At 42.4% G+C, this 57,416-nt stretch overlaps 1 protein-coding gene across 4 annotated transcripts; it reads left to right on the plus strand.

Annotated features, from left to right (window-relative positions):
• The first annotated feature begins 1,823 nt into the window (after positions 1-1,823).
• LOC125407881 (glutathione S-transferase alpha-3-like) lies at positions 1,824-35,227 on the plus strand. Of its 4 annotated transcripts, XM_048445726.3 has the most exons (8): positions 13,078-13,161; positions 14,085-14,203; positions 21,419-21,531; positions 25,481-25,532; positions 27,020-27,152; positions 29,291-29,432; positions 33,025-33,156; positions 34,414-35,227. In XM_048445726.3, exons 3-8 carry the CDS (start codon positions 21,445-21,447, stop codon positions 34,531-34,533), a joined length of 666 nt encoding a protein of 221 aa, XP_048301683.2. In that variant the 5' UTR covers positions 13,078-13,161; positions 14,085-14,203; positions 21,419-21,444; the 3' UTR covers positions 34,534-35,227. The 4 variants fall into 4 exon arrangements, with proteins under 4 accessions (XP_087754141.1, XP_087754142.1, XP_048301692.2 ...); XM_087898015.1 differs by lacking the exons at positions 13,078-13,161; positions 14,085-14,203 and adding an exon at positions 1,824-1,869; XM_087898016.1 differs by lacking the exons at positions 13,078-13,161; positions 14,085-14,203 and adding an exon at positions 12,415-12,807.
• Positions 35,228-57,416: the final 22,189 nt, after the last annotated feature.

The raw sequence follows: 57,416 nt of genomic DNA on the forward strand, positions 1-57,416 counted from the left end.
CCGTCTCCTCCCAGAACCACTCTCACTTTTCTATCCCTCCCAACTTAAAAAAGTAATCAATTGGCTCCGATTTGTGCTGTGCATATACTGACAGGTGTGCAGCCATCCCTTGGAGTGATGTTAACCTACCAGGGGCAACACCCTTAAAGAAAACGGGCTATCCCTCCTAGGAAGCTATAGCCTCCCAGGAGCTCTCAGCTTGTCCACTAGGGGTGGAGACTCCCGAGTGCCTGCCTCACCACCATGTTGGAATGTTGACTAGATTGATCATGTATAGTCAACCACATCTAGTGTGTGTTCGTGAGTTCATGCGTTCATGTGTTCAGGTCATGGCCGTGTCATGCCCAGAAAACACTGTTTCAGTCTAGTCTTTCCCTATCTCTGACTCTCACAGTCTTTCCGCATCCTTGTCTCCTTGTCTGTGATGGTCCCACAGCCTTTCCTCACGAATTTGGCAGCTATGTTTTCTAGTTCTGTGAAGAAAGTCATTGGGATTGTGTTGACTCCGTGGGTGACTCTCCTTAACATAGCTATTTTGCAGCATTAGTTAAGCTAATCCGTGAGCATGCCTGGTCTTTTCATCTTCTTGTGTACTCTTTATTTTCTTTCTTCGTTGTCTTAAAATTTCCACTGCAGAGGTCTTTCACTAGGTTGGTTTATTTCTTGGTATTTATTTTTAGATAGCATTTTGAATAGAATTTTCCCCCAATTTCTTTTTCATCCGGTTCATTATTGGCAGAGGAAAAGCTATGGGTTTTTGTAGGTTGATTTTGTTGCAAAAGTGTGTGTTTGATATAGATATGAATAATTTGCTTTGTTATGGATTTTAAGGTCAATTTTGTTATATGTATATATGTTTCTGATCTTGATTGATGTATTGTGATTGTGTAGTTTATTTAAAATGCAATGTATAATTAAAAATATAGGTTGTTAATGGATAATACTAGCTTGTAGTAATGTTAGTCTGATTTTCTAGAAGTGCATAGATATATTTCAGATAGACATTCATATCTTTCAAAGACTACAGAACATGGCATTTAATGTTTTAATAACTTAGGACTTTTCATGACAATGAGACACGTCTGCTCCTGGCAGCACCAATCTACTTCAAGAGGAAGATGGGCATCGAAGAGGCTCCTTATGGAGTTGGTTAGCCATTTGGGCAAGAAACTGCTCTTGCCTGGACTGTTGTATAAACTGGACACAGAGAACCCGCAGAGAGAGGACTGCTGAACTTGCCTAAAGGTGAGATGATCTTTCGGGGTTCCTGATTCATGAAAGAGTCTGCGAGACATTCTGCAGGACACAGCAGATAGTGACTGAATTGCCTTTGAAATTTCCTGCTTCATGGAAATGTCTCTGGATATTATGGGCCTGAAGGCTGAAGATGGGTGCCCCAACGATACAGAGGAACTTTGGGTGACTGTCCAGGCAGCGAGATGTCTCTGTCATTTCTAGAGTTTTGGAAGTTGCTTACTTCTTGTTTACTTAGGTAATATATCCTTCTGGAGTCTTTGATGGAGTTAAAGAATGGATAGTCGTAGTTATAGTTTTCCATTATTATGATAAAGATATAGTTATAAATATTGTGACTGTAATTCTTGCTTGATAACTGTTTTGTTATATGTAATTTTACTATGTTAAAATGAAAGCCTTTCTTTTTTGTTTAAACAGAAAAAAGGGGAAATGATGGAGGAGGGTTATCTGTCTATTGTGTTATTTTCATTGGTCAATAAAGAGACTGCCTTGGCCCCTTGATAAGACAGAAAATTAGGTAGGCGGAGTAAACAGAACAAAATGCTGGGAAGAGGGCTATGAGCCAGATGCCATGGAGCCAGCCACCAGGTCAGACATGCTCAATCTTTTCCGGTAAGCCACTACCTCGTGGTGCTACCACGAGATTATTAGAAATGGGTTAATATCAAGATATGAGAGTTAGTCAGTAACTAACTCTCTAGAGATAATGGGCCAGGCAGTGTTTAAATGAATATAACTTGTGTGTTATTATTTCTGGGGTTAAGCTAGCTGTGCGGGAGCCGGGCAGGATGAAAAGCAGGCCTGCCCGCAGCGCTTCACTACATGTGTTATATCTAAGGGTTTTTTGGTCCATTCCCCCAGTCTGATTCCTATATAATTCAGCCATTTTGGCAGCACTGGCCTCTTGATCTCTTGGCTTGGGCCTCCTCTCTTTCTCAGTGGCTCCTCTCTTGCTCTACCTCCCTGTCTTTCCTCTCATGGTTCAGTTTAGTCTGCCAGCCCTGTTCAGCTGGACTCCTCCCTCTGCCTGTTCTCTCCCTTACATTTACAGTGAAAGTCTTCACACTTTAGGAATACTCTGTCCCCCTCCTTTTATTTCATTTTTCATTCAGTGTGAGCCTCCTGACATTGGTGCTGGGAACCGAACTCAGGTCCTCTGGTAGAACAGGATGTGCTCTTAACCATGGCATCGTCTCTCCAGCCCCTCCAACTCTCTAAGACTAGCCTGAACTGACCCAGTTTCTATGAGATAAGCCAGAGCCCGCTCAAGGTATCACAACTGTGTTAATTCCACAACACACCTGGGCAGCGTTTCCAATACCTTTAACATTCTCTTCCCTTCTTTCCAAGATTCTTCTTAGAGATTCCACTTCAACCTGTTATGACATCACACCATGAAAATCAAGGAGTGGGAACAGGATGGCATCTTTCCTCTCGTTAAACTTGTACCAGACTGGACCTCAGTAGTAACTCCTGTTGCAGCAGATGGATGCTTCTAGACATTGTTTCTTTCATTTTTATTTTCCCTAAACTTTCTCTTGGGACTCCCCGCTTTAGATTAAAACCATTCTTCAATGCATCAGTGGAATACTATAGGGAGGAGAAGCTTTATCAGAAGCAATGATATGCTTTTTCTTAAGGACGCCAATCTTATTACATTAGGATTACTTTGCTCAAAAAGACTTGAGGGAGAAATCTAAATTAATCGTATACATCAGGTTTTCTTTCCCAGCATCCATTTTTCTGTGTGATGCTTATATTCTGAGAGTCACAACAACAACCGCAGCTCGGTGGAGACAGCAGACCAGGACGTTTGAGTTGTCTTTAGTGTTTATCTTTTGTTTTCATTTTTTATTTGTTTTGGATTTTCAATTTTATTTTATTCATTTTAATTTTCCTTGATTTTGGATAAGATGAAGCTATGCTGCCCTTGCGTGCTAGTGAATGCATGTAGTCCATTGGCCATGATTCTTTTACATTTTACAGCTAGCTTTATTTATTTATATACTTACTATGACTACGTGTGATGATGCATGTGTGTGGGAATACTCATGCCATGGTGTACATGTGGAGGTCAGAGGGCCCTTTTGTGGAGTCCAGTCTCCATTTTCATTCTTATGTGGAGTCCATTCTCCATTTTCACCCTTCTGTGGGTTCTGGGACAGAACTCGGGTTATTACATTGTGGAGAAACATCTATACCCACTGAGCATCTTTCCAGCCCCTCCTTTTACTGCTAAACAAAAGTGCGGGACCTTTTAAGAGCAATGCTCCTCTGGGCTTGTATGTGCACAGACACTTGGATAACTGAGCTCAGTGAATGACAACCAATAAAAAGCAAGCTGCACACCAAGATCACCTTTCACCCTATGATGCAATGTTTCCACTCAGCAACATCTGGAGACGGCAAAGTCCGGATGACTTAGGTAGATGACTCAGGAGCAGGAAACCCTGCTCAGCCAAGATCCTTTATGAATACAGCTTGTTATTGAATCCGTTCACTCGGCTTCTAATCCACAGTTCTGCAGCCCCAGGAACTCTTAGTTTCTTTCCACCAGTTACAGAGCCCTGTCACCACCAGCACTTTGGTTCAACCCATCCCAGGGATCCAGTGTGAGGTTCCAATATGTGGCCCACCTGGCTCATTGCCTGGTGGCTCCCTCTCAGACTTCAAGTTTCAATTAACATGGTGTTTCTGCCCATGTTCCTTATTCCACAGCCTGTAAATTGACATCCTGTTCAGGCCTGAATCCTCTTCCAGAGTGAATAGAAAGATATCTGTGAAATTAATAATGGACCCTCAAAATCAACAGCTAGGTGCTTTCTTTGGCCAAATACCGTGCTTATTGCTCTAGAGAATGAGGAAGATGATTTTAGTCAAACCCCATAAGCATATGATGATCAAATGTGGCAATGCACCGTGCTGAAAGGACCCCACAGTTGAAGTTAACAGTGCACTGGTAGGTCACTCATGACTGCCACCCTGCTGTGCACTTGGTCTGCGTGTTTAACCGGGGTTAAGAGAATCAACCTTACTTGCCTTGGATTTGCAGTATGATCACCTTTTCTACCTAAGCTAGTACACAGCTGTAATCTATATTTATGTACCATTCCATTCCCGACCTAGAACCAGGCATGCGTGCTCTGACGATCATTTGCTGAAAGCAGCGAGAATAGAGGTTGAGAGCAATCTTGTAAAATGAAAACCCACCATAAATACTGAATGCTACATACAGATATAGCTTAATAAACAATGATGTTTGTTATCTGTGTCAGCTGGAATCAGTCGAAGCCAGTGACAAAATCCCTGGAAAAATTCTGCTCAAGATTTCTGGGAAATGTCCCTCGTTCCTTCCCCAGGCGGTGTTTTTCAGTGTTGTTCAATTAATACGGAGTGAAACACTTTGTTAGGATTGTCACTCAGACAGACACATAGCCCCACGTTCCGCAGACAGGCACAGGGTCACATGACAGCCTTCTGGCAGGCACAGATTCATCTGACCTACACAACAGACAGAGAAGAAGGTGGGAGACACGAGGATTCCGGGGCACAGATATAAAATCTGGGCTTGTGCTTGGTTAAATGATGAACGGGACGTGCTTTGACTTCGTTACTTAATGTCACCACACCAACACATTATTGGTAACTTGGAGTTTATTATTACAATGCATTCAAACTGACTGAATTTTGGTACCTCATGTGAGGATTTTTTAAAATGTGTTTAATCCATGTAATCAAACATTCAGAGTGTAATTATATCAGCCACATAGAATTGGAAGCTTCTATTTGTGGTGTGGGGGCTTCTCATGTAAAATTGTAAACAAACAGGGCACTGAGCCAGCTACCACCCAGGCCCGACAGTCGCTCTGTCCATCCTCCCCTTTGGACTGCTGACATGCCTCTATTATGAGTCGGTTTGATTGACCAACAGATTAATTCATTCATTTGGTACCTCTCATACATTAATCGTCCCAAACTCCTTAACTAGATATTAAGCTCCCAGAGAACACGTATCACTCACTGTGATAATAACAATGGCAAATATTGATGCGTATTTCCTTCTGTGTATTCCAAACGGTGGGGCAGTGCTTTCCTTTCTAGGAACTTGTGAGAGACACACGGCGGCAAACTATCTGCCCGTGCTCTTCCTAAACCTGGATCTGATGCTTCTTTGCGGGGTCTAAGGCGGGCTGCTTGTTCCTTCCTCTGTAAGATGAGATGACAGTGACACCTGCCTCAGAGGGCTGTGAAGGTAACAGTTGCTACCTGTAAAATATTTAAGGTGACTGGAACGCCAACGATGTTCAGCAGCAGCTGCGGTTCGAATACCATGAGTGCTTAACGGAACTTTTGTTCTTCGTCCCAAGAAAACCTTGACCAGGAAACGACCCACAGCCTTAAGTTCCGTGTTAGTCAAGATGGCTGGCTGAGGATAGAGGGTCATGCCTGTTCCGTTCATTCCCCACTGCTCTGTTTAAAAGATGCTCTCCATCTTTAAAAAGATTCTTGAGGGAGGTTGACTCCCAGTTTCCTGAGAAACCGCCACACTGATTTCCACAGTGGCTGCACGAGTTTGCATTCCCACCAACAATGGATGAGTGTTCCCCTCACCCCACATCCTCTCCAGCATAGGATATCATTGGTGTTTTTGACTTTAGCTATTCTGACAGGTGTAAGATGGTATCTCAAAGTGGTTTTGATTTGCATTTCCCTGATCGCTAAGGAGGTTGAGCATGACCTTAAGTGTCTTCTGGCCATTCGAAGTTCATCTGTTGTGAATTCTCTGTTAAGTTCAGTACCCCATTTTTTAATTGGGTTAATTAGAGTTTTAGTGCCTAGTTTCTTGAGTTCTTTGTATATTTTGGAGATCAGACCTTTGTCTGATGAGGGGTTGGTGAAGATGAACTAACAAGATTGTACATATATATATGCACAATATATATGTAATATATATAATATATATGTATAATATATGTATATATATGTGTATATATGTGTGTATATATATGTATGTATATTTGTCTGGAAGATTTTTTAAGAATTTTACATTATTTCAAAAGTATACAAACTGGGGGAAGAAATGAAATTGGCTGACATGGGGATTTAAAGAAAAGAATGCTAATAAAGAAAGAGGAAGAAAAGAAAGCATGGACGACAGGTAATGAGGGAGAAAACACTGTCAGTGTAAAGCTTAAAAATTCTACTGAACCTGGAATACCACAAGACAAGGGTGAAATTTGAAAAAATAAATATATTTTTCTACTCCCAGAAAAAAAAAAAAAGATTCTTGTAATTTTTTCTTTCTTTTTTCACTGTACTTCAGAAATTTGTATTCTTTAAATAGGATGCAATGAAGAAATCTCTCACTCCCTCTGCTTTTATTTTTTTGCATAGTCTCCCCTCCCACGACCTGCCATATTTTTGTTTTGTTTATTTATTTACTTATCTTGTTTCTGCATAGTCTTCCACGCAGACCATTACCATTCTATCTCAGAACTGCTAAGGCGGCGCCTTGCTCAATGAAGCACCGGCCTCTGGCGCCCCCTGTTGCCTTGCCGAGGGAAATGCAACTGAATGAGAAAAGTTCATTATTTGTTGGATCCACGAGGTCCTAATATAAATTCCATGCAAATGTACTATACCTGAAATTAGATTTATATTAACCATTCCGTGGTCTCTCCAACTTAACTTTTGCCTCTTTGTTTTTCTTTTGTAAGGTTTGTTTTTTTCTTAATCGGGCCTTTTTTGTGTGTGTACTTTTTTTTCTCTTGAGTTTTGGCTGTTTTGCTCTGATTATTTAAAATGTTGTCTTACCTTGGCTCTTCTTCAGTTTGGCAAAGCCCAATAAGGTGTATGACGCAGCAAAGACTGCATCCAGGGCATCTCCAACGAGAGTGGGGTCAAGTGGCACTCGTGGATGTCTCACAGGACAGTGAATTCAGACAGGCTAAGGAAGACCCAACTGGATTTAAAGCAGGTGCTTGCGGCAGATGGGTACTGCAATGCATCTTGGGCAGACTGAATTGACCAGAGACCTTTGAACTGCCAGGATTAGCCTCCTCTTGGGACTAATAAACTCAGCACAATCCCCTTGGAATGCTGAGAAGGGTGGACGAGAGGCCCTAGGGCAGCAGGACTGTGGTGGGAGAAGCATCTGCGTTAGCTCTGTCAGGAGCAGGTGACAACGATCAGCCCACAATACTGACTCACCAAGAATCCGCAAGAAGTGGCAGCAGTAGGTCACCTGCCCATCAGGACTAATGACACAGCACCCGAGACCAGACAGCGACGGCCCAACAGGCGATCAGCTGCAGGGTCTGAGAGGAGCGGAGGCATCCTGGAGCTGCAGTTTTGGGGAATGGAATTTGGCATGATTCTGGAGCCTCCTGACGGAAAGGGCTAGTGGACTCACCTAGAGGGAGCCCAGGCAGGTGGGATCTGGGTCCCCAAGGCTTTCTACAGCCCTCAGTCCTCCGGCCATTTGCTTCTCTGAGCTCCAGAAGACGGTTCTCTGGGGGCTACTTCTGGGATTCCCAGGAAACAAAGGAACCAGAGGAAGCCTAATTTTGTAAGAGGGGTTTCAGATTAATCTCCAGTGTGCCCAGGGCCAGCACTGTGGACAGACTCTTTCCTTGCCCTCTGGTAACAAGGTAGTTGCTAAGGTCTTTTTCAGGAAAAGCTATGAAGATTTGTGAGTATCTTTCATGGGTCAATTCTTTATCAACATGCTAGCTAGTTTTATGTCAACTCAACAGAAGCTGGAGTCACTTGAGAAAAAGGACTCTCAATCAAGAAAATGTTCCCGTAGGATTGGTCTGCAGGCAACTCTGTAGGGTGTTTTCTTTCTTCTTCTTTTTTTTAAAATTTTTTTTATTGGTTTCATTGAGCTTTCCATTTTCCTCTGCTTCCCCCTTTCTCTCTCCTCCCATTCTACCCTCCCTCATTGTCCCCATGCTCCCAATTTACTCAGGAGATCTTGTCTTTTTTTACTTCCCATGTAGATTAGATCCATGTATATCTCTCTTAGGGTCCTCATTGTTGTCTAGGTTCTCTGGGATTATGAATTATAGGCTGGCTTTCTTTGCTTTATGTCTCAAAGCCACTTATGAGTGAGTACATATATTATTTGTCTTTCTGAATCTGAGTTACCTCACTCAATATGTTTTCTAGATCCATTCATTTGCCTCCAAATCTCAAGATGTTATTTTTTTTTTTATGCTGTGTAGTACTCCGTTGTGTAAAGGTACCACATTTTCCTTATCCATTCTTCAGTTGAGGGGCATTTAGGTTGTTTCTAGGTTCTGGCTATGACAAACAATCCTGCTATGAACCATAGTTGAGCACATGTCCTTGTGGTATGATTTAGCATTCTTTGGGTATCATACCCAAAAGTGGTATTTCTGAGTTCTGAGGAAGGTTGTTTCCTAATTTTCTGAGAAATCACCATACTGATATCCAAAGGGGCTGTACCAGCTTGCACTCCTACCAGCAATGCAGGAGTGTTCCCTTTACCCCACACCCTCTCCAGCATAGGTTGTCATCAGTGTTTTTGACCTTGGTCATTCTTACAGGTATGAGATGGAATCTCAGAGTTGTTTTGATTTGCATTTCTCTGATGGATAAAGATGTTGAGCATTTCCTTAAGTGTCTTTCAGCCATTTTACATTCCTCTGTTCACAGTTCTCTGTTTAGGTCTATACCCCCCTCCCCCCCTTTTTTACTGGATTATTTGTTCTTTTGATAACCAATTTCTTGAGTTCTTTGTATATTTTGGAGATCAGATCTCTGTCTGATGTGGGGTTGGTGAAGATCTTTTCCCATTCTGTAGGATGCTGTTTTGTCTTGTTGATTATATCCTTTGCTTTACAGAGGCTTTTCAGTTTCAGGAGGTCCCATTTATTAATTGTTTATCACAGTGTCTGTGCTACTGGGGTTCTATTTAGGAAGTGGTCTCCTGTGACAATGTGTTCAAGTGTACTTTCAATTTTCTTGTCTATAAGATTTAGCATGACTGGCTTTATGTTGAGGCCTTTGATCTATTTGGACTTGAGTTTTGGACCTATTTTGATTCTTCTACATGTTGATATCCAGTTATGTCAGCACCACTTGTTAAATATGCTTTCTTTTTTCCATTGATATTTTTTGTTTCTTTATCAAAAATCAGGTGTTCGAAAGTATGTGGATTAATATCCAGGCCTTTGATTCAGTTCCATCGGTCCTCCTATCTGTTTTTATGCCAATACCAGACTGTTTTCAGTACTGTAGCACTGTAGTAGAGTTTGAAGTCAGAAATTGTGATGCCTCCAGAAATTCTTTTATTGTACAGGATCATTTTGGCTATCTTGGAATTTTTGCTTTTCCATATGTAGTTGAGTACCATTCTTTTGAGGTCTGTGAAGAATTTTGCTGGGCATTTCATTGAATCCGTAGATTTTTTGGGGGGTAAGATTGCTATTTTTGCTATGTTAATTCTACCAGTAGGGCATTTTCTTAACTAGTGATTGATGTGGGATGGTCCAGCTAGTTGTGGATGCCATCCCAGGGCTTGTGGTCTTGGGCGCTATAAGAAAGCGGGCTGAGGGGTAAGCCAGGAAGTAGCACTCCTCCATGAATCTGCATCAGCTCCTTCATCCAGGATCCTGTACTGACTTCTCCAGTGATAGTCTGAGCTGGAATACTAGCTAAAGGGACTCAATAGATCATTCAATCAAATTTGGAGTTATCACTGGCTAGGCTGTCAAAAGTGGTCCAAACACTGGAAGATCAAGGGGACTGAGTGGTATATTCTAGAAAGAGAAAGGCAGTTGGAGAAAGACCAAGACTGACTTGTCTGAGCTACATATGTAGCCTGGAGAACTCTTACACTGGAGTAAGAGTTCTGGGACTTGTTTCTGCAGGGTATGTTGGCTTCATGTCCAGGAAGAGGAGGCTTGGCACATAGGACCTGCATGTATGACTGCTTGAACACTTATACTGACTGCTTCAGTGTGATTCTTATAAAGGCATTAAAATGGTATGAGCGCTATTTACAGGGAAAGAAACTGGTGTGTGCATTTCATATCACCCTAGATAGGGCACCGATTACAGGACCAAAGAATGGATTCTACTAATGTTTAACTTGGGGTGCCAGTGAATTTATTGGGGTCATCTTCAGGAGTAGGAATGATTTAGAATCAGCTGCATTATTTAGAGTGACCCGCAAGTCACTACTTGTGAAATGTGTTTTTGGAGCTCTTTGTACGACTTGAAAGCAGCTCAACATGCTTGAGACTCCCCTCTTTGCAGCAATCCTTATTGTCTATATAACCTTGGGGAGGGGGTAAATTTTTGTGAATCTGTTAAGTTTCAGGGATTTCCTAAAACTTGTGAGTTGCTTACTGAGTAGTCTTGAGGATTCTTTTAGAATGTCCTGAGTCTTAAAGGAGCCTCCCTCCAGGATGGAATGTTTCAACTCAGAGGATATTGCTACACATCACTGAATATTAGTTAAAAATGAGGGTAGGCCTGGGCAGTGGTGGTGCATGCCTTTAATTCCAGCACCTGGGAGACAGAGGCAGGAGGATCTCTGTGAGTTCGAGGCCAGCTTAGTCTACTAGCACAGGCTCCAAAGCTGCAGAGAAAGCCTGTCTTGAAAAAAGTAACAAAACAAAACAAAACGAAAAAAACAACAAAAAAATGAGGATAGGGTATTGAAGTTACCTACTATTACTGTGTTAGCGCATGTCTGACTTTTTTTTTTGTCCTTTATTGTTTCTTTATGAAATTAGGGCTCCACTGTGTGGTGAATATATATTTATAATTGTTATATCTTCTTGACAAATTTGTTTCCTTTATTAATAATGTAGTATCTACTTTATCTTTTCTAATTTTGACTTGAAGTATGCTTATCAGACATCAAACTAGTCATGCCAACTTGTTTTTTACTTCCATTCTCTGACTTTCCACCCATAGGTGTTTTTACCCATGAGGTGTGTTTCTTGGAGACTATATATATTTGATTTTTTTCAAGATGGGGGTTTCTCTGTGTAGCTTTGGCTGTCCTGGAGCTCATTCTGCAAACCAGGCTGGTCTTGAACTCAGAGATCTGCCTGCCTCTTCTTCCCGAGTGCTGGGATTAAAGGAATCTACCACCAGACGAATCCAGTTTTTTATGTCCAGCCAACCAGTCTGTGTGTCTTTATTGGTAAGCCAAAGTTATTTACATTTAAGGTTATTATTAAGAGGTGGAATTTTATTGGATGGATTATTTTTTCTCCTTTGCCTCCCCTATTGGTGTGATGGCTTTGCTGTTTTACTGTGTGGGGCACACATGATTGCACACTGGTTCCCCTTGCCCACTCACTTTCTCATTCAATTCATCCTCTCCTGTGCTCTTGTGATCGAAGCTTCCTTCCTCTTATGTGTGCAGCATCCCGGAGACTATTTTCTGCAGTGTCAGCTTGGTGGACAGGAAATGGTTTAGTTTGCACCTGTTTTATCAGTTTATAAAATACATTTGCTGGCTACGGCAGTTGGAAGTTCAGCCTGAGAAAGTTCCTCTTCCCCATATGTTCGCAAGTGTGCGATTCCCATAGCGTACAGAGAGTTAAAAAAAAAAAATGACTTCAATAATGTGTGTTCAAGAGAAACAGCATGCGCCTAAAAACAGCTTCTAGTTTTTAGCAGTGAGGTAAAAAATATCTTGGAGCAGCTAGTCTTTTAAAGTCTTTAAAAAAGAAAATCGCTTTCCCAGAGGGGAAGGTATTTATATATTCAGATCAGATTGTTGAAACAATGAGGAACTCTATGAAGCTTTTCATTTTATTTTTGAGTGGGGAAAGTGTTCTGTGATTCTGAGGGCTGGGGGAGGAGGGTGGGAGAAGACTGGGGTGAGGGTGGACATAGCAGGGTGGGAAGAAGTTCCCGGAGAACTCAGAGGCAAACAGCAGGAGGCTACTGCCTCCACATCCCTGTGCCTCCCAGGGCTTGGTTAATCCCCTAGCACCAGTTTAGACTTCCCAGTTGTAAAAACACAGACATATTATTTCCCCTAAATACTTTCACTTTGGAAGGAATAGGTTCAGCAAAGGAATTCACAAGATGTAATGTATGTGTTAGGCTTGATTGTGGCTGAAACCCCCCCAGAAGCCTGGAGTCTCCCTCAGTACCTGGACTGCTATTGTGTAATGGGGCGCAGAGGGTTTGTCCTGCTTACTATTTTCAGCCTAGAAGGCAAAACGGGGTGGCGTGAGAATTTACCAAGAGGGACGAGTTCCTGTCAATATAAATTTCTTTTCTGGGAACTGATTCACCCGGACTTTCAAGATTCAAGATGTTTTCCATCGCTGGCGTTCTTTACCATTCATCCTGGACGTTCAAGGCTGGCAGCTCTGGTCTCATATCAAAAAAGCAGGATCTTGATGTCACGCTCACATCTATCAGATCCTAGAGACGGCAATCTGTAAGGGGATCGGGCTTTAAACCACATCAAATTGGACTCTGACTTGGACATCGTACTTCATCTTTTGGAACGTCGGTCCCTCCACTGAAAACAGAAACAATTTATAGACAGCGAGTACGGTGCTTGGCTTTGGTAGAGGTTCCGCCAGGGTGGGTCCTCCCAAGCCAAAACTTCTTTCCTGCTAAAAATCTTTCTTCCTTCTGGGATCTAGTTGATGATGCACTAGATAATGCACCCGCTGCAGATGTCAGCCAGCCCGGCAGGAGGCAGCAGGATCCAGTCTGAATCTAGGAGAGAGTTGCCTGCACGGACTCTCTAGGTTGCTTGGTGGCACTCACGTTTCTGGACAGGGCTGAATTTAGTGAACCGGACATGCGTGCTGCTGGGCGCCGGCCACCAGGATGCGGGGGGGGGGGGGGGGCGCCACCAGAGTGCGCCTGCGCTGAAATTGCTTCCGGAATGAGGTAATGAGCTTGCGTGTAGTTCTTTTCCCGTCCGCGGTTTCTTTTCTCTCTTTAGCCTCAGTTCAGGCCCAGGAGAACCGATGATGTATGTGCATCGCACAGGGCAGACTTCCCTACCCTGTATTTCCTTGCTACGGTGCAGAAATAAAGAGGCCTTCGCTGTCTCTCCCCGATTGTAAACTATGGTCCCAAGACAGTTCCCCCACCCCCATGCCACCTGCAGACGTTCTGAATTTCTAACTTCTTACAGACCTAAATCTCTCAGCCACGTAACTGAAGCTGGAGTTCTGTGAAGGATGTAGGTTGAGCTCATGAATTCTAATCTTTTCAGAATCATACAACCGTCGCTGGAAAATGACATGTCCAGGGACCTCAAGGGAACATAATGGTTAAAGCCTTAGTATGTAAAAAACGCACATAGAAAGTTAGAGCGATTACAGAATGTGCCTGGTTTTCTCAGCCCGTGAGTAGTTGTATCCGTTTGAAGCCAGATGCAGTCAGTTCTCCCTGGCTTGTCTTAGATCTGGACACAGCGGTCAGGGGTGGCTTTTACTGTCCCCAGATGATAGAATAAAACAAGGAAGTAGTCTTACAGATTACTATAAGCAAGTAAATCTTACAGATTACTGTAGAGCAAGAGATTAGCACGAATCTCTTGCTCTAGTTTCTTCTCCATTTTCAACAGAATAGTTTTTCAAAATCAATCTGAAGACTTCCTTTCTTTAAACCCCTTAAGTCCCTGTTGCCTTTGGGACGCTTCCTTGTAACCCTCCCCATTCCGTCGCCCTCCATCACAGTCTGTCTCTTGAGTGTCCTGAGGCCATTTGGACCCTGCTTGGAAAATCTTTCTCCCCTGGCCCTGTTTAACTTCCCCACCTTTCCACTTCTCGGACAGTGTTGGTCTGCCCTCTGCTTCTCCACAGAGCCCTAGGAAACGTGAAGTACCCGAAGACCACTGTGTTGTGCCCACACTCCCGGGAGTCCAGTTATGTCTCACAGCCAGCTGTGGTCAGCACAGGAAGATAACGCACCGTGAGCAAAGGCATGCAGACACCGAGACCCTAGGGGATGGTCTGGGCTCTGGGGATTTCTCACGCGTTTCCAAAGCCTGTCCCCGACTTTGTCTCCATTCATCCTTTGCTATAAGATACATTTCTTCATATCGCTCCAGTGCTGTATGAGGACCTTGCTCGACTTCAAATACTAAAGTAAACTAGGAAGGAACCTTTATGGTTTAACTGGAGAAACTGGAGAGTTGAGTTGGAGGCAGAATAATGGAAGTTTACATTTTAAGAGAGTTTTATAATTATATCCGGAAATAATATCCTCAATTTGTAGACTAATTGTGATACCGTGACCAACGTGCTCTGGTCTCTGACACTGGTCTCAGGAGTCCTAGGGGTGTACAGGAACATATCTGAGTTTGTTTGTTCCTTTTGTACGCTATAGACATATGGTGTCTTCAGGGAAATATAACCTCTTCTATCTGTGAAGGTCGGAAGTCAGAAGTGAAGGTGGCCCGGGTCCTCAGTTCTCTGGAAGCTCTAGGAGAAAATCCTTCCGAAGTCATCCCCCAAGTCCGTCCTCATCCACGCTGCTGGAAGCCACCCCACACATGTCTTCCCCACGCTTGTCTACTTTGCTCCCCATGGGTGGTGCTCTGGAAAAACCACTCAACTCATGGGATGTGGCCACATCCTTCCGATCTCAGTTCTGCCACTTTACCTTGTTGGTGGCTGTCCTTTCTCTCATCCAGACACCGGTCATCAGATTTAAAGCTTGTCTGGGTAATTCACAATCTTCTTATTGGAATACCCTTGCATGCATTTTTTTTTTTTTTTTCCAGAACCTTTCCCCAGGTAGAGTCACATTCCCAGGACTCAGGGATTTCAACGTAGGCTTGCTTTGGGGGGACTAATTTAACTCCATGTGTGGAAGAAGGAAGTTGTTGACTGAGTGATGAGTATCTGGGGGTTTATCATTTTTGGTTGTTTGTTAGAAATTTGCTATAGACTTTTACAATTGACTTTAAAAATGGATTTACTCCTTTTCATTTTCTCCATATGGATGTTTACCACATGTATTACCTGGTGGCCGCAGAGACCAGCAGAGGCTATCCAGTCCTCTGGAACTGGAGATACAGATGGTTTGGAACCACCGTGTGGTGCCGGTTCCAGGCTCTCTGAAGAAGCAGCCAAGCTCCTGACTGCTGACCCATTCCTCTAGCCCCCGAGGTTAACATTTTTGTGCTGTTTCTGTGGTCAGGCTGTCTCCCATACTGTTACGCTTAGTTGGCTGAGTTCTTTTAGCCTTGGCCTGTTTTGAAATCCTGTGCAGGTTAGAATTCCTGCCAGTCCTGGGGACCTTTGGCAGCTTCTGTGTTCTTGGTGTTTGACAGTAGTGAGTAGCGGCAGCAGGCAGGTGGGACCGGCAGCAGGTGGCGCCCTCTAGTGTTACGACTCCTGTATAGCCCTAGGAACTGAGAATTCCTCAGCTCTTGGCTTCTGGGCCTAGAGTATTTGAGACCCTTGTGGTTGAAAACTTGACCACTCTCCGGAGCTCCTCTAGTGGCTGGGCTTGCATTTTTTTATTCCATGGCCCTTTTAGTCGTCCATCTGCCTTCAGTTTCTGCATTCTGGAGCCCCCACTCCAACCCACGCCCCGTCTCCTCCCTGCTCTCTTTTTGAGACAGGATCTCAGGTAGCCAGCCCATGCTGGCCTTGAACTTGAACTAGCCAAGGGTAGCATGGAACTGTGATTCTCCTGTTTCTACTTCTCAAGTTCTGGGATTGCAGGGCATGCAGTGGCAGGCCCAGCTTTATGTCGTGTTGGAGACTGAGCATAGGACCACGTGTGTGAGATAAGCATTCTATCCACTGAGGTCCAGCCTCAGTTCTTCAACCTCACCCTTTGTCCCACCCACAACTTTAGGGTTTGTCTTCTGTATTCCTACCACCCCTTTTTCTTGTTGTCCCGGCTGCTCCCTTGGACTCAGGTCTGTGTTTTATTGCCCTGACTTCTCCTGATTGCCACTATGGAGGCAGCGACGACCACCCCTTCACCGCCGCTGCCGCTGCTCTTACAAAACAACTGGGTAACGGCTCCCTTTCAAAGCTGCGATGAAAGCTTGAAAGATTTGAGTTAGATTTTGCTTTGTCTATGTGGTGGGCTTTTTCAAGAACCTGGATGGTGTGGTTCTTCATGAATGCAGTACAGACTACGGAAAGTGTGATGCTTCTATTTTGAGCTTGACTTGAAGGCCATGTTTGTAAAAAGCAACTGTGGGTGACCTGGAATACTTTCTTGCTACGTTGTTGGACAAGATGCAGAACTTCAAGTCAAATAAGAATTTCAGACAAACACATAGTAATTATCAATGTAAGTCTGTCTCAAACAGTGCGTACTAATATCAAAGGATTGTTTCTCTGAAATATACATGACCACCAGTGTCCAGACTGTAATCTGGTCTGTGTAACAACTATTGCATGCGTTCCCTTTCCTGGCTGACTCAGGGAACCTTCCCCGCCTTCGATCTTTGTAGCCATTGTTGACTCCCATCAGTCTGTCTTACCTTCAGGTGATATTGTTACTGAACGTTTGCAACTTAGACTTTCCTGGGATTCTTTTGACATTCCTAATTTAATATCAGTTTCTACCATAGACTTTGAGCTCATATGGGCTGTGCCTTCATCTTTTGTGAGTTTAGTCCCCGTAGATTTGCAAAAGCCGCGGGACACCTCCCTCTCCCTGGAGCGCTAGGCAGGTATTAAGCATCATTAGAGCACTGTGAACAATCAGTGATAAATGCTCACAGTAACTCCTTCAGGTTCTTCTTGGAAGCGCACCTTCTTGTGTTCATGTTCCTGGGAATAAGCAAAGGCTTTGATGTCTTTTGCTACCCTGGCTGCCTTAAACAAAAGCGCTGTCAGCCGGACAGCCAGCTGAAGTCTTTTATACCAGCACTCTCATTTTGAACTCTTTACAGATGCCTTGAGGAAACTACACAAGAATTGCAGCAACCATTCCCACCTAGGCCAGAGAGGAAACACCTCCCCCTTGTGGCCTAGCGAGGTACTGCTGTGGCTGGCGCACATGAGACGATGCTATGATTGGTGCAATCATAACCCTTCATTTGCATGTGAGGTCCGCTTTAATTTGCAGGCATTCTTCCGGATACATAACTGGATTGTTCTCTTGGAGATTTATCTGTGAGATGTTCTCATGTGCTTTATCTTGTGTTAAAAAGAGGGTCAATAAAGGCTCCTCTTGAGAGTCTTTTCCTGTCTGTGTAGCCTGGCTGAACTGGTGGCAAACAATCAGCCTACATACCATGGAAGCAGTGAAGTGGCTGTAGCTGTAGCTTGGCCTGTGAAGTGGCTGGACGGCTGCCTGACAGATGAGGAAAAGGCAGATCAGGGAGTATGGCGAGTGTGCTGGCCCCCATCCCAGTAGTCTCGACACAGTGAAGGACTGTGTGCATTAATCTCAGACCTTAGTGGAAGTGCCCTGCCCCGTCTCCGGCCTTAGTGAAAATCACTGCAGCCTATGCAAGGTCATCTAGAATTTACCATGCTCGTCTTGCTTTGGGGTCCACTTTTCTAGGCGTGTGCAGTCTGTCTGGAGTGCATGATCATAGCTGGAACACGTCTTCCTCTCAAGCTGCTGAAGAGTTTGAGAGTTGTTAGAAAGTTTCTCAAACATCTGGCTTCTAAGAGCCATCCAGCCTGCTACCAGTGAAGGGACTGTTGATTGTCAGATCCCCACTCAAGGCTACCCAGACAGAAGAAAAGGTGGGCCTGTCAATCAGCCTGCTTCATCAGTTTTAATCATTCATTGAACACATTAAAAGTTTTGTTTATAAGAAAGACTTAAGAAATCTGGACATAGGACTGATATTTTTATTGACACCTAATTAGTACTTAATATTTAACAATACTTGTCCGTGCTGAACACTTTCCTCATAGCCCAGGGAGAGAGGGGTGCCTATGTTCAGCCCCACATGGTCTAGTAGGCTGTTCATGCATGCACCTACCTCCCAGAACTGGGGAGCTATGACTAGCATTCTGTAACAGTTTATTAATGCTATATGTTCCTTAGCTCATTGTACCTTCTAAATAGCCCTAAAAAGTATATTATAAACTGCTTTAACAAGGGAAACCCGAGTCAGATATTAGATAATCTATTGAGTTTATACACCCCCCCCCAAATGGAAGAGTTTCAACCTATGTATTCCTTCCAACTGTTAAGGTATGACACTCTCGCTGCAGTGTTTTTTGAACAACCAAGAGACATTGTTTTCTTAATTTGCTAGATTTGTCATTGATTGTATTTTTTTTCGGGCAAGCCTCCTGTCTCCTCTCTGTGGTGCTCGGAAACTGAATGTAGGGAGGGCATCATACATGGTAGGCAAGAATCCTACCACTGAGCTATGGTCACCTGCCCAATCCATTTCCTTTATAAAAATATTTATTTTATGTTTAACTATGTATATTTATCTATTTGAGGGCATGATCATTTGTGAGTTAGGAGACAGGAGAGGGCGTCAGCTCTTCTGCCGCTGAAGTTATAAGTGGGCATGAGCCATCTGACAAGCATGCTGGAAATCAAACTCTAATTGAACTAGGTTTCAAACTCTGAGCCATCTCCCCAGCTCACCCAACTCCATTTTCTTAATTAGGCAAATATAGTCATTGCAGTCTCGAATTCATTCAGCAGTTTTGGATTGTCAGAGACCACACCGTGTGCTTCTCATTGATTCCTTCTCCCATCATGTGGTTGAAAGGCTGCTCACAAAAAGGCGCTCATGAATTAGCTGCTCTCGTTGCCTCCTTCATTTTCAACCAATTGGTTGAAGGATTCTTACTGGGAAAAAAAGGCAGAGGTCCTCAGAGGGCAGCACAGAGCTGATGAGGGCTGCAGGGTGGAGCAGAGGAGCCTTGACATGGTATTCAGTGTGAGAGCATGCGCAGGTTGGTTCCCTGTATGTAGCCTATCGGGCTACTGCCCTGGTGGTTGCAGGAGAATTACTCCCTGGTACTATGAATGAGGATTGTGTATTCCACCCACAACAAATTATTCATCTCTCTTGGTCTCATTTTCTGTTTACCCAGCAAAATTTAACAGTAATCTTACTCAAGTTTTGCCCTGGTCTTTGACATCCTCATTTTTAGAAATGGTAAGGAGTATTTGGTAAAATATTTCCTAAGATAAAGCTTCATTTCCTGGTGTAACATGATCCTCAGTCAGGGACCCCTGAGCAGTATGGTGAGGGCTGGGCCTCCCGTGTCTTCAGCCCTGACAATTGTCTGTGCCTTAGGCTGTGTGACGTCACTCTCCATTCCCTCCAATGGATTGTGCCACCCCCACTGCCCTGATAAGAACACACAGTTTACACAGTGATCTACAGTTATACGACAAGTGAGTTGTGTGTTTTTAAGTGTTTTCTACTTTATAAAGGTCATTTTTAGTTGCACATTTGATAATAAGTGTTTTGAAATTGGATTTCTATAATTCAAGTCACACAGTTTCGTAGAAATATGTTGGTAAAGCAGTGTGCTGCTGCTTTTATCTAAAAAACAGAAAACCTGTAAGAATCATTTTTCTTTAATTAAAAAACCCTATAACTTTTAGTTGGGATGTAAAATAGTGCGTTATGCTGTGAGATTTTTCACAGGTATATGCCCTTGTACTTGACTTACATTTCCTACTGACCACACTTTTCTACTTCTCCCGACTGGCCTCTTTGCTCCTCCCAAATAGTCCCTCTGTGTTTTCAATATCTGTATCTATATATACCAATATCATGTCATATATATATATGTCAATATCGATATCTATCTATCTATCTATCTATCTATCTATTGAGTTGGTGAATCTAAACGCTTTATAAAGAGCTTCAGATTGAAGAGGAAAGTAGAATTGTCCCTCCCCAGGTCTCACTCCTGTGCTCCCGTGTTCAGTGAGCCTTTTACTCTTATTATCATGATACAGTAGTCTTGTCTGTGCCAGGAGCTGTTGGCTTTCATGTTTTGCTTTGTTGCTATGTTCTGTCTCCCAAGCAGTTAGAGTTAGAGCAGGGCGTTCAAACTTCCTTGACTGGGCTCAGTCAATATGTCTATTATCATTTCTAAGGATGGAGCATGTATGTGTACACACATGCATGCAGGACATATGTAAGTGAAGCTGCAGACTCATCTTGTATTATTTTTCTCCACCTCACTATCCCCTGCTCTTTTCTGTTTCTTTGAGGCTTGTTACAAGCATTCTGAACACCACTGTCCGTGAAAGTAATTGGTTTTAAACAGAAACCCTAGAACTGCCTTTCATTTGAGCAAGTCTCCCCAGAAAGCCCAATATTTCCATCTGGAAAATAAATATATCAAAAAGAAGTCCTCTTAGGTGATGTTTTTAGAACAAAATAAAGACAAATGTATGAGCATGCCCACTGTTTATCTGAGAATGAAGAAGTGTTCAATCCCTTCTGTACACTGTAGCATGAAGTCACCAACATCCTTTTTTGCTTGTTTCTACAAAGAAACTGAAACAATACAGGTAGGATGCAGAGTCTAATGAAACAAGATGGTGGGAGCTTGTCAGAGCCTTGGAATCAGGGGACATTGCTGACAAAAGGCCAGGGAGTGGCATGGCAGACCATTGGCAGTTAAGCTCTACCTGCTCAGCTGAACAATTCTTAGGGCTCAGTTTCTGCTTTTGTCAAGGCTTTGACAAGTTTCTTGTACCTTCCCTGCCGTGGGTTCCACACCTTCGTGATTTTAGTGCCCACTGTGGATTTTCATGTATGTGGTGGGCTTTAGTGTGACAGCAGACATTGCATTTAACATCTCTAAAACTCAGTTGTGTTAATTGCCCTGTGGAGACAACAGCATCTTCATAGGCAAACCATGAAGAATAAAGACTCAATGTGTCAAGAGAGACTATTGGGGGCGTTCGGAGGTTGTCAGTGTCTTTGAGTTCTCTGATTCTTCCTTTTCTCACTAACTCCCACATGGGCATAACTACCATGTCCACCAGTCAGCCTGTCAAGAGCAGAAGCGTTTTCACCAATGCTGATCTGAGACCAGCTTGTTTTAGTCCACAGGTGCTGCTGCTGGATACCAATTTGGACCAAATCCGGGGACCCCTTTACCTGTCATAAAGGAGGAAGATACTTCTTTATCTTTGTACATCTAGTTCATGCTATCCAAGCATCTATCATGAAATGAATTTTCACAGGTCTCTTTTATTTATTCCCATTTAGAGAAACATAGAGACCTGACCGCAGTCATGGCAAGCAAGCCCATCCTTCACTATTTCCATTCCCGGGGCAGAATGGAGTCTGTCCGCTGGCTCCTGGCTGCAGCTGGAGCAGAGGTGGGTTCTGAGATGAACTTCTTATGTTGGACCTGAGCTGACTGAATGAAATACTTTCCTGACATAATCTAGATGACGTTTCTCACAAAAGGATTTATTAAAAGTTTCAGTTTGGATAGAATTTCAATTACTAAGAAATTAACAGGCCTGACCTAAGAAATTGTTAATTTTTTTGTCAAAGAGTATAATTTCAGAATAAACATAAGAAGCATCACTTTTACAGACCTTATTTTTGCTTAAACAAACTGAAAAATAATCTGCGTTATTTAAGTAACAATTAGAACTGTGGGTGTGGAGTGATGATGTTGAATTACTGTCTTTGTTGGGATTGAGCATTAGAGTTATTTTCACATAATTCCTATGCTTTAGAAAACAAATTAAATTACTGAAGTATGAAATATGGTCATGTATTTGTTAACAATGGGGGCACATCCTGAAAAATATATCACTCAAATTTATGTAATTTTATGCATTTGTCTTTATTGTATATATGTGTGAGTATGCACGTGGCCTGTTGTGTGTGTGTGTATGTGTGTGTGTGTGTGTGTGTGTGTGTTTAGGTCAGATGACATCTTGTGGAAGTGAGTTCTCTCCTCCCATTACGTAAGCTCTGGGGCTAGACCTCGGGTTGTCAGTCTTAGCAGCGGGCACTGTCACCCAGCGCTTTCTCTCACTTTCACTTACCTCCTTCACTGTGGAACATCAGGGAATGTTCTTAGACAGAATGTGGGACTGTGGCTTCCCACTTCCCTATGTGATATAGTGTAGCTTATATTCCTAGGTCATGAACTCACACAGCATGCCACGACACTAAATACTGTAGGCAGGCAATTGTAATACTGTGATAAACACTTGTATATGTAAGCAAATCTAAGCACAGAAAAGGCACAGGGAAATTATGATTTAAAATACACAGAAGGTACATCTGCATAAGCCACTTAACCATGTGTAGGGCGAAACAGACCCTGATTTGAGTGAGCCAGGGATGAGGAGTAAGGGGATGCTCCCTAAGATCTTTCTCTTTCTTTCTTCCTTTCTTCCTTTCTTCCTTTCTTCCTTCCTTCCTTCCTTCCTTCCTTCCTTCCTTCTCTCGCTCTCTCTTTCTCTCTCTCTCTCTCCCTTCCTCCCTCCCTTCCTTCCTTCCTTCCTTTCTTTATTTTCATTCTTTCTTTCCTTCTTTCTTTTTTCTGAGACGGAGTTTCTCTGTAGCTTTGGAGCCTGTCCTGGAACTAACTCTTGTAGACCAGGCTGACCTCGAACTCATAGAGATCCGCCTGTCCCTGCCTCCCAAGTGCTTGGATTAAAGGTGTGCGCCACCACTGTCTAGCTTCCCCTAGGACATTCTATATGCTATAGTTTGAATCAGCAATGTCCTTGAAAGGCCCAAGTGGTAAAAGCTTGATCCACAGGGTGGAGTATGTAGAAAAAAGCCTGTTGGCTCAAGACGAATGTTGAAGGTAGATGTGGGATATAAAGATTAGCAATATGCTTTTCTTGGTGTTTAGATATTGTATAAATTTTCATAGTAAAATAATTAAGATGTGAAGAGAAGCAGTGAAAATACAGAACACAAATGAGAGGTGGGTAGATGAGGACAGCAACCACCTGTCAGCCATTGGACATGTTTGCTCAGCAATTACTTGGTGCTGCGTCTATTATGCGCCTGTTCTGTGTTTGGTACTGGGGGATACAGGGTGACAAAGACAGACAGGTCCCTGTGATACGACAGCTTCTGGATGTAGGAGGACAGGGTCACATGTTTGACAGGATTCCTACTACCTGAGCAGAACCTCTTAAGGATCTTAGGACTGTGGCACTGCCCCTTAGAGGTGTCTCAGGGAAAAACATAGTTCTTGGTTCAGACCAGAAGGGCCCAGTTTTAATTGTGAGGATTTCTTGACTGTGAAGTCATGGACACTCTCAGAAGATGCTGTTCCTCATATGAGAGCAGAAGAGGAAAGGTGAGGAGTAAGGTCACATTCCTTTAGGAGAGTTTCTAGTGCCTTCCCTCCATCCTCAGAGCCATGAGTGTCCCTAAGTCTTGGGATCGCACTGTCTCCATTACTTCAGGGATGCATGAACTTTGGCCTGACCCTTTCCCAATTTCATGAAGTCAGAACTGAGAAACATCAAACTGTAGTGCTATGTTAGGGTGCTGTACTTTCATAAATGATTACTCTGGTTTCAACACAGTCTAGACGCCAGGTGTATGGTGCAGGAATATGTTCCCGTGGGCCTCATAAATCCAAAAATATAGTCCATGGGAATAGCTTATGGTTTCCCATCCTTCGTCTCAGTGTGACTGAAGAGGGTGATGTCTAGGACTGTCTGAAGACATTTGCTGAGGAGTTCTAGGCTCTCTGTGCCCCAGTAGTGATCATTCCAGACCCACTGTTCACCAACAGCCACTATCAACACCATACCAGCCAACTGCATTCTACCCCACACCCTTCTGCAATAACCAGTGTATTCCTTGTGTTTTACTTGAATGACTGTCAGATAAACTGACTGCACACATCTTAGTGTCTCAGTAATATGACCCGTATGATCATGCAAGACACAAGATGCTGCTCTTCACAGCATGCTAGGAACCTCAAAACTCTGACTTTTCTTTATGAGGAACTCCGTAACAACGCAACAGCCACTACCAACACCAACGTTGCTTATTATGTGGGCTTGAAGCACTATGGTGTGTTTCAGAGACTCCACATCAGTCTATTTGAGGAAGTGCTTTATCTCCATTCTAAAGAACAACCCAAGGCTTGCTGGTGGTAAGGGACTTCCAGATCACATAGTGTGTATGAGGCAGAGTCACATTTGAAACCAGAACACACTAGCATCGAAAACCAAAGATCTTGATGACTGGCCTGATGGTCTTTTGAGTGGATGGAGAGTGTGCCCACTGAATAACGACTGTTAAATAAGACCTGGTTTTCATCTTGATGTTTCCTTACATGTGAGCACACAGAACTTCTGGTCAGACAGAGACATATCTCTACTGGCTGCCATCCCAACCCAAGTGCCTTTGCCTCAGGAGAATGTTTGAATAACTGAATACAGATCAAGACCAAGCTGTGTATTTACCAGTATTAGAGCAATTTAAGGATAAAGTATAGGATTATATGATGATGTCACAGTCTCTGTTAAATCCAATTGATGACTTACATCTATCTAGCACTTAGTGGAAACCTGAGACTGTCCTAAGTTATGTTCATGGATAGGGTCTTAGTCCTTATCCTAAGCTGAGACATTTGGTTGCTAACCCACAAATTTCAGTAATGTGTCTAATCCATACCCCTTACAAAGGTACCTTCTCCCCCTGTACAGTTATACCAGAATCAAAGGTGGCTTTGATTTTAGGAAAAAATAATGTGGTTACTCTTTGATCCTTACCTTAAATGTGAAATTCTATCTTAGTGCACCCCATCTTTTCCAGGGGAGACAGCTGTATAGCAGTTGTTAAATTGTTAACGCCATGTATCAGCTAAGACCACTTTACCCACCTCGCAGCCTCCTGGGAGGGATGTGCTGTGAACTCCAGCAGAGGCCTCTGAGTGACCCAAAGTTAGATCTTTATGTGCTCGGCACATCCCATGGTGGGGACACAGGAAGTTCTGTCCTCATCTCTCTCAGAGACACAGGCTTTCTGCAATGTGGTTAGAAGAAATTCTCAGTCTCTTGACTCCAAATCCATTTCTCCGAAGCCATGACCTCCTTGCAGACACAGGTGTGGTCATGGTGGAGGTGAACTGGAAGAGTGAGCGGTGTGTACAGTTCCTCTACCTTTGTTCTTTATGTCTGTAAAGAATGTCTGCATGACTAAGAGCAGCTTATTTGTGTCCCTACTAAAGATATCCTCTCCACTGTATACACAGGGACTATCGTGTTGGAGAGCGCAAATGCAATGGGATGATTGACAAGAACTCATGTACTATTTTTTGCTTTACAGTTTGAAGAAAAATTCATTAAAACACAAAAAGACTTGAAAAGGTTAAAAAATGGTAAGAATTGCTGTCTGTCTTGGTAAGGGTTTCTATTGCTGTGAAGACACACCATGAGGAGGGCAACTCTTATAAAGAACATTTAATTGGGCTGGCTTACAGTCAGAGGTTCAATCCATTATCATCATGGAGGGACGTGGCGGCATGCAGGCAGACACGGTGCTGGAGAAGGGGCTACATCTTGATCCTGCAGGCAATAAGAAATGAATTGGGCATGGCCTGCGCACATAGAAGACCTCAAAGTCTGTGCCCATAGTGAAATACTTTTCCAACAAAGCCACGCCTCCTAACAGTGCCACTATGAGCACATGGGCGCAATTTACATTCGAACTACCACATTGTCTAAGTGCTTCTGAGCAGTGTCCTCCACATTGCCTTTAAACACCAGATTTTATCTATGTACTTGTAGGGCATCGTGGGATGGCAGAGAGGCAGAGTGGCAAACTGTAAGAGATGAGGCTCCTTGAGCAGACCTGGCAACTCTTCCAGAGTGTCAAAGGGCTCTGGGTATTTAGTGAGTAATCATCTGCAGACATCGGAAATTGTCTCTTCTCTTTTTCATGTGTTCTGTACCACAGTTGGCTATAGCAGCTTGGAATCCCACTGTACCCTCCACCCAGGTACACACAGGGACAGGAGCAAAGATAGAGCCAGCATTACCTTCCTTACCCTGCATTCTCTGACAGGCGTTTAAAATGACTCCTCAGTAATATCGTAGGTTGATAATGAAATAGGATGAATTTCAAATGAATGACTTGAAAGCCTAAATGAGCATGTAGGAGGGAGGGAGACGGTGAGGGAGGTGGAGGGAGAGAAGAGAGGTGGGAGAGGATAGCAAGAAGTCTACAGAGCACTCAACGTCCCATGGTGTTAGTTTAACAGCATACAGAGGCCCTACCTAGAAATCCTCTCTATGAGCTGACCTTGAAGTGAGTAATACCCTATATCTTCCTTAACTTCTTCTAAAATATCCATGAAGATGAATTAAGTTAAAGACACAGAGACCAACAGCATATCTAGATGGGCAAAGCACCAGTGCTAAATGTTAGGCTAAAAGGAAAAGAAAAATCAGCTTAAAAAAAAGAAGGGGCTAGTTTTAAAAGTACTTGCGGCTTTAAAAAGTACTTTAAAAGTACTTGCAGAGGAAGCACGCTTGATTCCTGGCACCCAACAGCCATCTGTAGCTCCAGTTTCAGGCAAGCTGATGCCCTGTTCTAATTTCCTTGGGTACCAGGCATGCCCATGGAATGTAGAAATGCATAGGGACAACACACACACACACACACACACACACACACACACACACACACACAATTTAAAAAAATAAATTGAAATCTAAAATAAGAAAAAGAAAGATTAGGATGCAAAAAATATAGCTTGAAAGACCCCCAGTGTCTTTTCCTTCTGTAAGTTCAGTTATTTTAACAAACATACTATTTCGAACTTATCTGAGCCATAGACTTTATTTTCTTTGTTTCTTTCAACAGATGGGAGTTTGATGTTCCGGCAAGTGCCCATGGTGGAGATTGATGGGATGAAGCTGGTGCAGACCAGAGCCATTCTCAACTACATCGCCTCCAAATACAACCTCTATGGGAAGGACATAAAGGAGAGAGCTATGTATGATGAGTTTCCTATACTTATGGACAGATAACATGAGAAGGATCTGAGTCCTGTCTTGAGTGAGCGTAGAGCGTAGGGAGATGACAAGCAGCTCCAAATTGGGCATTTACACTGACACCAATGTGGAGACTCTTGTGGATAGGGAATAGGAAATCTGACTGCCCTTAGAGAACTGAGCCTAGAGAGAAAGGCAGAGTCCATGGATATAGAGATCTGTGATTATACAGTAAGGTAGAGCTCTTGGATTTAGCATGGAGCTGGGGTTTTGAACATGCTAAAGAACTATGACGTCAGAATGGTGGAGTCCTGATTCCACTTGATGAATCTTTAGAGGCAAGACTCTTTGCAGTTTCCTGAAAGGTTAGACATGGAATTACTAATGACCCAGTGTTTCTATGAGAAATACATCCAGGAGAAATGAGCGTACATCTTTGGTTATTTTTATTTCAAAGTGTTCATAGCTGCGTGGTTCATAATACTTAAAAAGTGCAAAATGTCCAACAGTTGAATGGACGACGAAAGTGTTCTGCAGCCACACAATGAACTATATCAGCGCAGAGGGATGGGCAGACTCAAGGGATGATGCAGATAAACCTTGGAATTTTGTTACATATGAGAGATTAGATATAACATACCAAACATTGTGTGTTTTCTTTTTTCTTTTTTTTTAAATGTCCAGAAGACTCAAATGCATAGGGACAGAAAGAAGATTAGAAACTATCTAGAGTTGGTGGGAGGGTTTGGGGCTTGGCTGCTATGGCTATAGGTCTTATTATTACCCAGCGTGGTTAAAAAGTGTAAGACTGGAGAGTGTTGTCCTTAGCAACTTCAGGGAGCATACAAAAAAAGCACTGGATGGGATGTTAAGATTACAATTATGGTTATGAACGGACCTCAATAAGCTGATTATTATTTTTTTAAAACATAGAATTTATTTTTATTTTATGTGCATTGATGTTTTGCCTACATGTATGTCTGTGTGAAGATGTCAGATCCCCTGGAATTGGAGTTACAGACAGTTGTGAGTTGTCACGTGGCTGCTGGGAATTGAACCTGGGTCCTCCGGAAGAGCAGTCAATGCTTCTAATCACTAAGCCAGCTCTCCAACCCTAAACTGATTATTTTTATAAAGTAGTTTATCAACTTTACATTTCATTCAGTTTTTCTTATGCTCCATACCTGTGATCATAAAAAAAAAATAGTAAGGTGCTATTTTAGGAGGGAACTCAAGAAATGCAAGTGTGGTTAGAATTGGATAACAAGGCAGGAGGGTGTAGCAGATCCATGTTCTATGGAAAATAATTGGGGTGAGCTTCTAACATTAGGTCTGTAATGAGCCTAAGTCACGTGCTAGGATTAGGGAGGGTCAGCAGAGGTTGCACAGCTGTGCTAGGGGTTTGATGATCCGTGGAAGACAGGACACACCACAGCCAGCAGCAAACCCTCTGTGTAAGGTTTGTGGTTGTGGATGCCACCTTTTCTCAGTACTGACTGTGGTGGATGGCTGATGCCCTTTTTGCCTGTGTTTAGTTACTACATGGCTAAGAAAACTTCACAAATATCGTCTCCCCTGGATTCCTGAGAAACAGAAGTTAGCTTATGAGTGAAAGTTGGAGGTTCCATTGCAGGTAGTTTTCCTTGGCCATCATCTGAGTTGTAGGTTCTCAGGTTTTTAACCACTGGACCACCTCTCCAGTCTCATTGCTTAGGTTTTTAAGCAACAAATGCAAGGTAAGAAGGAAGTATTTGAGCAAGAATTTTATCTTTCAGTGTAGTGATATTTCATTCGTATTTTAATAAATAAAGCTTACCTGTAGTTCAGAGAGTAAAACAGCCGCACTGATTTGCCTTACAGACCAGGCAGTGGTAACACATACTTTTTATCCCAGTATCCACATAGTTTGCCATAGAAACCGGGAGGTAGTAGTGCACACCTTTAATCCCAGCCCTATAGAGGAATATAAGACGGGAGAAGACAACTCTCACACAAGTCTCATTCTGAGATTACTGGAGGCAGGATGGCCTTTTGGTCTGAGGTAGAGGTAAGAGCCAGTGGCTGGTTGTTTGCTTTTCTGACCTTCAGATGGAACCCCAGTTTCTGTCTCTGGGTTTTGGTTAATCGTGCTATATTTCAGGATTGACATGTATACAGAAGGTACCATCGATCTGAATGAGATGATTATCCGCTATCCTTTCCTTCCACCTGGGGAGAAAGATGCAAGCCTTGCCCAGATCACACAGAAAGCAAGAAAGTGTTATTTCCCTGCCTTTGAAGAGGTAAGTGGAGGCTGTGTCACCTTCAAGAGCACTGAGTATAAGGACATCATAGTCTAGGGCTGCTACAACAAAAATGTCTCTAAGTGGCTTATGCTCATGTATGAAGATACTTAATTCTCCTAACTCTGGGGGGCTGAGAAGTGTAAGGTTCTGGGAGATTGTTTTCTTGTAAGGCCTTGCTTCTTGATTCAAGGATACTTGATGTCTGGCCATGTCTTCACATGGAAGATGGCTCAAGAGAACTCTCAGAGGTACCAATATAATCCCAACAGTGGGAGGCCTGGGCTGCTGCTCAGTTGGGAGAATACTTGCCTAGCATGGACAAAGTCATGGCTTTCATTTCCAGTGCCACAGAAATCAGGTATGGTCATAGTACTAGTACACCTGCAATTCCTGCACTCAGGAGGTGGGTGCAAGAAGAGCATGTTCAAGGTCATCCTCAGCTACTTTGGCTACCTGAGATCGAGAGAGAGAGAGAGAGAGAGAGAGAGAGAGAGAGAGAGAGAGAGAGAGAGAGAGAGAGGAGGGAAAGAGCGAGAATGTCATTCACGAGAGCATATGGTTATTTCTCAAATGTTCCACCTACAAACTGTATCATATCATGAGTTAGAATCTCAGTGTATGAACTTTGGGGGAGTCACAGACATTTAGTTCAACAAAGATAGGAAGAAAATAGCACCTGCTGTTCCAGGGCACTGACCTTCCTTTCCAAAGGATTTCTTCTAGCGTTAGTCTAGCACCCCAATTCTGAAGGGATTGTGCTTAGTTTTGTCAGAGTTTACTATTTTCAGAAAAAAAATGATTTTACTAGAATTTCCAGTGTGGTATAACTTCATGGTCATAACTGGAACTGGACTGTGAGGAGGTCTGAGCCACATTAGAGGTCAGAATAGATCATGCAGGTCACTGTAATGTTGGTTATATTGGAGGTCGGAATAGTTCATGCAGAGCACTGTAATGTTGACCACATCAGAGGCTGGAATAGATCATGTAGGGTACGGTAATGTTGATTCAGAAGCAACACAATGAGACAACACAGTAGATGATCCTCTGACACCAAATGCCCATCAGGAGAATATGGCCGTGTTTTAGAGACGGGAAGTTTATATACTGACATGTAGAAGAGAGAAATGAAATGATGTTTTAAAAATTCTCCAGAATTTAGGGATATTTTCCTGATATTTTATCTAGCACCCGCCTTAATAAGACTTCTCTTTATTTGTGAGACAAATATTTTAAGAAGGAAATCACCTGAAGTCAGCCTGAATAAAACCATGAATCAAAAATGGGCATGAACAAAATACACTGGTAAATACATAAAGGAATAACTGCTTAACTTCCACCTATGGAACATTAGATCATTCATCCATTTATTCATCCAGCTAATGTTAAGCTTCTGCTTGTGTGCCGGGTCCAAGGTAAGCAGGGGCCAATGTGATCGGATCTCCTACCTGCTCGTTGTGGTGCTGATAGTGTGAGACTTGTCACATGATGACAATCTCCACAGCCATTCTTAAAATGTAAGTCATCTATGCTATGGAATAGAAGTATTCCATGAGTGTAAATGAATAGTGCAAATCACAGCATAAATTTCATGTTGTGGACTAAAAAGATGGCTCAGTGGGTAAAGGTGTTTGCTATGAAACCTGATGACCCGAGTTTGATCCTTGGGACCCACGTGGTGGAGATAGGAAACCTAGTCCCTTGGATTGCCCTCTGACCTCCACAGAGGTACTGTGGAGGTGAACACACAGATACACACACACACACACACACAAACACACACACACACACACAGAGGCAGTCAGACAGACAGACAGATATAATACGTGTAAAAAATTATATTGTACTTTGTTTTTATACCAAGCAATTATTCATACTTTATTTTGTATTTATTGTCTTACAATATATTTGACCAGTATATTTAATTGGTAGTTTCATGTGTTTTTGTTTTTTCTCTTATTTATGGATCTTAAATATCATGCACTGGTCCTCCCCTGTTGTCATGTAGCTGTGATCCACTAAGGAAAGTCGAGAGACATGTGAGAGGCCACACAAATGCTCCCCGTGGATGTAGGAGATTTGACATCTGTGGGGTTGTCCACATCACTCGTGTTCTCTCTCAGTTCTTAGTTACAGACATGAGTTCAGTTTCCCCTCCACACTTCAGCAAGATAATGATGCCACAGTGTTAAAAATGAAAGCCAGTATTGGCCAGTATGAAAGCCAAGATGATGGTTCAAATTTCTTTATGTATATCTTTGTGTGAGTAATGTTTTTCCACGTGGTGTGTGTGCCTGTCCATGCAGGTGGAAACCCAAGGCTGATATCAATTTTCTTTCCTCAATCATTTTCCACCTTTATTTTAAAACTGAACCTGAACTTCATCATTCTCCTAGGCTTGTTGGTCAGGAAGCTTTGGGCACCCGCCTGTATCTGCTACATCTCCCAAGGCTGAGGTTACAAGCATGTATCACCACTGAGCTGGGCAGTAATAGTTCATGCGTTTAATCCTAGCACTGGGGAGACAAGGGCAGGTGGCTCTCTGTGAGTTTGAGCCCAGTCTGCTCTACAGAGTGAGTTCCAGGATAGCCATGATTATACAGAGAAACCCTGTCTCGAAAAACAAAACAAAAATAAAAGCATGCACCATCATGTCTCACTTAAAAATCATTTATTTGTGCATAAATGTATGTATACATAAATTTACATATAAATGTATACATAAAATTAATCATTTTGTGTATATGTGTTTTTTGTCTACATGGATATCTGCACTTCAGAAGAGAGCCTCCAATCCTCTGGGACTACAGTTATAGACAGTTGTGATCTGCCATATGGATGCTGGGAATTGAACCCAGTACTCCTAACCACTGGGCCAGCCCCATGTCCCATTTTAAAAAGTGGATGCTGGGGATCTGAAATCAGGTCCTTGTGCTTTCTTACCAGGCACTTTACCAACTAAGCCATCACCTCAGTCCCTCAGTTTGGCCTCAGATGACATCCAAGAGATGAGGAAACAGGCAAGAGGAGAACTATAGATACAAAAATGGCCTTTACTCAAGGATGAAGGGTCCTGCTGTGACTGTTGAGCAAATTTCATTATGTAGGGAGAGAGCTGAGGGAAACATTGTCAATTTTAGGGGGCTGAAGAGATGACTCAGTCTTGAGTTCAGTCCTCTGCAACCACAGGGTAGCTCACAACCATCTGTAATGAGATCTGGTGCTCTCTTGAGGAAATACCTGGTCAGAAGTCCTCATCAACTTAGACCACGAAATCCAGTATGGACAAGATCAACAGAATCACCATATACGGGCTGGCACACATGTGAAATGTAGGAAAAGGCAGGAGATGTGAATACACTGTGGATCTGGGGGTGAAAATGAAGAGATCATTTTGGCTTTAATGGAGGAGATAGCAAACCTCATGTCTTCCCATCCTTTGTGTCAGGGTCCTAGAGAGAGGCCCATGACCTATACTTCTTCCTGCAGAAGGCTCAGAAGGAGGAGAGTTGAGCCGAAAGGGTCAGGGAAGTACTCGTGTCCCAGCCCGACTGTTTATGTTCATGGGTTGATTTTCTAAATTCTACAGGTGTTGAAGAGCCACGGGCAAGACTACCTTGTTGGGAACAGGCTGAGCAGGGCTGATGTTCACGTGGTTGAACTTCTCTACCACATCGAGGAACTGAACAACAGCATTGTGGCCAACTTCCCCTTGCTTCAGGTGAAATAGCTCGTCCCTGCAGTCAGCCTGGCATAAGTTTTTGAGTACTGGGTACTGCTGCCTTCTGGCATCTAGAAATATCCAATCTTCATTCCTCATCTACCAGCTGGAAAATGATCCTCCAGCCTTGTTTCTGGAGTGTGAAGAGAGCTGTTGTACCAGGAAATTTGGCATAGGCACTACTTTAGCAAGTTTAATTTTACTTTGTATGATAAAATACCAATACTCAGCACTCTCCCCAAGCTCCCTCTTCACTGTGTGCTCAGACCCTGATTTCTCTGGGATTTCCCTGATCACAGATACCCATATCACTGTGTACCAAGTCTGTCTTAGCAACTTTCTTTCCACCTGGTTTCTGTCTCTCAGATTCAGCCCCCATTAGCAGACATGGTATTTTTTCTCAGCTTGGGCACATACTCTTCAACCCAGAAACCCTCCCCCCTCCATTTTCACCACACACTGCCAGAAGTCCATTAAGTCTGGACTCTGGTTTGTTTTCCTGATCTGTTTTCTCATCATTCCTACCCAGTGTCTTGATTTCACCTGTTCTGAGTGTTTTTCAGTATTGCCATCTGACTGACATTTCTCTTCATTTTCCTTTACACTAGGGGTGACCCTGTGTGTGTAACATGAGGGCCGGGCTTATTGAAGTTTCTGTCCTGCCCAGTCCCCCAGCCATTTAATCCCAGAGAAAATCACACAGAGATCTCCATAAGTTATAAAACTGATCGGCCCATTAGCTCAGGCTTCTTATTAGCTCTTATCACTTATATAAACCCATTATTCTTATCTATATTAGCCACATGGCTTGTTACCTTTCTCAGCTGGGCAGCTTACATCTTGCTTCTTTGGTGGTTTGAGCAGAACTGCGGAGGAATGGGTTTCCTCCTTTCCAGTATTCCTCTGTTCCCATCACCCCACCTCTACTTCCTGTCTAGTTGACCTGCATGTACTTCCTGCCTGGCCAATCAGCATTTATTTAAAATATGATTGACAAAATACAGACAATTCTCCCGCATCATGTGTATTTAAAGGGCAAGCAGGAAGGTAGGGATGCACTGAAGCTAAATAAAGTCTTCAGGGTGTACTGGGAAGGAAGAACTATTCAGTCTTATTCCCCACTCCTTGTCTCTATGATCTGTTCCCCAGGCTCTTCCCTCATGTTGCTGAAGGGAGCTATTTTGTGTTTGTTCGGGAGGGTCTCAGATTTCCTGGGAGATGCTGCTTTTGATCTCATGTTGAGGTTTTATATTGCAGGGCCTGAGAATCAGAGTCAGCAACCTCCCCACAGTGAAGAAGTTTCTCCAGCCTGGCAGCCAGAGGAAGCCTTTTGAGGATGAGAAGTTTGTAGAAGAGCTTAAGAAAAACTTCTTCTAAATGAGACTGGACAGGACAGAGAGCATAGATTCCATGTCTTCTGAGTGTCCCAGCAGTGAAGGGCCCAGGGTTGCTCCTAATCCTCACGGAGCTAACAAAGGTTTCCAACTGTTATGTGCTGATCTTGTCAGACGTGAGCCCTGTGAATAGGTTTGTAACATCATCTATTGGGTTTTGAACAAATTTGAAATCATGATCACATTCCAAGATGTCCCTTTGAATCTAAATAATCAGAGAAAGATGTTTAAACTCAGATCTATTAAAAAAAAACCTTGTCATTTATCAGATGTTATAGACCTTATCAAAAAATTAAGCAGATTTTTATTTTCATCTGATGCTTTGGCCTATGCAAAAATTCTCTTTCCTGATGTGTTTTCATGACTTTCTGTGTAACAACACAATTTTTTTAAAAGAATCCTGTTTCTTCAAGTAATACTTTTCTCATTGACTTATGCATTTGCACGCTTACGTCCAGTGTCAAGTATCCGTTGCTCCTGGAGCTGGGTAAATGATGAATGAGGCAGAGAAAGTGTCAGTTCCATGAAGCTTGCTGCAGCAAGAGAAATGACAAAAGAGGATGATTCAAATTCAACCAAGCTTTTCCCAAGAATCACATGGCCAAGACTGCTCCTAGAATATAGCACAGCCTTTGCGCCTGGTGATAATAAAAACCTACTCTCTCAAAATTCCGAAAGGTGTGCATTTGGAATCAGTTCTGTTGTGCTTCAGGCTTTAGCTGATGGTGTCAGGAAAGGATTCTAGCTTGTTCCTACTATTTGTCAGTGGCTATGGTTTGATACATGTTCGAGTGTCCTTGGGTTGATACACTACCCTAAACTCGCCTTCATGGTTACATGGTATTTAACTTATGTGTGTGTCTGTGTGTACACATTTCCCCTTTCATGTAAGGATACCAATAACCATATTTGGGAACACCTACAGGTATGACCTCAGCTGTAGGGACTTTCTTTCCAGATGATATCACTTTGACAGGTGTCATGAGTAAAAAAAAAATCTATTTAGGAGAGAGAGTTGAGCCAACAGCTCCATACTAGGGATGAGTTAATCCTGGGTGGGACATCAAAGGGGCACCTCTGGGGATTCTATCTACTGATTCTTAACACACTGTGCTAAGCTTTAGTGACTTAAGCAATGAACATTTGCTCCCTCCTACAGTTTCTTAAAAAATGTAGCACCTAAGAGACAGGAACCAGTGTCTCTAAGATTTCAGAAGCTAGTGACCGCTTGAGGATATCACCAAGAGTGAGGCAGGAAGATGGAATAAGAGTAGGGAAATGGTGTAAGGCTAGCCAAAGACTCTGAGGAGAGGGGGACAGTGAGGTGGGGCAACCATGGCAGCATGTTGTCAACAGAGGAACTTGAAGTGTGAGCCTTGAATTGGAGCATGGAAGCCAGTGGCGACCTGAAGGTGTTCGGTTGCAGTGGGGAAAAAAGTCTGACTGGAGTGGGTTGAAGAGAAAATAGAAAATGAATAAGCAGACTGTTTCTAGAAGGTTCTGGAGTTTCCCTCTAGAGCAGGGAAACTGTGAGATCATGGGCTTTATCTGAGATGTAAAAAACGAAAGAGGCTGAAGGGGCTGGCTGAGTTTCTTTGATGAAGTCACCTAAGGATGACTGAGTCTATGTGCTAGCTCGGGGATTGTGACAGCCCCAGGAAGCCACTTTGCTCTGGAAAGTGTGCCCTCTGGTGTTCAAGCATGGCATCATAGTCACCATAAGAAGACCCTACACAGTTCCTTGCAAAAGAGAAATTCCTTTTCCTTGGGTTTTAAGTTTGAAATAAACTGCCAGGGTCTAACAGATGTGGACAGAAAGGGAGAATCAAGGTGCTCTCCTTTCCTTTTTTCACCTTCGAGTTAGCCCCCTTCTGTTCTTAGTAACCAAGGATTCCAGTCACAAGCTATTAGATGTGAGCAAGAGTCTCCCTGGTAGTGGAGAGAGAGGAAGAGACAGAGAGGAGGAGAAAAGGAGAGAGGAATGGAGGGAGGGAGAGAGGAGAAAGAGAGAGAGAGAGAGAGAGAGAGAGAGAGAGAGAGAGAGGGAGAGAGAGAGAAAGAACGCTGACACCTTGATTTTTAGACTTCTACTTCTAGAGCTTGTAAGAATAAGTTTCCACTGCGAGGTCATCGGATTAGTGCATTTTAACACAGTGGAAACTATTCAAAACCAAAACCAAAGAAAATAAAGAAAATGGAAAAAACAAGAGGCAGATTAAATTTGCCAAAGTTTATTTGAGGAAAAGTAGTTACCACTTCTCTTGCCCGGCCTTATGGTATGTGTGCCTAGAAGATCATTGGCCCATTACACTGTTGTGGTATACAAGGTTATGATCTGTTCTTACAAGAAGGAACAACAAGCCAGCCTCTCCTGCGACATCACAGTACTGTGACTATAGTCTGACCCCCTCTCCCAGCTACTTGGGGTCGAATTCCTCTACCCCTACGTGGGGAATGAGTTTCGGCCCCAGCGAGTTGGTTCCTGTCAATAAACCTTGTGTGATTGCAGCAAGGACGGTCTTTTGTTAGTTCCTGGGGGGTCGTGTTATTCCGAGACTTAAGTGAAAGTCTCCCCACTCTGGGGGTTTTTTATTTCCATGAACATAGCTATGCATGTGGTGCCCAATACCTATATATAGAAACTCACACACACTCAAAGAATAAAAAGAAAAAAATATTTTTCTCTTCTTTATTGACTCTTTGGGATTTTCACATCATGTACCCCAATTCTGCTCATTTCCCAGTCCCCCCATATCTTTCCCTCATCCCTGTCATGCCCCCCCCAAAGGAAACAAATTAAAGCAAGCAAGCAAAAGCAAAAACAAAGAGCAAATCAAAAAACCACACCCCCACACCCCCAGAGAACAAAAGTACAACAACAGAAAAATCTCTTGGTTTCTTCTTTCCTGCTTCTTCAATTCCTTTTTATTCATCCTGATGGCAATGGAGGCTTCCCGGTGTCATATAGTATCCATCTTTGTCCCTTCAACTTTACCGGCAAATGTTCATTGCATGGAGTCACTGGTTTGGTTCAAGGCCTTGAGAAGAAACAAATCTTTAAAAAGAAATTATACAGTGTAAGAGCTGATGCGGTGGGGCCATCAGAAGTGCCAGTGGTGATTCCCCTAGATGGCATATGGAAAATCATTGGGGTCTAAAATAAAGGAGTGGGAGACAGGCTTGCGGTGAATTGCTGTACTGGGGACTTCATTCGGAGTTTAACTGGGAGGCAAGCCTTCATTGTGCAGGAGTCCTACATTTTTAAAAGACTGAATTTTTATGAGTATTCATGTATGTCTGAGCACTGTGGGCATGTAGTGCTAGCAGAGGCCAGAAGAGGGCATCAGATCCCAAGGAGCTGGAGTTACAGAAGGTGGTGAGCCATTGTGTGGGTGCTAGGACCTCTCTCAGGTCCTCTGGGAGAACAACCAGTGCTCTTAACTGTTGCGCCATCTTGCCAAGTCCCAGAGAGTCATAACACTTGTACACAGAAGAAACCGCAGCAGAGACATCAAACCTGAAGCACTGTATCAGTGTTTGCTAGTAGTGGTTCTACCAATTCCTACCTCAGTTATGGTTTTAAAGGTCAATATAATCATACTTGGGCTTTTGCTAGGGAATTAACTTTTTTCACATTTATTATCACAGTGTCCTAAGGATTAACTGTACAATATACACACAAAAGTCACATATATTAGCATTCAGTAGCAGTGAACTCTCCTCCAAGGAGACAAGGTTCATGGGAGACTGGCTGTTTCTGTCTCTGGGGATTAAAATATAAGCAGATGATGTGGCATGTTTGAGAGCTATGGCTGTTTCTCTGCCAATTTTTCCATCTGGCAAAAGAGGCTACTGTCACTTTGATCAAAGAGGATGATTTATTATGTTCTTCAGCCTTTGAAACTGTTAGTGATGATCAAGACAGCTTCTGAGAAATCAGTCTGAAAGACAGGGGTAATAATGTTTGCTCTCTGTGGGGCACTATCCGCATCAGTGAGCCTCAGGGATGCTAGTGCAGCACCCTAGAGCCTCATCATGCAACAGAAGACAGTGACAGCAGTTGTCCCTTTACAAGTTACTTTAAAGTTTCACAAATCTCCAGTCTCGATTTCTATATCTAGACTGGTACTTCCTGGTAATAATAATCAGCCTGGGGAGGATTGGTCTGGGAGATCCATGGAGACTCAGGGTCCCAGTCAGACTGAGTTCCATTCTGACTCCCAGAATTTCCCAGATACTTAAGAGTTATGGCCAAAACTATCTTGATGACAAACAAACAAAAAAAAAACTAAAACCAACTAGGGCTACATCAACCTGGTTAAATTCTCTTCCACACTGAACAGCAGGATCCCTGCATTCTGGACACCTCTCTCCAGCAGGGGATCTGTTTCCAGCCCTCAGTAAACAGCCCTACCTCTCCCATCAAGGACTCTAAAGTTTGAACCCATGGACTGGAAAGGTTGAGACACCCAGTCTCTCTGACTTATCCCCTCCTCTGTCTTAGCTCATGAGCATTCCTTAACATATGTTACAAGTTCTGTCTGTAGCCCCTGGCCTGTAGTGGGGAGCACTAGAGAGACAAGGAGGGACCTAGTGAGAGGCCTTGGCATTATTAGGAGTGTGAACTTGAAGGAGATAATAGGATCTTAGTTCATTCCTTGTCTGTTTTGTTTCTTGCTTTGAGGCACAGTTTTATTTCACAGTGTGCTTACACCAAGGTGGACCATCACACAACCAAAGGAACAGAACAAGCCCCTTAGCCTAAGACCCTCAAGACTGTGAGCCAAAAGTTGTTTAACTGAAGTATTTTGTCATAATAAGGTAAATCTGATTGATACATTTTCCCTTTCCAGGTCTCAAAATTCAGCTTCTAGGCTCTTATTATATTTTACATTTATGGGTGTTTTGCCTGCATGCACAAGTGTAAACCACATACATACAGTGGCACACAGTGCCTATAGAGGCCAGTAAAGGGTGATAGATCCCTTGGAACAGTAGCTAAGGGTGGTTATGAGTCACCATGTAGGTGCTGGAGTTGAACCTTGGTCCTCTGGAAGAACAGCCAGTTCTCCTCATCACTGAGCCATCTTTTCCTCTCCAAGATGGTTTGATCTTTGTGTGTGTGTGTGTGTGTGTGTGTGTGTGTGTGTGTGTGAGTGTGTACATGTGTGAGTGTGTGAGTGTGTGTTGGGCCAGAGGTAAATGTTGATTGTTTTCCTCTATCTCTCCCTACCTTACATTTTGAGACAGGGTCTCTTACTGAACCTGAAGCTCATTGTTTGACTCCCCTGGCTAGTCAGAGAGTATCCAGGATCATCCCCCTGCCTCTGTCACCCAGAGCTGGGATTAGGATTACAGGAGCATGCTGCCATGCCTACCTTTTTATGGGGATGCCGGGGATGTAATCTTAGGTCCCTGTGTTTCTGCAGGAAGCATTTTATCCTTTGAGCCGTCCTCCAGCCTCTTGTTTTACTTCCACATTGGAAAGACTCTGATGTGAGCCCCCTTCTGTGCTGTAGCCCCCGTTCTCTCTTTCTGTGGTTCCTCTGTCCCGGGTGTGTCCTTGTCCTTCTTCTGTTCATTTGAACAGATGTTATCTATTTGATTTTCCATCCTGAGCTTTAGCTCCAACTTTCTGGGATTGCACTCCTCTTTGCAATGCTCCACTTAGTAGGGAGTTTCGAACCAATTGACTTTACAGAGTTGAACTGAGCTGCAGACGACTGTGGGCTGGGACGGCGGCACAGTGCCAGTGTCTTCTCAGTAGGTGCAGGACCCTGCGCTCAGTCTTCAGCACTGGAGTCGGGAAAGGTGTGATGTATTAACTGGGCGGCAGTTTGGACCCGAAGAGGCTTAGAGAGTGTGACTCAGTAGTATGAACAGTAGGCTTTTCAGTCCCAGCAGCAAAGGCAAGGAGGGCATCGTTTTGACTGTTTCTGCCTTGGGCACGGTGTGAGAGCCATTGGCCTTATTTGGGATGATCCATTCAGGTAGCTGCCTGTCACTGACTGAGCACGACTGGTTTGTGAATGTTAAGACCCAGCTATTTGTTTAAAAAACTTCTGAAAATATGTAATTTTAGTTTTAGTTTCTTCACATATTGAGTTGGAGAAAAGTTTTTTTTTTTTTTAAACTAATATCCAGTAGTCAGGGGGCTGAAGCATGAATGATTAGTGCAAGGTTGAGGCTAGCTTGGGCTACCTATCATGTACCAGGATCCTGAGGCCCTGTCTCAAATTCCCCCAGGACCACAGGAAAAAAGAAGGAAAAAGAAAGAAAGCACACAGATGAACTCTCTTCCAAATTCAAGAATCGGGCCTTCCTCTACTCCCACTTCTGTCTCTCACGGGAAAAGTTGGTTTTTATTGCCCTGTAATGTGCATTTTATAATTTCTCTGTCTTCAAATTCAGCTTGATCTTCTTGTTTCTTTGTTTTTCTTTGTAGCATTTGAAGACTTCAACTGGATAGACACATCATTCTTTCTTGTGCTCCACAGAACAACAAATGCACAGGATTAGAACGTGAGGGATGAGATAGGGAGGGTGCGGTCCTGACCAGGTCTTCACCTTGCTGTCTCCAGGAAGGTGTTTCTTTCTTTTCACCGTCACTTTTCACAAAGCGTCTCTCTCTAGCTTTGGCAGTGGAGCTGAAACAGAGGACCCATGTTTGGGTACTAAGATCTTCCTAGTTGTGTTGGTGGTAGGCTGTTTTGCTTCCGTGGTGTGACTGCAGTTTCTGTATTGCCGATCTCCAAATCAGAATCAGTAGCTGCCTTATGGTGAATCTGGTTCTATAGTTTGGAAGCTACCAGAAGCCCCCTTTGGATGAGAGAAACTTTAAAGGAACCAGGAACTATAAAAATATTAAATAAAACAGATATGCATATATTGTCCTTTGCAAAAAAATGGCCCCAAAAAGGAGTGGCACTATTAGGAAGTGTGGCCTTGTTGGAGGAAGTGTGTCACTGTACAGAGGGGCTTTGAGGTCTCTATTGCCTAAGCTTCCCTAAGTGTGACTGTCAGTCAATTTCCTGTTGCCTGCAGGATGTAGGACTCTCAGCTCCTCCAGCACCATGTCTGCCTGCACACCACCATGGTCTTCATAATGATGTTAATGGACTGAATCTCTGAAACTAGTAATCAAGTCCCCCTCAACTATAAAAGTCTTCCTTATAAGATTTGCTGTGGTCGCGGTGTCTCTTCACAGCAACAGAAACCCTAACTAAGCGAGCATATCGTGTATGGACGAGCCTACTCTTAAATTTTGAAATAGCAAACTATTTGATATTGATTATGGCAATTGTGAAGTTAATAACTTAAAAAAATACATTTGGGAATCAGAGAGAAGGCTCAACAGTTAGTTTGGGGGAACAGAAAGATTATGATCAAAATATAGTGTGTAAAAATGTAATTAAGAATAAAAAAGGGACCATTTACCCTTTTAGAGGACTTGAGTTCTTTTCCCAGCACCCATGTGGTGACTCACAATCATCTGTGACTTCAGTTCTGAGGGTTCTGGCCCCTACCTCTGACATCTGCAGGTCTTACACACTCATGGGGTACAGAAGACATGCTTAGAGGGAAAACACTATATTTATAATATATATATATATATATATATATATATATATATGCATATATATATGTAATAAAAACAAACCTTTGGGCTAGAAAAATTGATCAGTGGTCAGTGGTTAAGAACACTAGCTAATCTTACAGAGGATCCAAGTTCAATTCCTGGCACCCACATGGAATCTCACAGTTGCCTGTAACTACAACTTCAGGGGGTCTGACACCTTCTACTGGCCTTCATCGGTACCAGGCACACACATGGATACACACAGGCGAAACATGCATACACATAGGATAAAGATAAATAAAACTTTAAAAATAAAATCAGTAGGATAGTAGTGGTGCACGCTTTTAATTCCAGCACTTGGGAGGCAGAGGCAGGTGGATCTATGTGAGCCGAGTCCAGCCTGGTCTACAGAGCAAGTGCCAGACAGGCTCCAAAGCTACACAGAGAAACCCTGTCTTGAAAAAAAAAATTAAATCTACATATGAAATTCTTATTTCCCTGTTGACTGTAATTTATTAATTTGAATTAGTTGGGAAATGATTTCAGACTTCTATACACTTTCTTAAAATAAAAGTAGGTCAAATGATCTACGTGATTTTTTTCAAGTCCTAGTCTATAGCGTCCATGATACAAGATAGAGTTCATCTTCAACGGTCTCAGGTATGAACAGAAAACCTTTTCTTATGAGTTCTCCCGCCTTTCTGAGTGATGACATGATGAAATCTTCTTCTTTTCTGCGGAGTCATTTTTCATGGCGATAAAAATTGGTTCTTCGGGATGAATTTTAGAAAAGCTATGACATATGTAACAGACTCTTCAGTGTTCTAGGGGAAAAAAGAAGAGATACCCTGCTGTCCTCTCCTCACAGGTGACTCTGCCCCTGACAGTGGGTGTGTGCCCACTCCTTCCTCACATCCATCTTTAAGAACTTCCTCCCTACTCATTTTCATACCCTCTACAGGAATGGCTCTGCTTTCGTTGGCTCATTTCCATGATATGTATTTTAGTAGAGGGACCAATATCAAGGAAGAGACTAAGTGGAGGACCTCTGTAGCTATCTGTTCACTGATGTGGTGGTTTGAAAGAAAAGGGCCCCCAAAGGCAGTGACACTGTTAGGAGGTGTGGCCTTGTTAGAGTAGGTGTGTTTGGTTGGAGGAAGTGGATCACTGTGGAGGGGGGCTTTGAGATATCATGTATATATATCACTCAAGCCACAGAAGTGAGATAGTCCACTTCCTCTTGCCTGCAAGATGTAGGACTCTCAGCTGCTTCTCCTGCCTGCACACCACCATGTCCAGTCGTGAGGATAATGGACTGAACCTCTGCTCTGTAAGCAAGCCAACACAGTTAAATGTTTTCCTTTGGAAGATTGCCAAAGTCATGGTGTCCCTTCACAGCAATAGAAACCCTAACTAAGACAGTCGGGTTCCATTTAGGACAGAAAAAAGACCAGCCTAGGCCACAAGTCAGAAAGAAAGACAGCATGCTCTCGGGCATGGCAAGGGAACGAGATGACTAACGCTCTCCTTAACCAGCTGTGTGCCTCTAACCAGAGACCACTCCTTGGGAGCTGCTGCTCACATTCATCTCTGAGCTCACCCAGCCTTGCCTCCAGGGAGCATACGCTGTCAGCACCCCTTTTCAGGCAGCTGTCTGCGCTTGCTCAGTCAGGAGCCCTTCTGCCCTGTCCCTCAGAGCATCCTGACTGAACACATTCCTCCTGGTTTCCCCAGTGTTTATCCTCAAATCGTCTTAATGTGACACAGGACCTGACTGGGACTCAGGGTCCCCTAGCCTTCTGTTCACACATGATGTGTGCATGCTTTGTGTGGACCTTGTTTGAATTTTGTTACAAATGATGTGGCTTTATAAAAATCCTCAGGGACAACCGAAGGAGTCGGAGTGCTGAATAGTCTTCAGAATGAAGAGAGTATGTTTGTAGTGTGGCAGACAGTTTGGCTTTGTGTGGGAATCGTTTGGGTTTCTGGCCCAGGTAATGTACTGAATTACTTTTCTTGTCTCCTTGGCACTCAACTGGTAGAAACAAATTGAGGAGTGGAGAGAAGTTTGTCTTGTCTCATGGTTCAATGGTTTTAGTTTGTCACGGTACACAGGCATAGCAGCCAGAGTGGCATAGTCTGACAGTGGGACTTGCTGACATCACGGTGACCAGGAGTCTGAGAGCTCAGGGTACAAGCAGGGCCAGGCTGTAACTTTCAAATGTCTGCACCACACAGCCAGAATTCTGCCACCTCCCCAGGCAGCACCACCACATGGATAATAAGGGTTTATTTTTGTGAACTGATGGAGACTTTTCACAGTCAAACTGTAGCAGGTATTAAAACAAAATAAGGCAGCACCTAAATTTTCTTCATCGTCATCTGTGGGTGACAGGGAGGAAGGCAGAGTGAGTGTGTTTTAGTCTCATTGCTGGTCACAAACTCCAACCTGCTTGCAGATCTTTTGACAGTTTAATTTATGCACTCAGGTAGAAAAAGGGGAGTGACACCCAACATAAGAAACTGGCGTTTAAAATAAAATAAAATTGCGAGGCAACTGATGCTTCTCCAAAAGTAATTCTCAGATTGCATAGTGATATCTCAGAAGATGACCTCTGCCAGCTCTCTCAGAGGAGTCTCCGTTAGGTCTCAGACCCAGGACAAAGGCTACTGATGCGCTTATGTAACATACCAAAGCGGACCTGACCAGGTTCTTCTAGCATCCCTCAGTCCCTGCCTGTTACAGGTTAAGACTGACACACCTTGCACCATACTCTAAACTTCTCTGGCCCAGGGGATGGACTCCCCTTCCCCATGCTGCCCTTCCCTATATAAATCAGCCATTTGGTCTACCCTTTATTCTCCTTGGTCCCCCTCAGGTGACCCAGCTCTGGGTGGTGTTCACTCTGGACTCTCCCTGATGTCCCTGCCTCTGGTTATGCTTTCTTTTCTTTTTTTTTTAATCTAACAATAAACCTTCATCCCCACCATGCCTACGAGCAGTCATGTCCCCCTTTTTTATTTCTTTCAAAACCCCTCCCCCCCATTCACTCTCCACCTAGGCTCCACTCTTCTGCCTGTCAGTGGCCATTCATGACCTTGAATACAAGCATCCAGGGACAAGGACTGAGCTTAGTGGCACAGAGCTTGCCTAGCATGTGCAAATGCCTGGGCTCCACCCCCAGCACTGTAACATGAGGGCTGGATTGTTGGGGTTTATGTCCTGCCCAGTTTTCACTGCTGGTAAGCCCCCAAAGAAAATCACACAGAGATTCTATATTAATGATAAACGGATGGGCTCACTAGCTCAGGCTTTTTGTTAACTCTTGTAACTTACAAAGTCCATTATTCTTATCTATGTTAGCCACATGGCTCAGTACCTTTTCAGCAGGGCAGGTCACATCCTGCTTTTTTGGTGATCTGGGCGGGACTGTGGAAAGAGCTTCCTTCTTTTCAGAATACTCCTGTTCTCATTACTCCACCTCTACTTCCTGTCTGGTCTTCCTACCTATACTTCCTGCCTGGCTACGAGCCAATCAGCATTTATTTTAAAATATAATTGACAGAATATAGAATTGTCCCGCCTCCCTTCAACAATTGGTGCTTCAATGTGGTCGACTGACTTCATGTAAAATCTGAGAGAGCTTCAAAAATAATACAGAGTTCAACAGAGTTTTTGCAGTTTGCCGGAAAAAGTTTTCCCTGACTCAGCAGCTGTATCAAAAAAAAAAAAAAAAAAAAAGCCGCCTGGTTTTAAAATGGGGCTTCCAGGGCTGTGCTGCCATCATAAACTCCATCTATAAAGCATTTCATTGGCTTTTATGGGACTGGATGTTTGTGTGCCCACTTGAGATTGGGAAGAAAGTACTCGGTGACCATGCCAATGGCTCAGCCCTCTGCCTGGGCAGGCAGTAGGATCAGTTCTACTAGGCGTGCACAATCAGGAGAGCATGGCGGATTCTTGCCACCATACACAGAGATGTTTCCAGGCTGTGCAGTGCTCTGCATGGCAAATTTGGCTGTAACTCAGATGAAAAGGAATCATGTGTGGCACACTCATTCTCTTGGGTTGGACGACTGAGCACAGCTCCCGCCTGGCGGCCCCAGAGCTAGCAAAAATGGTACGTCCACCGTTTTGAAATTGGAGAGAGGTGGAGCCAAAATCCAGAGCAGCTGCAACCAAGATGCTTAGCGTTTTAAAAGCTCTTCAAAGCAGCAGAGAATTAAAGACAAGGCAATAGGACAGATTCACACATACGCGACCCCTAAATGGGTCACAGTGTTAAATAAATGCACATAGGCTTGAGAGAGAAAAGATAAAGAGTATACAGAGACATAAAATAAAGCTAATGCTTTAAAAAAGGATAAAGTCTTTAAAGAGACAGAGTAAAGTAATAGAGTAAAAGCAAGCCATGTAAAAATGGAAAGTTCACAGAGAGTCTGGATTATGTGAATTATTGTGTTTTCTTTATTTTTTTTGACTGTGAAGGAGCTAATTACAGAGAAACTTTTCATTGTATGTGCTGCTAAACTAAACCAACATGTATATTATAAAAGTATCCTGACTTCAGAATTTGGGTCTAAGGATGTGATGTTTTGGAAAAGAGGTTCTTCTTTTGTTTTCACAGAAGATGAGACCCTGTGGATTGCTTCTAGACTAATATGGCATGATAGACCATGCCCTCCTGCAAGGTTGCCGTGTACACCCTCAAAAATTACTCCACTCAACTGCTAACTAAGGTGAACCTAGCACACAGGATGTGCAATGAAAGACCCGATTAATAGTGCTCCCATACAGCACAAAAGAGTTTGGAGAAAAATAACTACGTCCATATTCCCAAATATTGTTTATAAATGTTCTTTTACATTTAAAGGGGGATAGGATATAGATAAGAATAATTTGCATTGGTATGGATTTTGCTTTGTTGATATAAATTTAGGGTCAATTTTGTTATATGTATTTCTGATCTTAATTAAGGTGTTGTGATTGTGTAGTTCATTTAAAAATGTAATGTATAATTAGGAAATATAGGTTGTTAATGAATAATCATCAATAACAGTCAAGCTTATAGTCATGTTAGTTAGATTTTCTAGATATATAGAGATATATTTCAGTTAGATAGGCATTCTTCATATCTTTCAAAAACTACAGAATATGGCATTTAAAATATTTTAATAACTTAGGGATTTTCATGACAATGAGACATGTCTGCTCCTGGCAGCACCAATCTACCTAAAGAGGAAGATGGGTATTGAAGAGGCTCCTTATGGAGTTGGTTAGCCATTTGGGCAAGAAACTGCTCTTGCCTGGACTGTTTCATAAACTGGACATGAGGAACTCACAGAGAGAGGACTGCTGAACTTACCCTAAAGGTAAGATGGTCCTTCGGAGTTCCTGCTTCATGAAAGAGTTCATGACATTATGAAGAATTCTAGACATTATGCAGAATACAGAAGAAAGTGACTGAACTGTCTTTGAAATTTCCAGTTTTATGGAAATGTCTGCTGGATACTATGGGCCTATGGGCTGAAGATGGATGCCCCAAAGGTACAGAATAACTTTGGGTGACTATTCAGGTAGCAAGATGTCTCTTCATTTCTAAAGTTTTGGAAGTTACTTACAATGCACTTCCTGTTTACTTAGGTAATATTATATCCTTCTGAAGTCTTTGATGGAGTTGAAGAATGGTTAGTTATAGTTATAGTTTTCCTTTGTTATAATAAAAGATAAAATAGGTATAAATATTATAACTATAATTCTTGATTGATAACTGTTTTGTTATATGTAATTTTACTATGTTAAAATGAAAGCCTTTCTTTTTTGTTTAAACAGAAAAAGGGAAATGATATAGGAGGTTCTTTTGTCTGTGCGTTGCTCTGATTGGTTGAATAAAGAAACTGCCTGAGCCTTTTGATAGGGCAGAACTTAGATAGGTGGAGTTGACAGAAAAGAATGCTGGGAAGAAGGGCAGTGTGGCAGATACCATGGTTCTCCTGCCTGAGACGGATGCTGATTATACTCTTGTTGGTAAGTCACAGTCACGTGGCAATATACATTAATGGAGATGGGTTAAACTAATATGCAAAAGTTAGTCAATAAGAAGTTAGAGCTAATGGGCCAGGCAGTGTTTAAATGAATACAGTTTCTGTGTGATTATTGCGAGTGAAAGCTAGGCAGGCAAGATGGAACAAAGGGCCTCGCTCTCTCTTCAACACAGCACTGTAAGAAATCAAATGAAGCAAGCACCTGGAACTTCAGGCAGTCTCTAAATTCCTTTCCTTAGAAAATTGTTTTGAATCAGCAATGGTAGCTCATGCCTTTAGTCTAGCACTAAGGAGGAGGCAGACTAAGTTTGAGGCTGACCTGATCTACAGAGTGAATTCCAGGAACCCTCTATGCCATGATGCTTCTTGTACACTGTAAAGATTTATCACCCATATTGGTTTAATAAAACAATGATTGGCCAGAAGTCAGGCAGGAAGTATAGGCAGGGCAACCAGTCTAGGAAAATTGTGGGAAGAGAAAAGGCAGAGAGTCAGTCTTCAGCCAGACACAGAAGAAGCAAGATGAGAATGCCTTATTGAGAAAAAGTACGAAGCCATGTGACTAAACATAAACAAGAATTATGGTAAGAGCTGGTTAATAATAAACCTGAGACAATAGCTCAAACAGTTTATAATTAATATAAGCCTCTCTGTGTTATTTTGGGACTGAATGGCTGTAGGACTATGTGAAACAGCAACTTCTGTCTACAAAACCCTGTTTGGAAAAAACGAAACAAAACAAAACAAGAAACAATATTGTCTTGACTTCAGAAAGGTTGGCAACAACTCTTTTTTGTTTCTGTTTATATATTACCTGCTTTATGGACAGACTTAAAATGAACCAAATACTCAAAAGGAGAAATGAATTTAAAATTATAAAGCCCCCTTGACATACTCACTGACTCGTTGAAATCTGAGCAAACAACATTTTAAGCCACTTTTGCTAGTATGCTCTGTCTCATTTGCCAAACTCAATTACTAAATTTTAAATTATATGACCTGAGATATGACTCTAATTTTTATAGATAATAGCATAAAACCTGTCAGAAACAGCCAGAATCTATGAATTTGTATCTGTGTCTATGTATATGTGTTTTACGTTAAATTCAAAACATATTTTAATTTACTTAGATAAATTAGGTACTAAGAAAATAAAAATTAGATGAGTATGATGTCACACAGCTTTAGTTCTACCACTCTGTCACAGAGGCAGGTGGATCTCTGTGAGTCTGAAGCTAGACTGGCCTACATACCAAGTTCGAGGCAAGGCAAGCTTAAAAAGCAATTAAATAAAATAACCCTTTAAAAATTATATATATTAAGTAACACAAGTGACTTTTGTTTGTGTGACTTAATAAATCCTTAGTAAATAGGCTGATTTTTAAAAGTATTGGTAAAATAAACATTTCTTTACAATTGCCACTGTCTTTGCTTGGGTTTACTCATCACACAGCTGTGTAGGCTGCGACAGACACTTTAATGTAAATGTCCTGCTGCTCCTGTGATACTTTTGATGGTTGCTTGACTTGGCGATGAGCTAAAGTATGAGGGTTCCTTAAACCTTGGAGTCTTACTGGGAGTCTACAGTCTTTCCTGCTGGAGGCCTTTGGATTCTAAGATCTGAGAAGGTATTTGTGGCAAAACCTGTGTATCCACAATACATAGGGGCAGTAGCTATAGAGACAAACTCTCTATGGTTCATTCTCCCTGGGTCAGCCCTACAGCTGGGTATGAAGGAAGGGTCAGAGCCTGCAGGTATTGTTTTCATAGCTGTCTGTCTTCTGCTTGCTCACCTGGTGTGTAAGTCACAGACCCAGACAGACCCTGTTTTCCATAGCTGTGTAATCCATGTAGAAATGTTAAACAATTCCACAGAGCATGCTAAAACAAATAAACAAACAAACAATAAAACCCAACAGGATCCCACCTCCATTTTACAGAAGAAAGTAAGGATGAGCTTTATTTACATAACAGAGTTTATATGAGACAGAACCAAGGTTAGAGCCAACTCAGGCCAACACAGAATTCACCAAATCTTCATGACTATCTCCTTGGATGCTACAGTTAGTAGTCTTTCAAATCATTGATGCTGTTTTAAATCAAGTAAAACCTGACTTTTTAGTTTGTATTCAATTGCCATTATGGTGCACACTTGTAATCTCCACACTGGGGAGGTGGAGGCAGCAGGACCAGGAGCTCAAGGTTAGTCTTGGTGATATATTAAGTGTGTGGCCAGCCTGGGCTACCTAAGACTGTCTCAAACAATTAAACAAAACCCTCAAATATGAAGATGAACTAAAACCACAAAGAAATAAGGAAAGTATAATATATCAGGATGGGGTGTGAAACATTAATGAACAAATAGATTAAATGCAAAAAATATTGACAAGAAAAGGGTTGAAAACAGGAAGACAAAATGCTCTGTCCCTATTTATATTTTACATATACTGGTGAGATTATCAGGTGATTGTTATTTTCTAGTAGTAATTTCACCAAACATTTTTTTCCATCTTGAAAGTATGGGCTCTATACACATTGTGATCTTTGTTCTTTCTTTCTTAAAAAAGTGAGAATGTACCATAACTATGTTCATAGCAGCATTGTTTGTCATATCCAGAACCTGGAAACAACTAAATGTCCCTTGACTGAAGAATTGATAAGGAAAATGTGGTACATTTACACAACGAAGTACCACACAGCAGAGAAAAAGAATGTCATCTTGAAATTTGCAGGATGGAGCTAGAAAATATCATTTTGAGTGAGGTAACCCAGACCCAGAGAGACAATTATCATATGTACTACTCATAAGTGGTTTTTAAACATAAAACAAAGAAAACCAGGCTGCAAATCACAATCCCAGAGAACCTAGACAACAATGAGGACCCTAAGAGAGACATACATGGATCTAATCTACATGGGAAGTAGAAAAAGAAAAAGACAAGATCTCCTGAGTAAATTGGGAGCATGGGGACCATGGGAGAGGGTTGAAGGGGAGGGGAGAGGCAGGGAGAGAGCAGAGAAAAATGTATAACTCAATAAAATCAATAAAAAACAACAAAACAACAACAAAACAACAACAAAAAACCCCAAAACAATAAAAAGTAAAGATTTGGTGGCCCAGTAAACAGTCACAATAGACTCTGATGGGGTGAAGCTGGTTCAGATTAGAGCAGTATACAACTCATTGTTACCAAACATAATTTCTGTGGGAAGACAGGTAAAGAACCTTGGATGGTGCCTTTCTGTTCTTACCTCAATGGGTACCACAGAAAAGGTTGGGTCCCAACTGAAGTGAGTTGGACAGCCATAAGAGACCACGAGTCTCTTATACATTGGCATCACCAATATGGGAGTACCCAGTGGAGATGAGAGGAGACTATATTTGAAGTGAACTCAAATGAGTATCTATATTGAACTGAATGTAGTTCATGAACATAGCACAGGGACAGAGGTTTCCCCAAACATATCAATAGGAATAACAGGAATGCTGAAATTATCATTGCAGGGGCTTAGCCATTAGAGGCTAGGATCTGGCAAAAATTTTGGTCAAGTAACAAAGTGAATGTTGAAAGACCACGATTGGGGAAGAGAAAAATTAGAAATATTGAGTTTTAATTTCCAGATATCTCAAAAATGAGGACTACAAATGTATGAACCGCTCAAGTTGGCAATGTTTCTTACAGGTTGATGCATGACTCAGGGTTTACTTGGAGGATTTCTTATTAGACTAATGCCCCCAGAGTGCTCCCACACAGTCAGAGCTTGTGGTCACCTTCCTTGATTGCTAATAAGATGTGTAAAATTGTGGAAAGTTCCTCAATAAATTGAATAAGAACTACTAATGGCACAGAAAGATCACTATTAACAATATACCCAAGATAAATGAAAACACACCCTCTCTTGTATTTATTTAAAATTTCTTAGAGCAGCATCATTCACTGTGTTCAAAATCTGGAAAGAAACCAAAAATCCATCAGCAGATGAATAGATGGGAGAATGTTCTATAGTGAAACAAGTGAGTATGTCACATGAACTAACGTTGAAAATCCATGTTACACAAAAGAAAGAAAGCAAAAAGTGCCTGCCCTGTGTGAGTCACCTGGTGAGAAGTCAACACCATTTAAAGTCCAACAAGTGGTAAGCAGATTAGTGTTGGCTACAGATGAAGGGGTTGAGCGGGGAGTGGCTGCCAAAACACGTACGTAGATTTCGCTGCTGTCACATCTTTTGAGGTGAAAAGGGTGTTCTAGAACCAGATGGTTCATACATGCAGAATTTTATGAATATGTCAAACCATTGCATGGGATCCATTTGTGGGGTGACAATTCTAGCTTGTGATGCATGTCAGTAGTGGATTACTTTAAAGGCATGTTGAAAGACCATTTCAGAAAAAAATAGAGATGGAAGCTAGTAATGTACGTAGTTATACTTGTCTAAAGAATTGTGCTAAACAAGGAGATAGTTTTGGTCAGGTTCTTAAGGAATGAAAACATTGGTCTTCAAAGGAAGATGAAATGGAAATAGAGTATAATGCTATAAAGAGAAAAAGCAGAAACTAGAAAAGATTAAATTGAAAAGAGGATTGGAGGGCAGGGTAGTAAAGGAGGGATAATGAAGAAGAATAAGATTAAAAGTCCTTTGAAAAGCCATAGGGAAACCTACTAACTGTAGATGTTCCCTAAAACATGTACATATATGAAAGGAACTTAAATGGAGTCACAATATAATAAGGCATCATGTCAAACCTCCAGGTCTAAAGGTGAGTTACATCTTGTTGAGCCATTGTCCAAAGGAGTCCCATAGGCCTTCTCCAACAGACATTACAGGCTTTTACCAAAGCTCTTGGTTATTCTCCATAACTTGATAGTATGACCCTATTCTATTATTGAAGACACAATTCACTATGTCACTGGACATGGAGAAATCAAGCTGATTCTCAACTAGAAGGTTCACCCCTATTGACTAGCATTTCTGAAGCTGGAATGTACTTTTCACATTGCAGGAGGAGAAAAGTAACTGCCAAGACGACCCAGATATGAACACTGCAACCTACAACAGTGACCTGCCCACAAGATACACTTGTGTATTAGTGACACAAGTGCTATGGGAGTAACCCACTATTTGTCCAGATTTAGGGCTCATTACATGAGATGGAACCCATACTTGACAACGCTAAAGTGGCAAAGAACCTGGGATTAGGTAAGTCTTTAACCTAGGGTAAAACCTACTCTTATTATTCTGTTAAAGGAGCGCAGACACAAAATGACTTCTAAAGACTTAATGGTATATCCAAAGATGAGAGCATGGCTAAACTCTTCTTAGCTTCTTCTTATAAGCTTCTTCCTGTAGTAGATGGCAATTAACAAAAATCCACAACTGGACCATGTGCAAAGAGTAAGAGACTTTGGCACACTCAGGTTTCCCTGGGATGTCTTCTTCAAATCCTTCTCTCAAAGCTCAGAGATCTCTGTGGAAAAGAAGGCAGAAAGAATGTTAGAGCCAGAGTCAGCCAGTGGCTCTGAGGAAAGAGCATCTTCCAGACCAAAAGGATTGATACACTCATGAACTCACCAAGAGGGGGACAGTGTGCAAAAGGCCTGCACAGATTCAAACCAAAAACAATCTCAGCACTGAGAGCAAGAAATAGATACAAAGTCCCACCCCTAACCAAGAAGTTATTTGCTATTGATGCCTTCTGGGAGAGGGAAAGTCAGTTTTCTTCAATGAAGAGTCACTGGGTCTATCAACCACACTCCAGGTCAGGCACCTGCTCTGGGAGAGTTGGCAAACACAAAATGGACTCCATGACTTTATCTGTGCTTTTTGTTTTGATGCTTTTTTTTCTTATTGATTTTTTATTTTTAGCTTATCTGTCTGTTTTGATTTTATCTTTTTCATGTTGTTGTTTTCCTTTCTTTTGATAGGTGAAGGGCATGGATTCGGGCAGGTAGGGACATGGGGAGGATCTGGGAGAAATTGGAAGAGTGAAGAGTATGATAAAAATACAGTGAAAGAAAAAATTAAATAAAAGTAAATAAAAAGATTAAAAGAGTTCCCAGTTTCAAAAAGGAAGCGATGCAAGCATGAGAGACAGGTAGATCTCTGTGAGTTGGACACCAACCTGGTCTACACAGTGCATTCCAGTCCAGTGAGGGTTACATGGTGAGACCTTGTCTCAAACAAACAGAAAGAAATGCAAGCATAAGTTATCATTAGTGTTTTTGATCTTGGCCATTCTTACAGGTGTAAGATGAAATCTCAGAGTTGTTTTGATTTGCATTTCTCTGATTATTGAGGATATTGAACATTTCCTTAAGTGACTTTCAGCCACTTTAGATTCGTCTGTAGAGAGTTCTCTGTTTAGGTCTGTACTCCAATTTTATTGGATTATTTATTCTTTTGATGACCATAAGCAAACACTCATACACATATATAAATCTTTAAAAAATACGATACCAGCTGTTCATGCCTATCTTTGAAGATAAAGGAGAAAATTTCAGATCAAAACTGAATAAATTATGGACCCCCCCTCCAAGAAAGCCAGCCCATATGGTTTATGTTTATAACACCCGCACTTGGGATGTTAAAGCAAGGGGATTGTCACAAATCTGGGACCAGTCTGGGGTAAATAGTGAGTTCCAGACCAGTGTGGGCTATCTCAAATAAAACAACAAGAAAAACAACATTTGTAAGATATTCAGGTGACTTACAAATTAAGGGCTAAATTCTCATTTTATACATAGTTGCATATTAATTAATTATTTATTTGTGTGTGTGTGTTCTTACACAAGCATGTCATAGGTTATGTGTGGAGGTCAATGAATTATTTATTTGTGTGTGTGTTCTTACACAAGCATGTCATAGGTTATGTGTGGCGGTCAGAGAACAACCAGTGGGGGTTGGTTGTCTCCACCACCATGCAGGTCCCTGGGGTTCTCAGGCCTTCACATATCTTTACTGATGAGCTGGCTGTCCAGCCTGCGTCTCATCATTGCTTCATTCATCTGCTTAACAAATGTTAATTTGTCATTTCTGTGTCAGGTCCAAAGATTCTCCAATTCACCTCTTGTACCTATGGATTAGAATGCATCTCATGATGGTCCTCGCCTTCCTGATTACAGTTTGGTCGTCGATGCTATGAAATAAAAGAAACCTGAACACAAATGAATGTACGTTACCGTAGAGCATTTGATGTTACATTTCTGAACTAAGTGATTATTCTTACTTCCCTCTTCAAACAAAATATCATTTTTTTCTGACGTTGTCTCTAGTTAGTTATGTCCTACATTTTGTCCTTATTCTTTACTATTTATTTCTTGGAATTTTAGTAAATAGCCCATATTCCCTTAATTTCTAATAAAAATTTCATATGTCCCAAGAAGTTCTACCCCCTGTACATCATAATTAAATGTCTTATCATATGTGTCTATATCTTCACTCTTCTGTGCATTAATCTATTGCATTCTTTTCCCAGCATTTCAAAGTTTCATTCTCTTCACCTCCAACCCTTCAACATTTAGATACTGCTGGGGTATAAGTAAGGAGTCAGAAAGAATGCTGCAGAGAAGATGATAAGTATCATTCAATCCCTGAAGCTGACTTCAGAGATCTGTAAGACAAATAAGAGAGGAGGGCAGAAATGATGGTGTAGGCATTAAATGATCTGCTCCGGGAAAAAAGGTGCTGCCACGAAGGTGGATACACTTCCCAGGGGAAATTGGGGAGAGAGACTAGATAGGAGAGGGATGCCTTGAAATTCAGGGCTGTTTCCTCTTAGGGTAAAGAGCAAACAGAAACATGGCTAAGTAGGACTAAGTCTTGCTACGTATGGAAGTAAAGGGGTAGCAGGGTTTGGGGGGCACCATAGGGCTGTGGGGATGAGGATGAAGGATCACCTGACCTGGAACACAAGAGAAGACCCCCTTGTCACTCTGCTTCATGAACCAGGGACTGGAGAGAGGTGTGACGCTCTACACTTGCTTGAGGAGATGGTGGAGTCGGGAGAGTAGTTCTGAGAGACACAGGGGACAGAGGGTCTGCCTTTGCCTTCATAGTATGACTTTGAACTTTGTAGGTGTTAAGGGGAAGGGCAAGATTACCTTGTTGGCAACAGAGTGAGCGAAGCTGCCCTTCACTTGGGTGGACTTCCCTATCATGTGGTTTCCAGTAGTGTGATCAATGCCCTTCTGGAGCAACTGTTCTATTTCAAGTGCTTAGATTGGCAACCCACACTCCCTCTTATCAACCCAGTACTTAGAGACTTGATTTGAGTGCTCTTAGGCCTGAGCATGCCACGTGAGGGTCTCCAATAAACTTTCAAACCATTGCTCCAAGGCAGTGAACAATTTTTCTTTGGGAAACAACACAAAAGAAAAATGAAAAAACAAAACAAAACAATACCTGAGGTGAACTGTCTTCAGAAGGATATTATCATGGGGGGGGGACCCTGAGTCAGCACTACTCTTCCTGGCTTCTGTAGTTCATGTGGGCTTGCTTACTGGTTTCTGCTGGGTCCTCTTATCATTGATATGTCTTGTCTTTGTCTGAGTCTATCATAGCTGGTTTTTCTCCATCTCTTCTCCTCCCAGGCTTCTACTGCTGGACTTTGTGTTCCCACTGCATAACTTTTCCTATCCTCCAGTAGCCCCCATCTCCACATCTCAGTGGGGAAAGTGGCTGACTGGCTCTCAGTTAGCTTTTACGACTTTCTGTCTTCAGTTCCAACCCATTTCCCCCATATATTCAATATTCCTAATGGAGACTTCTTTGCATTATCTGTCTGAGAGGTACAAGCTTCTTTCTTACCTTTCACAAGAGAGTCAATGTAAAATGAAACGCTAAGGATGACCAGAAATCTGTAATGTCTTAAAGAGGTCTTCATGGAAAATGTATTGAGCTGTATTTTCTTCCCCTTTTATTAATTCCTCATTGTTTTTCTGTTTGCAAACTCCATACTAATGCAGAGAATAGAAACTCAGTTGATCTTTGTCCTTAAGTGTTCGGGGAGGCCTCTTGTTCATTTCCTGACTGCCCAGACTCCCAAAATAATCACACAAAGCTATATTATTTAAAGCATTGCTTGGTCAATCACTTAAGTGTTCCCCAGGCAGGGTGCAGGGTTCATTCTCCTGTGTGCTGAGCTGGTGTAGGGCATGGCTAGTTCTTTCACTCTCTTGATCCAGGGACCAGCTCTCTCACTTGCGACAGGTAGTAAGGGGCAGAGGGGACGGGCATCTTTCCCT

Source organism: Myodes glareolus, chromosome 18, assembly GCF_982192425.1.
Source record: "Myodes glareolus chromosome 18, mMyoGla1.1, whole genome shotgun sequence".
NCBI classification, from domain to species: Eukaryota; Metazoa; Chordata; class Mammalia; order Rodentia; family Cricetidae; genus Myodes; species Myodes glareolus.

What these genes read in the sequence shown, in the direction of transcription:
- LOC125407881 (XM_087898015.1), top strand. Translation starts at nt 1,824, where the DNA reads ATGCCATGGAGCCAGCCACCAGGTCAGACATGCTCAATCTTTTCCG. An exon ending in GACATAAAGGAGAGAGCTAT is followed by an intron (nt 27,153 to 29,290) that starts GTATGATGAGTT and finishes GCTATATTTCAG; the next exon opens with GATTGACATGTATACAGAAG. An exon ending in CCAACTTCCCCTTGCTTCAG is followed by an intron (nt 33,157 to 34,413) that starts GTGAAATAGCTC and finishes TTTATATTGCAG; the next exon opens with GGCCTGAGAATCAGAGTCAG.